Consider the following 71,823-nt stretch of genomic DNA (forward strand, 5'->3'; position numbering starts at 1 on the left):
ATCACGCGCTATTGGTATTACAAATAAGGCTCAAAGGCCCAAAGTTCGCAAAATCATAGGCATAGAGTATCAGATACCCACAAAAGAAAAGAAACAAACATTGCAGCCTCACAGTACTTAGCTCATCCCCGGCACAAGCCCCCCGCCCACCTCTAGGGCGCGGCCGGCGATCAGCTGATCGGCAAGGTCAGCCACCGGCCCAAGGGGGGAGGAGGGATGCGCCGGGGAGGGGAGGGCCGGCCGCCCGCAGGAACAGGCTACTAAACCGCATGGCGCCTACATACTCTGTACTTCCCAGCACATACCAGCAGAAAAAAGCTTGACTTATGTGAATTGATGACTCTGTCTGGGATTGACCTTGCTGTTAAATTCACTCCATTGCAATTGATGCTGCAATATCAAAAGCCTGAGAAAGCATACAGAATAGGTGACACTAACTTTAGCACTGTCTTCCAAAAAAAGAGAAAATCCATCCATTTATCAGCAAAACTGATTTAATCTATTTTCAATTCATGCCCACGTGTCAACCGTATCTCTGTGGACAACTATCTGCTGCTTTCCTTGCTATTTTATGTTAGGCTCTTTTCAAGATATGGATATCGCTAGCAGCGTAAGCAGAAAACATGGTGAGTTTGAAATGTCATTGGGTACTTTTGCGACTTTTACGCATCATCGTCATCATTTGAAAATGAGCGAACACTTCTTGATTGTCGCAGCTGCGGCAGGTTGCAATTCTGACCAATTGTATAATAAATCATATATGATCAAGTTTTTATTTTGTTTTTGTTCAAGTTTTGAGACTTCGTGATAAAGGTTTTATTTTTTATTTGTTTCATTTTGTTTTTCACCTTGATACTTACTAGAAAAACGTATTTATTTGATAAACTGTTGTGTATACTACCTAGATGCCGCCACATAAACATAGCGCCATGATCGCAAATTTTGTTGAGAAGGGCTGGGTTGTTGTTGTTGTGATTTATTTTGACAAATTTATGGACATTTAAGGAAGCTTTCATCGCGAAATACTCTGTAGAATTCCTCGTTACTTACAGTGTGTTTCGTGAGTATCCTTTTAAGGTTCTGTTCGTTAAAAAGCCGTCGTTGAAGGAAAAAAGACTGTGTTGGAATTGTCTCACTATCGCCATATATAAGTGTTAAGCTTAATGTAGCCCTGTAGCCCATCATTGTTGAGTGGCTTGTTAGTTTTTGGAGTTGTAGTGCTAAGTAAGTTATTCTGATGACTACATTTTAACTTTTATTAACAAACTAATGATGCTAGAGATTCTCTGATCTTTTTGGTTGCGGAATTTTTATGAAAACCCTCCTATGTGTGACATGATGTGATATTGGATAATTCTCAAGATTCCCAAAATTCAATATCAAGTAGGTTTTCTTTCACATTGCTTAAATTTGGTTTAGTTTTAGTATTTTCCCAGTGGGTTTTGTTTGCATCAGTTTCCAAATTTTCTTAAATTGACATTAGTCGCAAAACCCATAGTCCACAAAGCTCTTGGCCCGGCCCGTCCATAGCCCGTTAACTAATGATATTTGGGGGCCCCCGTAGCCCAGCCCGGCCCATGGCCCGTTGGGCTGGCCCGGCCCGTGGCGAACACTGCCTAGGACCTTAACCCTCGCATGTGTAGGGGGGTCGGATGGACCCCCATGGTTTTTCGCGAATAACCCGCGCAAAAAGTGGCCGATCCCGACGAAACTTTTAGTACCCTCGAGTTGATCAATTTTACACCTACCCTGAAAATTTCATGACCCTGACCCAAATGACCTTTGACTTGTGACCTGATTCTCGAGACCATGTTCGGGCGGAATCGCGATCTGGCGTACGTGGGGTGAATGAAAAGTTTTGAGCCTAACACAGTTACAGGTGACGCAGGTTAATGAAAATTTGGTCACACATTTTGCCACTATTTTTAGGTGTGTACACCAAGTTTTGAAGTCCTAGTTCTTTCCGTTTCGTTTTTAGAGCCCGTTAAAGCGAAGAAGATTACGCGTTCGGTGAAAAGGGAGAAAATCGAGAACCGAGCTTTTATAAAGTATTGCGATTTCAAAGCCATGCCTTCATCTGAAATTAAAAAGGACCTGAAATTAAACTTATTGGTTGTGGCCCATCATATGGCACTGTTCAGGTTTGAGCTGCTAATTTCAAGCAGGGCAGGAACAGCGTCCAAAATGAACAAATATCAAAAACGCCGTAGAATGTGACAAAATCCGAAAACATTGACCCTGCTCTAGGGTTGTGGATGCTGGATCCAAGACTGTGAGCTCATCAGATAGCGGTAAGAATGGACATCTCCCAGAAGCAAGCTGGCGACATTCTTACCAATGGGTATGACATGAGAAAGGTCTGCTCATTGGGCCTCTCGGCTTTTTGCTGCAGAGCACGACGAGAGATGTGTAATGACATTTGGCGCTAGTTGAAGCAGATTCTGAGAATTCAAAGTCACTTTTCGCTACCGATGATAAACTGTGGGTGTTTCACTTCAATCCAGCATGGGAAGAACAGTGGAGTCAGTGAAAGAACGTCTCTACTCTAATCTGAAAAATTAAATGTCAGAGTCACAACAAGGAGGAAAGTGTTCCGTAATTGGGAAAATAAATGAGATGTCTTGCAAGTGCACTTCTTTTCAAAGGTGAAAGGGTCTTACTGTAATGGGCATTACTAGGATGAACCACTGATATGTAGCAAGGGAAATAAGGAAAGAAAAGAAATCTTGCTGTTAATCAAACTGCGATTCACTGTCGCTCAACTGGTTGTACAAGAAGAACAATTCGCTGCTGGAGGGAACTCGTTAGTAGAGCTTGTAGAACAGGGGAGCTTGAGAGTCGTTGAAGAGATCCCGAGATAGATCTAGAGAGAGATCCAGATAGTGATGAGATCCACCTGAGAAAGATGTGGATATCCCGATAGAGATCTTGAGATGACGTCCACCTGGGAGACATGTAGATGTAGATCCAGATCCACCTTACATACAAATACATCTGATGGAAGATGCTTTTTAATTTAGAGGCTTGATGATTCTGTTCATTGTATAGACCATGATGCACGAGATGCTTCTTCACTGCTCGGATTAGGGATAGAGGGATCCGATCAGCTGGGTTTGCGGCACAGTTGGGCAGGTGAAGGACAGGGCATTCGAAGTCCCGATGACCACTGCCAAACTTATGGGTGGTAATTACATTGATTAATGGAATGTGATCATTCGTCCAGTCACCCATTCCTATATCACTGGCCTCCCCATTAAGAAAAAATTGCCCACTTAATTCGTATTAGCGTTGCTAGTTTCAGTTGCCCTCGAGAATCATTTGTTCGACTGCCGTAACCGAATTCTACCAAATTCCTATCGGCCTTACTCTAAGATTCATACGTCATCATTCTCACATCCTTGCTCGCATTACGTTCACATTTCATGTGTTCACCCAAATTTAATTGGTAGCCCCCGAAATTCCCTCCGATAGCGTTAGGCGTCTTACAAACCATGGTCTCCCCGGCGAGATAAATGTCTCTTTCCGAAATCCATATGCATGCTCTGCTAACCGGCGACAAAGATACTTATCGCAGGGCCGTCCAGAATAATTATACACAAATATCCACCCTACTAATTTATGGGATTCACTACACGTCCGATAGACTTATGGTACACACATACACGATTTATATCCGACTTATCTCTCTACCGGGAGAGATTACCTATGCCCTCTTCCGGTCCGCGTGTAACATTCCCGTTCACGACCCAGGGACCACCGTTCATATCCTGGAACTCTCCTCAGGAACTCTCCTTAAACCATGGGATTTACTCTTCAAGGCCTTACGTGTCCTGGAGTACATTCTTCCCTCCCCTGAGGCTGTCCAGTACCGATTAAGGTACCTTTACAAAATAAGTATGAGGACTTATTCGGGACACTACGGCTCGCCTTATCCGCACTTTTGGGTGACTCACCCCTGACCCTCGGCTTCTTGCCTTTGGCATAACTTACTCTCCACTGCACACTGTGCCAATCTTCCCCTTCCCCCTGCCGTAGAAACCTCTCACTGCCTTCTCACCCAGTGTTACCTAAGCGGGAAAACTAACAGTGGCCGGTACCACTGGCGGAAAACGTGCATATGCCCTGCGTACGTGACGGTGTGTCCCTCTTATTATTCCGGTCTGGACTTGGGTTTAGAGAAGTGCATCTGTGTCTCATACAGTCATGCTGGTAAACGTTACGCCATAGGAGGCGGGCAAACAAGCCGTCTGTGCCTCAAAATGCCCTGTGCCAATATTGGTGGAGTAATTATTGGCGCTAACTCGCAAGAACGCGAAGAACAAAAACGCATTATTTATCCAAACCAAATCGTAATCTCAAGTCCTAATTGCTGCTGCACGCGTGAACCTAAGCATTAGTTCTCGTATACAATCCTAGCAAACCTTGAACCGTCCTTGATTTAATCAGATGATCTAGAACCAATGAGTTCGCACCGATCTGTCGTCTGGTTGTGATCCACCGTATCATAGTGAATTACTGAATGCTCAAACGGAAATGCCTCCTTGAAACTCGTTCGATAACTTCTGATGGGCTACTAGTTACCTAAACAAATTATCTTTATAGAGTGCCAGAATATTGTCATAGGGTCCCTAGCCTTTCATAGGGAATCTAATTTAAATCATCCTATCAGCAGTAAACAATGCGTATCAAACGAAGTGCAGTCCTAGATATCACATAGCATGTCATATTTAACTGTCTACGTTCTTATCACGTTGCAACTTTCCGCAACTAACCAGGCTCCTATACGTGACCTTCACCTACCGCACCACAAAGTATGAGCAGAAGCCGCGCCCAATTACGGCTAACCCACTGCCCCTGTTGTGGCTGCTTCTCGCGCCCTCTGGCGGCTCAACGCCCGCGTCGGGAACGACGATTACCACGGCCGCCGGCCGGCGCCGCGTCGACACCGTCAGTCAGTCACGCCGCTATGGGCGCGCCAACACTCGCGGTACAGTGCTCGTGGGTGTTGTCTCTTCTGGCCGGGCAGATTCACCGGATGTGTCAGTGAGTGTGAATCTGGTAAAATATCGCTGCAATATCTCCCTGTGCGACATTTCATCAGCTCCATTCCACGTAAGTTTTTTTTTTAAATTAAATGCCTGTCCCATTTAATCGTTCCCCAACAAAGATGGTCCTTTCTAGTATTTATTCTACAAAAGCACAACGATCGGTACCTATATTAGTCGCATATTAGTTCTAACCACAAACAATTCTACATCTACCTGTTACTCGACATTTCGCAATTTCAATGACGCAAAGTGACCATCTAAAGTCGCAAAGTGTCAAACCGTCAACCTCAAACCACTGCTCACAACTCTGCACCTAAGTAACAGAAGAAATTCTGCCGTAAGCTCAAGCATTCGTATCTGTCGAAAATCATAATTCATAGCCATATTCATAGATCGATTACATGAATCAGTCGCCACCTTAAACATTACATTCCTTTTTAACCGTATTTACCTGTTCTATAATTGATTTCGACTTCGCAATTAATTCCTACAGCAATATTACCAATGATTTCGCAATGCAACTTTTAGTGAGTACAGCCCGAATGTACACCCTTAATTTCACAAACGTTCCAACCTCAAATCGTACCTGACCACCGCCGACAATAAATCGAACGAACCAGTTTGACCAAAGACAAAGACATATTAAATGCTGTCACGTATCCTGTCATCAATCTCAACGTTCGTGACAATGAGCTGCTTATTCAAATTTTAACCTCTCGCTCTCGGCCTAATCGTGAATCCCAACTGACAATAACGTATTTGCTGGCGGCTCTTGCATGACCTCACAATTCAGATCCTAATATGCAACTAGGGTGTCTGGACCAATAAGTTCAAAGTAATTTAAGTTTTCCAATTCCAATTGAGAGTGCATTGTATGGCAACCGAAAATGTTTGGCAGTCGTCACTGGCACGGCAACCGGGCAGAGGGGGGGGGTTCAAGGATTGGGATTGAGCAGACTTTTCAACAACACTCACATTCTGGAGTTTCTCTGCGCTTCCGCTTCTCCGTGTGGTCACAAGCGTCGGCGGTTGTCCTCCGGCTCTGGTCGGTCGAACTGAAGAGGCTTCTCGCGGGTGACCCCGGACCGACGGTGGCCTCCAGATGGCGTCTCCGGCTCCGGCTGCAGACTGTGACTCTCGGCTGCTCGACTGTGATTCTCGGCTGCTCGACTGTGACTCCCCCTCTGGTTGGGTGGCGCACCCTTTTATAGTTGGGGGGAAGGGGTGACTGCCACGCCCTTGCGACGTCATCTTCCTCTGCCTTCTTTTGGTGGGTGGGGCCGTAAGATGGCGCCCTCTGTCCTGTTTAGTCACCTTGCTCCTCTGTGCCTGCAATTTTTGGCCGTCGAATCGTCTTCGTGTTGAGTGCTTTATCATTTTAGTAATCGCTGGCATAAAACAATCCCCGAAAGGTTTGTGATTTTCGAGTTTTAATTTTGATTCTTCAATTTCATTTTATTCAAACTTTTGTTTCCTTCCGTTTCGTCTGCCGCCAACGCCCCTGTGACGTCACTCTTGCTCCGCCCACTGTACCGGGGCGTGGCCGTAACGCAGCGCCTTCTTCCTCTGCGGAGATCTCTGGAACTACAGGTCATTGCTTGCGGCTTGTTGTGGAGGTCACCTTGAAGTCGTTCTGCCGGGTCGCTCACCCTGGGTTGCTGTACACCGACAAAGGAGGCTATGTGCTCCAGCCGGCCTCCATCCTTGACACTGCTCCATGATCTGTTGACATCTTTTGCTGATGCAGCGTTCTTTGAGGAGGTTCGAATCGCTCATCCTGCGGTAGCTGTCTCCATAGGCGGGCGTCGTAATGAGAGTTTAACGGTTGCCCATTGCGAAGACCTCTGGAACTACTGCGTTTTTGCTTGCCATAGGATCTTCCTGGTTGTGCCATTCCCACCATGTGACTCAGCGCGGCGCAGCTGTTGTGGTACCTGACAGAGTACGTGACAAGTGACAGAGTACCTTAACGTGCTCGCTCGCCGCCGCCGCCGGCTGCGGTCCTGACGTAGCTTGTTGACTCAGCTGTGCCTCAACGGTTCGTACTGATGTAGGCGGCATCGTCTTCTCGCAAATGTGCCTACTGCGGCTATTTCCACGGACAGTGCTCGTTGCGGGAGATGGAGAAAAGTGATGAGTGGGGATGGTGGGCCTGGTGACTAGGGGGGGGGGGTGAATAATGAGAGGGGAGGGGAGCGCAGCAGCAGCGCTCCGCTCAGCTGTGCGTCACCCGGTAGCAGCGATGGGTGAGTGAATGGAGGGCTAGGCCTGTGACCGGACTGCGAGGGGGGGGGGGGGAGACTGCCGGACCAAGCCGTGCCGAAAAGATTCTACGTTAAATGTTAAAGATGTAGCGTGCTACAGATACACCTTTGTTAGAAAATTAGGGAGATCAGAAGGGCAATGCTGACAAAATTGGTCGTGTTTCACCAGGACAACAAATCAGGGTATTTTTCACTGGTTGCAATGTAAACAATCAATTACTGAGCCTTCCAATGTATCCCAAATTTAATCTTTTAACCAGCATTGGCATCCTTAGGGTGTCTATTTCTTTCTAAACCTAAAGAAAAAACTGACTGGATGACGCTTCACAAAAAATAATGACGTCATTGACACCGCGAGCACTTACCCAAAATAGCATGATTCAAGGCGCTAAAAAAGTGAGGAAAAAAGTGCTAGGACTTCACAATTTCGTGTCCACCCATATCAATAGTGGCAAAATATGTTACCAAAGTTTCATTAATCTGCGTCACCTGTAACTATGTTAGGCTCAAACCTTTTCATTCACCCTACGTATGTCAGCTCACATTATCCGCGCGTTTCCAGTCTTTTTGTGATTGTAAACGTCCAAACATTTGAAATGATGTTCGTCCCATGCATCACGGCGGCTGTCAAGGTCATCTGAAGGTCAGGTCAGGTCATTGACCGTTGATGACCTCGGTTCACTTTTTCGAGTTTTACATGTTTCTAGGGTAGTTTTTCGGGCTGATTTCGAATTTAGCATCCATTTGAACATTTACGAAGTAGTTTTAGTGCTTTCATAACATGTTACGACGCCGTCGGTGGTAGTTGACACCTACTATGGATAGCCGGTAGGACGCGTACTGGTTGACCTGACCTGACCCGACCTAGCCTAAATGCATGAAGGCATCATCTGTGATCAAAACTAACATGATATTCGTGATCAGCACCCTGAAAAACTCCTTAACAGCTTCACTTTACGAAGTTCTAGCAGGCCCCGATTTTCCCGACTTTTGGGTCATTGACCTGACCTGGAAGGTCAACCAATGAGCTAGGACCTTAAAATTGAGTATCATCGGCTTCCTCTCGCCACGGGCAACACGCTCGTTTTTTCCGCGAAGCTCTAGCTCAATCAGGGGCCGAGCGGCAGGGGGGTCCAACCGACCCCCCCCCTACACATTAGACCGCGCTGTAAAACGTCGCACACATGCGAAGGTTAACACGCGCACCGACGGGGGGGCGGGGTTTGTCGCGAATAGCGGGAAAACCGCGGCGCGTAGCGCCGCGAAATTTGATACGACTATTCTCTCATCAATTTTACACATGGTGTGCAAGTTTGAACCTCCTAACTTTTAAGGTCAGGTCACCAGGTCACTTTGAATGACCCAACCTCAAGTCACTTTTTTGCAACTTTGTCACCGTGCCAGAGCTACAGTAGATGTCGGAGGCCTTTGAAAGTCGCAGGTTGTTATGAGGTCATTAGTAGCTACAATTTTTTTATCTCGGAATTTCGATATCGGTGACCTAAGGTCAGGTCAATTTCTCGACCTCCCCATTATAAGTCAATGGGGGAAAAATCAACTCCCTGTTTTTACCACTAAAACGGGTCGGAATGGCACCATAGGGTAGTGTGGGGTAAATTGAACATATTTTTACGTCTTCTCCGTTGTACCTACCAAATTCCAGTTCAACCCTGGATGAAGAAAAACTGCTTCAGTAGCGCAAGTGTCACTTGCTTTCACCATGCAAGCCTCATTTTTGGACGAGCCGAGCATATCTTGAATACCATAGCCTCACTTCTCCACCAAGTCACGGTGTGTTCAAATTGCCCCACCGTGGGGTAATTTGAACATACTGCCTTTACCTGTCATAAAAACGATAGTCTCGCCAGCACCGATGTTGTTTGACCCATAAACAAATAGGCAGAACAATTCTAAACATACCTTCACTTGAAAAATCAACACAACAGCAAAAATAACAGTTGCAGAGTATCAATATCTGCACGCTGCACACCGGTCAGTTGACAGAATTCGCCCGTCTTCAATTAACAGAACGTCTATCATTTTTGTTCGATAAAAACTCTCCCAACCGTACTACATCTGTGAAAGTGGTGCCAATCGAAACCTGGACATTTGGAGTTCTGATTTTGTCCAATGTCCAATTCGAAATTGGTTGGACAAAGGTAGCAGACTGGACAACATTGGACGATGGCTTGCTACACTTCAGCGCTTTTTATAAGGTAATCGTGCATAGCATTGATAGGCGAATGGAAAGCTTGTTAAGCTCTCAATATAATGAACACTTCTCGGCTGGTAAAATTACATGATAAGCAATAAAAATGACGGTTTTGAGTGTTGATAGCTGCATAATTTTCGGACATATTTGGACAAATAGTTGACTTTAACATTTTTGGACGGAAAATCAACAAAAAAGCCGGACATTAGACGGATATTAGACGTAAATTTTTCTAAAACTGGCATCACTTATCTGCTACTGCCTTGGGTCGAAAATATTGGCAAAAAAAAACTGGGAGCGTTGTTTCTTCGGAGCTATCCCTGTCCTCATTCAAATTCTTACACTATGTTCAAATTACCCACGCTAAAAGTTATTTTGCCATTTTAAAAGACAGGTTTCAAAAGCAAATTTCTTGGATTGAAGGCACTGATTAGGTCATTATACAACAAAAGCCGTTGCGTATTAGGCGCTAGCAATGCAAGATTTTGCGCTGCAATGAAGTTGCAATGACGTGTTGTTAGGCGTTTTTCCTTGCGAAATTGATTTCTTACACTGTGCGTCAACATCTTCCTTCCCTGAAACTTTAAACCCCGTTCATATGATACGCCTTTTAGTTACGATAATTTCTCTCATTGGTCTTATTGTCATGCCACTGATGGATGTTCAAATTGCCCCACATGTTCAAATTACCCCACCCTACCCTATACCATATATGACTTCATATACGATCAGCCTTCACTACCTTGAGGTGTGTTTTGCTGTTGGGCAGCTGTAAGGTCATGTGACGTCATCAAAGGTCACCAGCGGTTTTTTGCCAATAACTCCGTACAGGAACAAGATACAGCCGCGCGGATGGTCTCATTGTGTTCAGCGTGTCAAGACGCATCGAATGATATACATTGCATACGGCGATTCAAACTCGTCAATTATCGTTTTCAACCTAAACGGTAAACGAAACAATCGAAATTTTGGTATGAACAGTATGGCAAGTATACCCCCAAGAAGAGCATCTTGACCCCACCTCGGTTAACCCTCGCCCGCACATGGGGGGGTGGTTGCCACCCCCCCCCCCCCCCCCGGCAGTCTTTCTGCTCTGCACTCAACATTTTTAGAGCTAGAAGGCTGATTTTTCGTATAGCTGCTCGTCTATCCTTTCTTGATGTCCACTGAAAATTTCAAGTTTCTGTGATTTTTGGTTTCGGAGATATGACCTTGTTTTTTCAGGTCATGTCATGACCCAAATGGCCAATTCTCAACATCTTGCGTTTGCCATGGGCCTTGTGACTTGTGAGCTTTTGACACCCTGATTTCGGCCTTTTTTGCCAGTCTTACCTCCCACCTATCATGGAACATGTTGTTCGACGATGTACAGGGGTCAAGGTCAGGGTCAAGGTCAACCTAGGTCATCTAAGATAATTGCGTTTTAGGCAAGCTGAATTTACTTTTTGTGAAGTTTTTTGACTGCATTTTTGGTAAAAGCTTCTCAGATCATGATTTCATGTGATATGGACCCAAAAACAATCGGTGCACACATCAGTATACACACAGACATACACAGACATACAAACACATATAATTGACCTTGACCTAACTTGACCTGAAATGACCTCAGCAGCAAAATTCTGGTCGGATAGTGTGACAAAGAGGTTCTAGCTGGCTTGGCACCAGAAAACAGCATCGTCATCGGTATTTGATAAGCAGCGCACTTGATATCCAACGGTGACCCAAAACAGCAACATTTCTTAGTTTGACCTGACCTGGAAGGTGAATGACTGACCTGAAAAGGTGAAACTGGGTATCATTGGATTCGTCTCTTCCCAAAGAATCTTTTTGGTCTTTACTGCTAAGCTCTATCTCCAACAGGAACGAAATGGCGCGGGGGGTGGCAACCACCCCCCCCCCCCCATGTGCGTTCTAGGATGGGAAAATGGCATGTGCGGGCGAGGGTTAAACTCTAGGCCTACGATACGATCATCGTCATAAGAGATGGGCGTGAAATAAGGCGCTAAGGCCTTACGCCACAACACAGCAACACCGCCATACGGCCTACCCGCAACTAGCTCTAACGAAGGGTTCATAGATGAAATAGCGAACGAAATAAAATCATTGTGAATATTATTTAGAGTTGGAAGGTCATCCGGAAAAAGCCAAAGTTCTTGCAAGAAAACTATGTCAGACTGTTCACTTAACTTATGAATGCCACCAGTGTTGCACTTTGACGATTGGCAGTTGTAAGTGCTAATTTGAAACATTAGGTATAAGAGAAAAGAAAAAAGGCGCAAGAAAATATAAAGCATATTGCACTACACATCACAACACTTCACACTGTACCGTTAGAACCCACCGCCCCCGGGGGAGAACCACGTTTCTGGAAGAAACGTCTCACTATCAGCCCCTCAGCCCAAAGGTGGGGATCTAGCAAGTCCAGATCAGCTGATGGATTGAAGATGTCGAGACGGTAGGACTCGTAGCTGTCAAATCGAGTCTGAAGCTTTAGCACGTGCTCGGCGATCGGTGGTACGAGTAACTTTCATATACCAATTTTCTTTTGGCGCGACTCGGTCTCGACTCCTTTCACGCCCTCTGTCGATCAGCGTCCTGCATGGGGTCAGTACCGTGATTTCTCGCTGAAAGACGAGACGGACTGATGAAAGGAGGAGACAATGGGTTGGGAGGGAAGATAATGTAATAGTGGGGGAGTGGGGAGGAGGTGGGGAAAGATGTTCCCTCTGTGATGGTTTGTCAGCAAAGGGAAGGGTGCAGTTCGTGGGGCGCCGCCGCCTGTAGTCACTTCCACGTCAGTGCAATGTCTGGCCGACCGCTAGGTGTCACTGGGTGTTTCATATGAGTCATGGGTTCACACGATGCCGCCGCCGAGTACGTACGGGCGTTTGCGGCGCCGATGTGTGTATAGCTGTGGCCTGTGGGCCTCGCCGTTCTAATGAATCTTACAGTTTCATCCGATCCAGTAAGGTGCCATTAGCACGTGCTCGGCGATCGGTGGTACGCGTAACCTTCATAAACCAATTTTCTTATGGCGCGACTCGGTCTCGACTCCTTTCACGCCCTCTGTCGATCAGCGTCCTGCATGGGGTCAGTGCCGTGATTTCCCGCTGAAAGACGCCAAAGAAATTGCCAAATGTATAGGAAACCGACCGTTCCGGTGGGGAGGCAGCGACGTCGAGGGGTAAGGGATAATGACGTCCGAGACCGCTTGTGGCCGCGCGGTGATGCGACGGCGGAGCTAGAGGAGCACTCGGAGCTGCCGGCGATGTCTTGGCTTGCCCAGTCGGTGGTGTCCGGGCTGCTGCTGCAGCTTCGAGCGCGGTGCCCGCGAGACGGCTGTCGGGAACGCTGTGACGAGCCGAGTAGACCCAGCTCGGGGAGCGGTATCGCGCATGGTGCAGATGGGACAGGCACGGGCGAGGCAGACTGTTGACACGCCACACGGCGGCGGCCGGTCGGTGCATCATCATTCTGCGCGGGCCGGTGCGGGCGCCGCGGCGGCTCTGAAGGTTAGTCGGTAATCCTGTTTCGGCGTTGAGAGAAGGAATGGCAGCTGATTTCACCGCCGCTGCCGCAGCGGCACGGGGACCTGTAAGTCGCCCCTGACGTTAGTCGAATGAATAGGTGACTCATCGGTAGTTGGTGCTGCCGCCGGGGGCTCGGGAAAGTGGACCGTTTGACGACCCGGTGAGTATGGGTTCCAGCAGGTTAGTAAGGGAGACGTGACAGACAGCAGACAGCCTGGTGTGTCAAAAGTGGAAATAGCCGCCCGGCTTTAGTTCGCCAGCCTTGTCAATAGATGGCAGTACCACAATATGGGCAGCGGATCGTGCAATTGACGTCAAATTTTCGTTATCTACTAAGAATTGAATGGCGGATCTTTTCATGCAAGAATCAAGTAAATCGGTCCACAACTTTTCTAGCAACAGCTGAAGTCAAACACCCTGCTAGAGCGGCGGCGCGGCGGCCGGCGGCAGCCGTTACGCGCCGCCTGGGAGACTGGCGGCGCTGAACGGTTCCGAATTGGCACTGCACTAAACCCTGTTAACTGCTTGGAATAGTTATTATAGCAAAATTTTCATTCAAGTGAGGAATAACCAAGGGCAGAAAGTATGTATGCTTGTGTGCGTACTATGTGAGCCAAGAATCTGCATTAGCAGATACTCGCTAATATTAGATCCAGCCAAGTCCAAACGCATTCCAGGTGATGTGTTTCTGATGGGTCAACAATATTTATCGTTCGAGGGCGGATACAGTTTTAACAATACAAAAAATATTTTTGCACAGCTCTATTCCTTTAATAATTCTCTTCAACGCCTCATTCCTAGTTAAGCGAATTAGCCCACTCTGGTTGAATAAATAAGGCGATTTCCCCACAAGGTCGGGGAAATCCGACCGAAAACGGCTGCGCTCAACGTTAATTTGGGCATGCAGACTCCCCGCGCCCCGTAGGGGGGGGGCGAAACGGCCCCCCCCTGTCCTTTTCGGTCGATATCTCCTAAACGGCTGGAGATATCGCCACCAAACTTTCAGGACCCCTCCGGGCATCAATTTTACACATTGTGACCAAATTTTTTTCAGAGGCTATGATAGGTTGGCCACAAATGACGTCAGAATGACGTCATGTTCTGTCATTTTCGACCGAAAAAAGACCTTCGCGAGAAGACCTGTCAGGCCTACAGCTTTGAAGATACAGAAAAATGATCGAGACATAAAAGGTGTAGAATTGACAGGGCTACAAAACTGCTATCTCGGATTTTTGAAATTTTTGAATTTTGGCCCCGAAAAATCAAAAAAGGATTTTTTTAAATATATTAGCCAAAAAAATCCAAAAAGTTTTTTGAGTTAAAAAAACCGGAATATATGTGATAGTACCTACCGTCTTCTATCCACATACCAAATTTCAGATCGATACCTCGTTTTTTGGCCAAGTTATAGCGAAAAAACTGTTCAAAAATGATGACGTCAAATTTTCAAACTCAATTTTTGTCAATCATAGACCTCGTAGAGCAAAACAAAGACCACCATTAGACTCCCCGTGACAAGCTGCATCGAATGAATACCCATTTTATGCAAAAATATCAACTTTGAAATTTGACCTAATTTGACCTGACCTTGACCTGACCTTCACCAAAACGTGACCTAAGCTGGCCCCAAAGGCTACCTAACCCACATAATCGCATTTGTCATGTAAAATGGACCATAAAACATGTATCACACGACACTTTCATATTGTGACCCCGGTGACCTGACCTCGCTGTGACCTGACCTGGTATCAGTGACCTCAAATAGCAAAGTATGTGTTTGACGAACAATGTACCATCGATGGTTTTCAATGAATTACCAATTTACTCGATTTCACAACACATTTCTTGAAATGCCTGTGAACGGTGAAAATCTGACCTTTGACCTGACCTGTGACGTCATCGGTTTGACCTAGGTCAATGAAATTTGGTCACAAGGTAGTTCCCGGGTGGGGCTATCGAACGCCGTTTGAATTTTGAAAATCGGCCGGTAACTTTCCGAGATCTTAGGGGGGGGCCGAAACGCCCCCCCCCCCCCAACGGGTGGTAGGGTCCGCCGGTAGCCCTACGGGGCGCGGGTTAAAAACTCGCATTGGGCGGATAGGGTTTCCCAGGTATTGGCTCCAAAACACCGTATTCGGCTCCCGAATACGTCCAAGTGACCCGCCTCGTTCCTAGTTAAGCTCTAATTAGATCAAGTGACTCATAGAGAGCGAAAAAGCGACAAAAAGCATGAATTTCCCTATGGCGGCGGGCTGCCGGGTTGCCAGACGGCGCACCGGCTATTTCCGCTTTTGACACACCATGGTATGGTATGGTCAGCGGACCGGTGACAGTGGGCGCTGCTCCATATCCAGCCAGCGTGCCGCGGAATGGGTACGTTGCTGGTTTTGCTGGTTGATTGCGAGTTGAACCATATCAAGTTTTTACCATAGAAAACCAATAGTTTCTGAGTTATAAGCCGCCAAACATAGGGTTGCAGCGTGACCTCCAGGAATTGCCTGAGGCTATATCTCGGAAACCGTTGTTCGAAGAAAAAAATTCTTGGCACCAGGGCATATTTTAAGGCACTTACTGCGTCCCATTTTGGGATGCAGCCCCTCGCATTGGGACGTAGCCCCTGCTAATTTGACCCACTGCGTCCCTGCTAGAGATGTCAATCGGATACCAACTTTTTGGTATAGGCCGATACCAAAGTACCGATACCAACTTAGTATTTGGTATTTCAATCGTAATGTGTTTGGTATTTTGTTGGTATCATAAACCCTCACTAATGTATAAGAGACTAAGAAATCGGTAAAAAGTTGGTATTTCCCTCATTTTCCCAAGTTGGTTTGGTTTCGGTATTTTCCCGTGGTTTTAGTTGGTATTTGGTTTGGTATCGGTATTCCGATTTCCCGTAATTGACATCACTAGTCCCTGCCCTGTCCGGTTCCCTGACCTGTGCCCTGCTGTCTGCCCTGACCTGTAGGTACCCGGCCTTCCCTCTAAAATGTCCTGTGCCATGCCCTGCAACCTGCCGTGCCCTACTTTCTGCCCTCCTCATTGCCCTACTCTGTTCCTTGTCCTGTGCCCTTAGTCGTGGCACGTGCCCTCTGCTCAACTTTGGGACGCAGTAAAAATTTGTTAAAATATGTCCTGCTTGGCACAGCTGGCTTCCTCGCCCATCACAACCCATTCGACCAATTTTAAGCAAAAAATAAAATATGAGGGTGTACGGCTTTGGTCGATCTATCGTGGAATGCCCCAACTATCAATTGCGAGCAATGAAGGCATTGCAGATCACACATGTAAAACATTTGTATAACTTTCCGTCAAAGAAGTGGTTTACTGCATTAGAATTAAAACAGAAATGGAGTGGTTTGGACATAATGACGTGTAACTCACTGGTCAGCAAGATACCATCGGAATGGCGATCGGTGCAACGATGCTCTGAACCTGCGTCAGATGCTCATATAACATTGGAAAGGTTATTCAATGTAGAAAGTACTACGAAATGGGCTTATATAATTTAAGTAAAACCTAAACTAAATGAAACGTGCTCATGCGAACGTAAATGGGGTGCAGAACTTGGTTTGGCTCCGGACTGGAGACAGATAACAAAATATTTAACCGAAAGTACAAAGAATATTGATCTAAGATGGCTGCAATTTCTTTTATTTATTTATTTATTTATTTATTTATTTATTTATTCTATCACCAACAGGGCAACCCCCACATACAGGTGAAGTCACGAAAAAACACACACACGCACACACACCCCCACACACACATATACACACACCTCATGCAGACAATAACAACCACGCCCGATAAACGATTGTATGAGCTCGATGTACAGGTCCCGCGGGTTTTAAGCGTAGGTTTTGCCTTTCCGGCTATATCTTTTTCGTCTTCAGCTTTGTAGGCTTGAAGATGTGACCGATTTATTCGTATAGCTCCCTTCCATGATCATGGAAAAAGGTTTGATCGTATGCCGGCTAGTTTCGGAGAAATTAAAAGAAAACCTCAAAATTCGCTGTTTGGGGCATTCTGACCGCGGCTTCCCTGCAGTCGCCTATGACTACAGTCGTGCCACCCAACGGGTAGGACGCTGAAACACAGAGGCATGAATGAATCCAGCGCGTGGTGAACGGTGGATAGAGGCGGGACTTGGCAGAGGCTATCACTGCGGCCCGCGCAGGGCGTCCTTGGACAGCGGGCGAGCCTTCGGGCGGTGAGGCCAGAGGTCACGACAGCCAGGCGCTGTTTGGCATGAAGGGAGGGGAGACGCTCGCCTCAGCCAGCCTCGCCTCAGCCAACTCAGCCGGTTTAGTGGTAGTGGTGGTGGTGGTGGGGGGGGGGGGGGGGCGGCAGGCGAGAGGGGCTAGAACGAACGGGATAAAATAGAATGGAAATGTCGCGCCATGGTCAACTTACAATATTGTTTACCTAATAAGCATTGATTAGCATTACGAAAGAACTCATCATATTGAATGGAGAAATATACAGGAGATGTTATTTATCGATATTACCGTTTACTTTTAATGGAAACCCTACTTCTTATTAGGGGTGATAGAATGAACCCCTATCCTTGGTTTTTCCTGAATAACTCGCGTAATAGGGACGGATAGCAGCGAAGCTTTCAGTGCCGTAAGTTATTTTTCTCACCATAAGTAAATGAATACCTATGCGGTCTGGAGTCAGAATAAGTTCAGGCCATCTGCAATTGAAAGTTTACACCTACCCTGAAAATTTCATGACCCTGACCAAAATGACCTTTAATCTTTGACCAGTTTCTAGAACCCATTATAGGCCAGAATTCGGCGTGCTAGGTCTCATTAACCGTTCGTTTCTAGACTTAAGATTAGAAATGTCCCAACAAGTGAAAGTGTGTTTGGTCCCTTGTGCCCTTGTTTCTTATTTGGCCGGGGCCAGCGGAGGAACTTGGCCGGTGCCTTCAGGGCTGCTTAACTACAAATTTGCCGATCTGCGGAGCGCATGGAGCCAATCTATAGCCAGGTTCAAAACCACTAGGAATCAGGGATGCGGAGCCGTGGAAATTTCAGACAGCTTCGGCTCCGGCTTCGGCTTTGGAGAAATAAAATCGGCTCCGGCTCCGGCTCTGGCTCCGGGTGAAATGTCATGGCGGCTCCGGCTCCGGCTCCGCACCCCTGCTAGGAATGACATTGCGGCACAGCCAATCTTCAAGTTTTCCACGCCCCTAGAATATCTGCTGTTTAGCTGCAGGTTTCCGGTCACATGGCCTAAAGGCGAGGTCGCTAGCGATGGAAATGGAAACACGTTGAACAGGCTAGCTGTGAGAAGGATAAACGTTCATTTTAAATAAATTTAAATCTTGGAAGGTAAACGCATGACTTAAGATCAACGAATGACCTATGATCTATAAATTCGGTATTATCGGCTTCCTCTCGTCACGTGCAACATGCTCCTTGTTTTCAAGAAGCTCTAGTTTGATCAAAAGCCGATCAACTGTGGGGCCTGATCCATACCCGCCCAAATGTTAGCGCCTGCGAAAACGCCGATATTGGTGCGAGTTATGGCATATTCCTATATAAGCAACGTTGTTTTGCTTTTTAGTGGCTTACATAGATTTTGTTCTAAAAATAACGCAAAAAAAAACTGAGCATACAGTGATGTTACTTAAACTTTTACGCCTAGTTTCCTTTTTAATGATACTGCAATTTCATTCATGCAACATATTTCTTAAGCCTCTTGGTCAGTTTTGTGACAAAGTTTTGGAAATATAGTGCGGCAGAAAGCAAAACTTTGTTGTGAAACGACCTCCAGCCTCAGCAGGTCACGGTTAACCCTCGCCCCGTTGGGGTGGGCAATATAGCCCCCTGTGTATTTTCCTGAATAGCAAGAAAACAGCGGCGCGCAGCCTTGCTAAATTTTCAATAGCTTCCTGGGCATCAATTTGACACCTTCACACAAACTTTGAAGTCTTAGGTTAACTTAGGTCAGGAGTTATTGAGGTCAAACTGAGGTCATGTTCGAGCAAAATGAGCAAAATAAGTCTTGAAACGCTCACAAAAGCTTCAGTTAACACGCAATTTCAATGCTGTCTATCTGGTCGCGTAGAGAAAAGACGGCGCTACAAAACCGCAATCTGGGATTTTCAAACTTAAATAACTTTTGAGCTTTTGACCCCCCAAATTGAAAAATTATATGTCGCTGCTCTCTGCGATCTACATAACAAATTGTAGATCAATGCCTCCTTTTTTCGCCAAGTTATAGCGAAAAATCTGTTCAAAATTGATGACGTCAATTTTACCTAAATTTTTAACAATTCTAGACCACGTAGCGCAAAACAAAGACCACCATTAGACTCCCCGTGACGAGCTGCATCGAATGGATACCCATTGTATGCAAAAATATCAAATAAGAAATGTGACCTAATTTGACCTGACCTTTACCCGACCTTAACCAGAACATAACATAATTTGGCCCCAAGGGTTGTTGCCTGACCAATATAATCGCATGTATCATGTAAAATGGACCAGAAAACATGCATCACATAACATTTATCTTCATATTGTGAACCTCAGTGACCCGACCTCTGTGACCTGATCTGGTAGGGGAGAGTGGGGTAAGATGCCCAGGGTGGGAAAGACGCCCCACCCCCTCTAGGGGCCAAACAAAGAATCGAACCCGGAAATTAATGTTCTTAGCGTAAAGCGGAAGCCTGCCTTGTTAACTGCACAAAAATTTGTGAAGCTCAGTTGGGCAACGGCTGGATGGTGAATGTATGTTTTTTATTTGCTGCTTTCAAAAAATATTTTGGTGTCAAAACATTGTAAATATCAAAGAAGGTAGATAATTTTTGCGTCCCTTGATATAGTCGTGATACATTAACATGCGTGTACTGTGTCCCAAGCAGTTTGTTTCAGGGTGTAGTTTTATGGCTAACAAATTGTACTGGTTTAATGGTACTTCGGTACCTTGGGGTAAGATGCCCCCTGTCCTGATGGGGAAAGACGCCCCCCTTAATCCGTAGGCTGTCCTTCAAGCAGCCCGTCAACCTATTACATGCTTGTGATGAGAGATAAAAGCCGATCTGGGACTATTAAGAGTCCAGTACGGTCGGGTGCTCCCCATGCCGGTCTCTCGGCCCACACAACGACTCACACAGCGACTTTTTGGGCGGCATCTGACTCTGAGAGCCCTCACGACGGCCTCTGTGGGCCCCATTATTGGCTCCAGGGCCCCTCACGACATCCTTTGAGGGCTCCCACGTTGGCTTCACGGACCGCGCTGGCATCTGAGGTCCTCACGATGGGCTCGAGGGCCCTCAAGCATCATGAAGACCTATAAGGCCCCACAGTGGTCTCCGAACGCTACCACGGAGGCTTGTTTGGCCACGCTGGACTATGATAGCCCTAACGATGACCTCTGAAGCCCCTTACGACCACTTTTGAGGGCCCTTACGATGACGTTTGGTGTCTACTGCAGGCTCGAAGGGACTACTGATTCGTTCAGGCGATTCACGTGCCCATTTATGTCACTTATAGTGCAGGGGGCATCTTACCCAACGCCAGGGGGCGTCTTTCCCACCCTGTGGGGTAAGACGCCCCCTTTCACATCTTCAGAAAAATGCTTAATAGCAAAAAAAGTTATCATATTTCAGGCACAAAAGTGTGATATTTTTGGAGAAAAATGATGTTGGCTTCCGATGAAACTCCAAGTTTTTGCTTTCCGATCGTCATTTTCGAATAATATATGACATAGTAAAACCCTGGGCATCTTTCCCCACTCTCCCCTATCAGTGACCCCAAATAGCAAAATATGTGTTTGACGAACAATTCCCCGTCGCAAATTGTCATGAAATGCCTGTAAACGGTGAAAATTCGACATTTGACCTGAACTGTGACGTCATCGGTTTGACCGAGGTCAATGAAATTGAGCCAAAAGGTATTTCCTCGTTGGGGTCATCCAACACCGTTTGCTGCTTGTCGTTATTTTGCGTGATCTCGAGATCTTGGGGGGGGGCAAAATGCTCCCCCCCCCAATGGGTTCGATGCTCGGGAGACCCTTACGGGTCGCGGGTTAAATGACAACTGTTCCCAAGAAATAGCATTATAGTCGTCTCCCGGCCTCGGCTACAGCTTTGGACGACTACCTATGAATCGGCAAGCTGCCAGCTCACCCCGCCCGCTGGCTACGAGTGACCTTGACCGTTCAATGCCGATTGGCCAACGGCCGAGGTCGTGCGTTGGTCAGCACGCAGAGAGGACGGGACGCGGTACTGCACATTGTGAATGACCTCTGACCTTTCCCCGTCCCCTGACCGCATGTCGTGTCGCCGGCCCAGACGATAGAAACCGGTTTTAGCCTCAACGCAGGCTGCCACTCTAACCCCTCCCTCCCCACTTTACTATGTGCCGTAGTACGCGCTCGCGAGTAACTGGGCGGAGCAAATGGTCAACGATACAGAGGCGGAACTGGTTGCCCTCCCGCTCGCCGAGCGACCTACCGCTAAAACCCGCGAGACCTGTACTATGCCTTGCCGATATATCTAAAATGTCAAATATCAGGGGGCTGTCATCCCGAGCTTTCCTATGTGCCGGGCGCCCGACTCTTCAACATTAGCCGTGACGTCACGGGGGCGTACACTTCTCAGCTGGCCTTCGCCGCAAGTTTGGCCTTGCATATGATTTTGAGGGTCACGGTTGTAAACAAGTTCCTTTCCGGAAACGTTCCGGAAACGCTAGAAACGTTGTCATGCTTTTATTTTCCGGAAAATGCTTCATTACTAATTCGCGCCTAATATCACTTTAACCCTCGCCGGCACAGGGGGAACCCCCCTAAGGTTTTTCGCGAATGACTCGCGTAAAATGCGGCCGATCACGACGAAACTTACAGTATCCTCGCATTGATCATTTTGACACCTACCCTGAAAATTTCATGACCCTGACCCAAATGACCTTTGACCTGTGACCTCTTTTCCGAGACCATGTTTGGCCGGAATCACGATTCGGCGTATGTTGGCTCGCATTAGCCGCGCGTTTGCAAGCTTTTCGTGTTTTCAATCGTCCAAACATGTGATTTGATGTTGCTCCCGTGCATTAGGGTGGGTGTCAAGGTCACCTGAAGGTCAGGTCAGGTCATTGGCCTTTGGTGACCTCGGTTCACTTTTTCGAGTTTTACATGTGGCTAGTTTTTGGAGCTGAATTCGAATTTAGCAACCATTTGACCATTTACGAAGTAGTTTTGGTGCCTTCGTAACATGCTACGAAGCTGTCAGAGACGGATGACAGGTACTACGAATACCCGTCACGACCCCTACCGGTTGACCTCTGACCTGACCCGACCTGATCTGAACGCTTAACGACATCATCTGTGATCAAAACTAACACGATATTCGTGATCAGCACCCCGGAAAACCCTTAGCAGCCACACTTTACGACTTTCTAACAGGTCCCGATATTCCCGATTTTTGGGTCATTGACCTGACCTGGAAGGTCAACCGATGACCTAGGACCTTAAACTTAAATATCATTGGCTTCCTCTCGTGACGGGCAACACGCTCGTTTTTCCGCGAAGCTCTAGCGTCATCAGGGGCCAAATGCGAGGGGGGGTCGTACCAACCCCCCCCTTGTGCCGTCGAATGACAAAATGGCCTGTGCCGGCGAGGGTTAAACATAGGTTCCTTAACGATTTCCTAATTGTACACTGTTGCGTTGTCTGCATGGTGAGGAGAACGCTAACCGGTCAGAAGGGCGATGTGTTGTGAGGAGGGCGCCGACAGGTCAGGAGGGCGCTGTACGATGAACGACTGGTCAGGAGGGCGATGTGTGATGATGCCCCCTGGGGGTCCGGAAGCGGTGGGGAGTATGTTTTCAAAAAAAATTATTGTTTAATAAAATTTCGTTCATCGGGGGTGTTTTTCTGTCCGATATGGTTGCCGACCTGCGCCGTGCTCTGGAACAACCTCAGGTGAGTGTTCTCGGCTGGTAGATCCTCAAATGGTTGATTAATGAGTTGATTTTCTTGCTGTTTGATTTCTCTCCTGTTCAAACGTAATTTACACACCCATTTCCAATTGCTGATCGGTCCGTTGGTTTCAAGCTGACCGATTCCTTTCTGCCACCGTTCCTTGCGCCTGGGGCTCGTCACAAACAATATTTAATGAGGCTGGCTTGTCGCTTGTCAACATATAGTCTTCGCTGCCTAGGATGGTATCTGTCTCATAAGGAATTTAGGACACGGATGTCTCCCCAAAGCATATAATTTTGATGCCTCCCTTGAGGGCATAACCTGAAGCCACTATCTGATACCTGATAGCTACCCACCATTCTCTCCCTTTCTAATGCCTATCATCCCAAAGGTAATCGAGTACATCCCCATTTAATGTCGCCCTCAATGCTGAGATTAGATCTCCCGCTGGTCCTTACACTATATGACGCATACCTCAATCTCCCTCAGACTCGCTCTCTTTGTCATACCTCTCTCATCCCACTACAATAAATTTGATCCCTCGTCGACCTCTCAGTCCCTCCCAGCAATTGTTCTAACTCCCTCCAGCGGTACATATCAGGGACAATAAACGCAATTTGTTCAATAGACTCCGTGATTAGTGTAAATTTCATCTAAGCTTAGTGCTTACTCTTACCTCCCAACGACTTATCGCGCCCCGTTCCAACATTGGAATCGTGTGTGCTCTTCCTAGCACCTCTTGGGCTCCCTGGCCCAATATCCTCGAACACCTACATCACTTGACCCTGATTACTTGTCTAAAGGTGCAACGCAGGTAGCGATTACATTATTAGCGTTCGTCGATGGGTGTGATTGGTTCAATCAATCTCTGCCGGCCCACTCTCTTCGAACTCCTACATCATTTGACCCCGATTACTTGTCTAAAGATCGACGCGGGTAGCGTCAGTTATTAGCGTTCCTCGGTGGCTTATGATTGGTCCGTCAACCTTTGCCGCTCACGGCACATCTCTGTTTCCCTACTAAAACCCCGCGGCCGGCGTTGGTTACTGACCCTTGCAGCCCTTCTGTGAGAGACCGTCTTACGCGTTTTCACCTAACGAACCGGTGGACACAAGCCTGCTACCCCGACGACCGCAGTCTCACCGGGCTCATAGACAGGTACCTACTCAGTACTCTCATGCAGTCATGGCACCCGCAAGTGGCGCCTTTGAATCATTGACCGGTGTGACTCGAAGACTCCATGACTGAATCTATCCTGCAATTTTATCCGACGCCGTGGAATTCTGTCCTGCAGATGTGTGTTCAAGCGCGTTAGCGTCATGAGTGATGCATGCTGCGATCCTTCCGCGGTGGACTTAATTCACTTACCTCATCCCGGCGGTATTCTCCTCGCCTTATCCTCTATCATTTTCGTATTTGTCACTCACCTTCGGCAGTGTGCTCCCTCGTCCTGTCTCTCTCTCTCTCTCTCTCTCTCTCTGACTCACCTCTCAGCTTGGGCGTCTTATGGCGTTCTTTGTTCTGATATCTGCCTAACATATTTACTTACTTCCTCCGTAACGTGAGACAGTTCCAATCCTAGTAGACTTAGACGTATCAGCAGAGTCAAAAACACATGAAAGTGTTGCAACATACCTCCTCTTCGGCTAGCATCCATCCTTAGATCTGTTCCTCCTTGGGTAATTCCGGTTTCAATATCTATCGACTACTTCAGAGTCACTCCTTCTGTATCTCCTTACCTGTCTGATCCGTAGAATCCCTTCAGTCCATGTGCGCACCGCTGCGCGGTACGGGTCAATTGTTACCCGCGACATGAAAAAAAGTCATTTGATAGAGAAATCTGCACAGCCAAATACTCAGACCATCTACTACTCCTTTCATCTACACGATATTTACGCCTATCATCCAAAACGTCTCCACCGTAGCTTTCTATATTCACTCAGTGACGTCATATTCCAGGAAACAGACTGTGTTTACACTTGTTGATCAGTAATGACGTCATAAGATCGTGTCGTCGGCGGGTTGGTACATCCTGACTTTTCATCGTCTAACCTTGGACACGCCAACTTTTGGTCGGAATTTCAACTTGACTGTCTTGGGTGTTCCACGTGGTTTCAATGAAGCAATTCTCGGTAGTGCCCAATCATTTGTGATCATGAATATTTTTTATGTGGATTGTTGTCTGGCGTCCCTCGCCACGCTGTCGCAACTTTCTCTGGGGTCGTAAGTATTTGCATCAAGGGAACTCTAAGGTAGTGCGCCGGATTAGTCTCAATTTGGCATTTCGGTTTTAAAGACAATCCAAATCATGTGATTTCATGTTATGCCACTGAACCGATTTTTAGAATCAATTTCATAATGCAGACTTTTATTGACATACTGGTCTAGATAATTTATTTAACTTGCAATTGACAATTGACTTGTGGTGTTCTAATTTAAGGGAGCTCGGTTTACCGATTACTATGTTGTTGAAGGTGTACAACTTTTGGCCAATGTGATATCCAATTATCTGAGTGGGAACATCAGCAATGAGAAGTGGTTATATCAAATAAGGGGGGCTGTGTCCAGTCATGAGGACATGTTAAACTTTAAGACAAAATTATGCCATACAACTGGTATTGCGTGGTCGGGTGGCAGGTCGGTTCAGCACAACAAGCTATGCTTAGTGCGAGCTCTGATTTCACAAATCTGCCCCTTCAACCATTCAGAATAAATTTATAAAAAAAAAAATGGCAAGAGCAGTAACTTTTAAGAAGCTAATGGGAACTGGCCATTGGAGAGTGGTGCTAATTTCAAACTAAATTAATGGCTCAACAAAGACTCAGACTGGTATAATCTTCATTGTATCTCTTTCGTCACCCGTCAAAGATTGTAGTCACTGATGCCTTATGATTTTCAATTCTAAGATACCCCTTTTTAAGTGAAACCACACTGGTCCGAAACTGCGGTGCTAGCATCCCAGGCCAGATATGAGATCAGTTGTGACTTGAGACTGAGAGGTCAATGGTCATTAGCATTGAAATTCCATGTTCAATAGAAACGGATGAAACAACCTTGGATGCGACTGGGAATAGTCTGACTTGAATTGTTGTATGTTACTGATTTACCATCTGAATTCATTAATTTCAGCGTGTCCCTCCAAAACTTTGTAAGTATAGTTGTCAGTAGCTTTCACACCACGCATGACATGAGATGAATGTCCTCCTAGCTTGGGTGGCAATGACCCTTGACATATTGTAGTACCTGTTCGTTAGGGAATGACACTAGAAAGGTGACTGGGGTTGGTGCAATTTCCTCATAAGTCCCTGGTGCTTGTTCAATTGAATCTAACACCATCTGACTCAGCCATGGTCTTTTCTTTCTTTGAATTTCTAAGTTTTAGTGATACACGCTCAATCATAACACAATTAATTCTTCATTCCTGCCTTTAGCCTATAATTGTCTGCTAATCTGATTTGGTGGCATGCCTTGCAATGCAGAGTTTGAGTTCGACTGACATAGGTAACCAGTTTCTCCCTGAATTAGACCAGGGTTATAGGGTTGTTCACCAAAATTTCCTAAAATTTGGTCGTATGTGACTCTGCTCCCTCTTTCTCCCCTTTAACCACCCGCAATTGTGTCCGTCATTTTTCACTGAAGTCAGGATGGGTCAATAGTTGAATTAGGTATTCGTCCAGCTATCTTAACATATTAATTGTTTCTCTCAGCAGGTCCATATTCGTGTACTGCCCGCGGTTCAGCTGAGCTGAGGACTTCATGGGCCCGTGCTTTCTCCGATCCAGCGGCGGGGGGACCAGATCGCATTTGTGAGCTCCAAAGCATTCGCGTCATTGTCTTTCTCTGGTTTAATTTAGCATGAAGGTCGCTTTTGCCTACAGATATAAATGAAGTATTACACCTGGATATCTCACTCACTCACTCACCCTCTCTCTCTCTCTCTCTCTCTCTCTCTCTCTCTCTGTCTCTGTCTCTGTCTCTGTCTCTGTCTCTGTCTCTGTCTATGTCTATGTCTCACTCTCACTCTCACTCTCACTCTCACTCTCACTCTCGATTATCTGTTCTAACTCACTGTCGCAGGTCTTAAGATTGAACCATATCGTTGAGTCTTTTAGGCAAACGGGATTTATCGAAATTGTACAATATTTGTAAATTAAGCAAACACAAAGGGACAGGTGATAACCGGCCTTTAATTGATTGTAATGAAAGCTCTGCGGTGACCTGACCCTGCTTCAGATCTGATCGGCGCCCATTCTGACTCATCGGTGATTTTGGCGACTCCTAGCGGATGTCGTCAAGGCTACGTTAGCTAGGTGGCGGTAGGGAGTCACGGGTTGGTCTGGATTGTCGAACTTGTACCAAAATATTTCATGTATGAGATCGATCTTTATAACTACTGATTTAGAAACTTCGACATCTTGCTCTCTTTCTCACATACATACCAACTCACGCCCCAATTTACTCATCCACTCCCGCACGCGTCCACTCATTCACTCATCACTCACTTAACTCTTTCTATCCTTGCCCGTGCCCGTCTGTCTCTTACGCATACTCGCATACGCGTCAGATTCAGGGTTATGTGGCGACCTCTCATGGCAGTTTTGGGAACCAGGGTGGCGTATTCCATGCTAGGTGGCACTGTTAGTATTGTCAGCTGCAGCTGAGCAGTGAGCACTGTCGGAGTCTGCACTGAAGGCATTGGATCTTGTAGGTGGCGCTAGTGGTGCTGTCGTCGGTGCGTCTTTATTCTACATGAAGGACATGAGCTGCGGTAATTTCTCGCTTCCCTCCGTAACCAACTAGACGTGTACAAGCAGGGTGACATTTGACATAGTCACGTCACATTGAACGGTAACTCGCTTGATGTTTATGATCAATTGCCTCAAATGATGCATCGATTTAACAACCGTAACATTTCTACGTTAATCTTTGATATACCTCGACGGGGGAGCTAGCATCAATATCAGTTAGGTACTGATAATGCTAGGAGAGAAAGGGGGATTGATTGACAGGTTACGAACAGCGATAAAATTTATAACGATTGAAATGGTGATTCAGATTTGTATCGGTTAGATGAACGCGAATCACGAAACGACTCAATGCTGATTTAATAACAACCCGGAAGGCAATTCAGACTTGTTCTGGCGCTGAGCTGCCGAAGGAGCAGAATAATGTTTGGTATTTACAATGTTTACTCTCCTTATCCGAATGTAACTGAACACGTCACGACTTCTTGGGCCGCCTTCGTATCAAACCTTATCCCCATGATTAATCTATGCCACGGATGTGACAATCCTACGCTGACCGTCGATTTATCTCGAATAGCACTTGTAAGAATTGAGAATCGATTGACAGACTTGGAATTAACACTAGATTAACAATGGATTGATACGCTGGCCTACCGAGTTCAAACTAGTTAGATTATGAAACAACTTATGCTGACCTACTAGCTTGGAACAAAACAAAATGTATCTGTGATGGTCGCGTCGTGAGGGGTGTGTATTACTAGAAAGAGATCGAATAAAAGTAAAGCGTTTATCGATTTCAACTCAATACGAAATCCGCCATGAACTCAACAATTACGCTTCTACAATTGCTTCACTCCACTCCATATCAATAAATCCACTTTCCTCCGTTCCTCTACGGCTCCCCCCTCGCCGCCGCGCTGCTGCTCCAAATTGCCGTTCTTGCATTTTTGAATCACGCGGCATATGACATGTGCATATTCACTCCGGCACCTCATAATTAGTGAGTGACCTAAATCATGTAGGCACTTCTAATTACTAACATAGTTTGATAATAGAAATAACTCCACATTCCCCCCTGATCTCCGATCATTAAATTGTATGTAGACAACGTTGGAGCAGCGCTATACAACAGCGCGCGTGGGCAGACTTCAGAGGCAAATACTACAATGTCCTTGCCGGGTCCTCACGCTACACGTCTTTGCTGGCATCTGTCTGACGACGGCTGAGGCCGGGCTGTCCGCACTCTCAGTCTCGTTGACCTCAGCCGCTGTGGCCTGAGACACTTCACACTCGAGCTGGGAGGCACCATCAGCGTCATTTATCTGCTCGCAGCCTCCTGTCGTTCTTGGAGCTGGTATCTGGATCAGCCACGACTCCTCTGCGTCTTCTCCGGGCTCTTCTCGTTCATACTTGGGCTCCGACTCCTGAGTGCAGTCTGTTGAAGCTTGGCGCAGATCGCGCACATGACGAGGAATGCTGTCGACTTCCACGGTCTGGGCCGACACCACTTTGGTGACCGTTCCCACTGAACTGGGTACGTCACATCGTGTGCTGGGATCTCGAACCCACACGCGATCTCCCAAGCTGAACCGACACACGACTACACCAGGATCGCTGGAGTTCTCGTCGATTCCACGTATTTTCACTTCATATCGGTATATTTGATTCGCCGGAGCAGATTCAGCACTGACGTCGTCCTTGGGTGTCACGTTATACCAGTACAGTGCTTCCTGCACTGAGCAGCTTGAGCGGGCTACAATACACTTCACTGTCCGGTGGCACCGCTCCACTATCCCATTTCCAGAGGGTCGGTGGGCGCTTCGAAATCGCATGGTCACGCCCCATCGCTCGCTGAATTCGGAGAAGGCACGACTACGGAATGCCGCTGCGTTGTCCGTTAGGATTTCTCGCGGCGCTCCTCGTTCAAAGAATATCTGCTCCAGCTGTTCGATGACGCTGCTGCTGTCCTGCCTCTTCAACTTCCGCCACACAGCAAAGCGAGATGGGCCGTTATCTATCACCGTCAGATACTGGCCGCCGTTCACATGTGTTATGTCCATGCTCAGCCGTGTCCACGTTTCCGGAACGCTGAGATCTCCCTTACACCACCTGACTGGAGCTGGATCCAACGACAGGCACTGCTGACACTGATGGACGACGGCGCGCACCTGGCTCTTGGTGACTGCTGGTACGGACTTCTTGCAGAAGTAGAAGGTGCGCCGTATCCCAGGGTGCCCAGTCGAGTCATGTATGCGCCGGATCTCATCTGAGTTGTCATGACTTGCTGCTGCGGCGGCTACACCACCGTCACTTCGCTGGTCGGCGCCACCGACTTCAACACGGACAGCAGAGCCGTCTGATGTCGGAGCGAGCCACTTCTGCGGCACTCTGGTGAGGGCGTCAGCTCTGTTCTCTCTGGACGTGACGAAGCTCACGTCTACCTGGAGACCGTATTCCTCCACCGTGCTTCTGATGGTCTCCAGTCGCCGACGAATCAGCATCTCCCCCGCCGCTTTCGTTTTCACTCTTGCTTTTCCTGAAATCGCATCGCTCAGCCAGTGGTAGACTGTCCGCGAGTCTGTCATCAGTTTCACTGTTTTGACTCCCCATGGAATCACAAGATTGATGCCTTTTAGTGCTGCATCTAGCTCAGCCATATTTATATGGGCGCACTCGTCACGTCTTAGCCAACATGCGTCTTCAACCACTTCTCCCCCGATCTGTACCACAGCACCTAGGGCCAGGGAGCTCGCATCTACCCATACTGTTGCGTCTTCTCCATCCACGTCCCATCTGCCGCGTGCTGGGTCTGCTGCATCCACTCGCTGCATGACTTCTTCCAACATCTTCAGTATCTTCGGGTCCGTCACCGGTTCATCCCACGACGTTGTAGTCGCATTCGCCACTCTCTTCATGAAGGAGGCAGCCGGCCTCAGCCAGCCGCAGACCGGAAGGTGACTGACGAGCCGACCACATAGCGAGAACAGAGCCCGCTTTGTCAGTGGCTCTGGGACGTCTCCGACAGTGTTGTCTCGTCTCCAGACCAGATGACCGTCCCCCTCCTGTACCCGAAGTCCAAGGACACGGGTACCGCCAGAGAGGCGCTCCGGGGGCTTGCAGTCCAAGCCGTGCTTCTTGAGGTGCGCCACAACACGCTCCGCCGGAACAGCACTCTCATCGACAAAGATGTCGTCGATGTATGCTGAAGTAGCGCGTCTGATGTCTGCGTCCCAGCTCAGGATAGTGGCCAACACCTTCTTCAGCACCAGAGGCCCGACGCTCAAACCAAAGCCAAGACGCGTAAGACTATACCGTCTGCCATGGAAGACAACTGTTTGATAGGGCCAAAGTGACTCGTCTACGTGCACTTGCAAGTATGCTTTTCGGAGGTCGATCATGGCTCCATCAGTGCCCCTTTTCCTCCACTCGCGCAGTTTCTCGGCGCACACGTCTGCGTCTGCGGTATGCGCATCAACGAACGAATTCAGCTGTCTGAAGTCTAGAACTGGTCTCACCTTCTCCTTGTTCCGATTCAGCACCGCCATGAGAGGAATTGTTCCCTTCGGCGGCCCCTGTTTCTCTTCATCGTACGGCTCGAGCCAACCGTTTTCCACCCACTGTTTCAGCTCCTCTTCATATTCCTCACGGCTCTCTGGCGGTATTTTATACTCCGACACGGTGTCCCTCAGCGCCTCAGGTGCCGAGCCATCCGCCCACTTCCAGCTCATAGTCCACTTCTTATCCTTTTCATCGTAACTTGCTTGAAAATCTGCCTCATCAACATGCACTTTCACACGGCTCTCATTCCCACTCAGACCAGTTTCCATGTTTGTCTGTTCCGGGTTCATCACGCCTTGTTTCAACGGTTCCGATTCTGTCAGCTCTGGTTCTGTCGGTTCTGGTTTTGTCAGTTGAACGGCAGCACAGTTGAGCTCACCTCCGAACTGCACTTGACTGGAGTTTACCAGCGTAACTCCTCCCAATGCCTCAATGCCGTCCATGCCAAGCACAAGATCAAAACCCAATGGCTTCTCCATCACCACTAGGACATCAAGATCAGCAGCAGCACCGTTCGGAAGACACACTCGAATAGGTCCACTGCCGTCACATTGGTACCGTTCGCCGCTTACAGTTCTCACATTGATTCTTCTCTTGGTCCAGCCGGGACAGAAGGACTGATCAACAATACTGCGGGAACATCCAGAGTCGACCAGCGCCAAGCCGCTGGTGCCATTGACCTCTAATTGTCTTGTAGGGAGGGCGCCGCTTAGCGCGGAGAGGAGGCTGGCGCTGACGTCTCCCCTCCCTGCCTGTTTTCCGGACAGTGAGCCATCGTGTGACCCGACTTCTGACACCGGAAGCAGACTACCTGTCGGCAGAGGCGTGCGATATGCCCCTCTTCTCCACATCGGTAGCACTTCACTGGCCCACGAGTCTCACCACGCTGGCGCTTGTCGCTAGTAGCACCACGCCAAGTCTGACGAGTCTGAACCGCCGCGGCGGTGTCGCAGTCGTCCGCCAGCAGCGCCCGCGCACGGCCGAGCACTTCACTCAGGCTTAGCGACTCGATACGGGTCCCAGCTCTCATAGTCTGACGCACAGAGTCCGGCAGACCGGCCACAAAGGCACATATCAGACCAGTATCAGGGATTCCTCCGAACAACAGAGCTAGCCGTTTAAGCTCAGAAAGATAGACATCGACGGACTCACCAGCACGGAGTCTCCTGGAGATGAACTGGTCATAAGCCGTGAACTTGTCAGCTGCGAATGCCGTTCGCAGCGCCTCTTTTATCCGACTCGCATCCGCCTTGTCCTCTTCACTGAGCTGCTGGTAAACGTTAAATGCGCCACCAGTTAGACGAAGCGGAATAACGTTTTCCAACTCTGTCACTGACCTCAGTCTGCAGGTGAGTTCCACTTTTTCCAGCCACTCGAGCACTGGTTGTCTTCCATCGAATTCTGGGATGATCCTCAAATCGAAAGTATTTGTGTCCATTTTGAAGCGAGCCGAAATAGCTTGTATTGTACTAGAAAGAGATCGAATAAAAGTAAAGCGTTTATCGATTTCAACTCAATACGAAATCCGCCATGAACTCAACAATTACGCTTCTACAATTGCTTCACTCCACTCCATATCAATAAATCCACTTTCCTCCGTTCCTCTACGGCTCCCCCCTCGCCGCCGCGCTGCTGCTCCAAATTGCCGTTCTTGCATTTTTGAATCACGCGGCATATGACATGTGCATATTCACTCCGGCACCTCATAATTAGTGAGTGACCTAAATCATGTAGGCACTTCTAATTACTAACATAGTTTGATAATAGAAATAACTCCACAGGGTGATCATTGCATTTCCGTTGATTGATGATCAGACGGCCGTGGCGTAGTCTCATTCAACTCCGGTGAGCCTGTGGTGCTAGGCCGGCGTGAGGCCGTGTGATCGACGATGACGACTCAAAGATAATTACGTTAGCGGTCTCTGTGAATCCGAATCAGCAACCTATCTGAAGTAACCCTCCCTTCTTTCCCAGACAGATTGTTAAATTTTTCACGCTATATTTACAAACGGACGATACAATACTGGTCATTTTCAACCGGTGTACCACGATCGGTTGTCAGCTCGCCAATGACAACTTAACCTTAAATCTAATCCTAACGCCCTAACCGCAAAAAGATTATTTACAAAGCATCGCTAATTGAACTGTCATGACGTCATCTGACGTAGTTTGACGCGTCAATAGTGACCAGCGCCCCAAAAATGACACCATCTGGCCTGTTCCCCTCCCCTCTCATACTCATACTCATAATCCCACACCTCACTGCGCCGGACCGCGCGCGCGATGGCCGACGGATAGCGCTCCCCCCCAATACCAATGTAATGGTGAGCCATTAGCCTACACTGACTGTTACTGACCCGCCCCGGCTTCCCAATAACCCCTCTCCCTTCTATCCACAGACAAGGCCGGACCAGTCAGACCCATTAGTCTGCCTGCTCACCCTTACAGGCGCACCCCTGCCGCGCCGCTCGGTCGGGAGCGGAATATAGCGACCATCTCCCCTCCCCTTCCCTACCGAGTCACACTCCCACGACGTTAAATCCATTACCCTCTAATGGTGGCTCAGGTTAGACCCCAGGGAGTGGCATTTGAAATCCAGATCAGAGACATCCGATGGGTGAATGGGAGGTGAGTTGTCCATGACGGGGAGGCAGTCTTGATGAGGCGGACAGATGAGATGACTCACTTGACAGTTTGTTGATGGTTTGATGGTTGACACGTCGAGTCTCCGTCGCGGCAGCAGAGTCCCTCCGCTCCGGCAGGGGTGGGGTCGGCCAGCCTCAGACTGAGACGTGCCGGCCGACCCGCCGTCCAGATGAGCTCTCCCCCTCGTGGTCTGTCACCCGTGGTCTGATACCGCAGTCTGTTCCCCTCTCTCTTTCTGCATTGAGTTTTGTCCGCCTGTGATTTCCGGGCCGGAGATTCCGGGCGTCGCCAGGCCTCCCCGACCGGGGCAGAAAATTGGCGACATCCCGTCTCGCATCCGGAGTCGAGACTGTCACCCTCCGCCCTCCATTCCGCCGGAACGTGACGTCATCCTCACTTGCACGGCTCATCCGTCTCAGCTGTCTCCTGCCGGATGACGTTTTCACACTCGATTTTCGCCGGATGTCGGTCCCTGCCTGTGCCGGACGCGACGTTTTCGCACTAGCCAGCACCGGAGGGCAGGTGGTTCCGACTGCGCCGCGTTCGTCGGCGGTAGCTGCGCCGGCCCGGATGGGTGTGTTTGTACTCCACCCTTCGGCGAGCCTTTGATCTTCGCTTAATGGTGACCGGCCGACGAGTCGGGGATCGTTTGGTCGACCCCCTCCCCACGCCGGCTCAGCGCCGCGGCAGACAGTGCGATCGTCCTTACGTATAGAGTGTGAGAGATGTCTTTTTTATGTACGACAAAAAATGTTACAGCTTCCAGCTGTTACATTTTCAGGCTTCTTCTTTTAATTGTGCCCCCACAATTAAGGGTGCACCTGTCTTGCATGGTGGTCCGCTGGCTTTCCTCGTCTTTCTTGGGTAGGACGTTGACGTCCTCTGCCTCCCTGCGATGCGAGGGTGCTGTTTCTGGACTCCATGGGTAACGTCTCCTCGATCCTCCGACAGCTTGGTGTGGTGCAGCCATCCCCCCGAGGTCAGTCCCCTTGCCACCATTTGCCCTAACCTAGCTTACACCCTAACCATCCCATTAGTGACACTTCCCCCTTTCGGTATTCCATCCCCCGAGTTAATTACAGCAGGTCATGTCCTAATCGTTTTCCCCCAACATTCGTAAGGTGGTTGCCTGACAAGCCCGGTAACGAGTAAGCACAACACATCTGTTTTAAGTACTACACACCATCAGATATCTACCCCTACATAAAACCTAATGACACACCGCGCGCATATTGTCACATCGGTACATACGTCGCTCCATGTTGGTACGACGGCCCGTTGTGACCCTCTGGTAGCCACTTGGACGAGATGTCTTGGGCCTTCCCCCTGACCGCCGCCTGGCGTGACCCCCTCGGTTGCTCGTGTCCAGGCCGGGGTCGGTCGTCGTAGTCGTGTAGTCCGCTTTGTTGGCGCCAGGGCATCGGGCGCTTTTAGAGCAGCGCCTCTGCCAACGCCTTGGTCGATCTGGTTCCCTCCATGGTTGGGCGCTGTTGTCGTGAAGTCCGGTTTGTTGGCGCCAGGGCATTGGGCGTCTTTGAGCAACGCCTCTGCCAACGCCCTGATCGATCTGGCTCTGCCATGGTTGGGCGCTGTTGTCGTGAAGTCCGGTGGCGGTAACCCGCAAGGGTGCTCTGGAGCTGCACGCCTCAACGCCACAGTGGTAACGTTGCTTGCTCTGGTACCTGGAACAAAAGAGAAGGGGGAGGGTGCTTCTTTGGTCGAAGGGGGAAGAAGGAAAGTATAAGGCGGTTGGACATGACCCTTGGAGTGGGTAGGATGGGGTTTGGGATGGTTGTTGAGCAGGATTGGTGTTACTGGGGTTTGTTGTTCGTCCTCCATGGAGCACATCAACTCTCCGTACCTCTCCTTGGTGACCATGCCTTTGTTTCTGTATTGCAGTTATCTGGGCGGCCTGTTCCTGTTTCACCAGCTGCTCTGTGCGTTCCCATTCGTTCGACTCACTCAGCTGCCCCGCATGCCTCGAACTTCTGGTTTCCATGAATTCCTTTCGGTGTTAGTGCGACTTATACCGGTCTTCGAATTGGTTTGTTGCAGGTCAGCTCAACACGATGTTCGATGGTTCAATGACATCACGTCCTCAGGTCCATGAAGGCGCTCTTGATGTTCATCGATGTGTATTGCAGCTGTTTCTTCTGATCCGAATCGAGCGTCTTGGTACCCAGAATCTTCGGATCCATATTTTCTTCATCCTCTTTCCCGCTTAGCCAGACATCTGAGTGTTTTGTTCGCTGACACCACGACTTCTTGACTTCGTAACAGTTGGTGGTCTTGATATTTGGTCTTCGGCGTCTCCTCCTTGGGCGGTGGGTAGTTTAGGGGAGTCTTCTGCTGGTGGGTGACTTTTTCCACGGCTTGTCTCGACTCAGATGCTGATGGCGTTGCTGATCGGCTGGTTTTTCTCTTCAGGCTCGGTTGGATATTCCTTCGTTACTGCTTGGTCGACTTCTCCACTTCTCGGAGTGATGTTTCCTCCTGGAATAATCCATCTTGGTCTCTCCTTCTCCGACACCGGTTAGGTAGAGGCCGCCGCTTTCTTTTAGAGTGTCGCCTCCTTCCGTTCTCCAGGATGATTTTGTTGGCTACAAAGATTCAAAGCTTTCTTTTGACCGCTCGACGATGATGCTGTTTTTTTCGGACGAATCTAACTCCGATGATGGCGTCACGGTGAAATTCGGCGTGTGGGGAGGCGTCATGTCTTCTTCTGTACTCCTAACTGGAATTTTACTGCTGTTTCTCAGGTAACCGGTTATCGCATGACCTGAGGCGGACCGAAGAGCCACGTCCGCGACTTGGGAGGCTTGCTGTTGATGATGTCTGACGAGTGACGCAAAAATCAGTGCTGGTTTCCTTTGGACCTCCTTTCGACGAGAACACTTTATACGTCGGTCCATGTCTCATGATGTTGATGTTGTAGCGAGGTGGTGGGCTTTCGTGACCAGGTTAGCTGTTTTCTTCTCAGGCTGTCTTCGATCATCTCTGATTGAGATTCCCGTAGATCCTGGTGTTGTTTCCTGTGGAAGTTGAAGGAAAGTTGCGTCCATTCGTCACGCTGATCCCCATGCGAACGATGATGTCAGTTTCCCTGATGCTGTTGATCTCTCGGGAGGCATTCGAAAGCTCGGTGCCGCGGGTGGTGGTAATTGTAGCACATATTCAGAGTAAGTCCCTCTCTCGCCTGGCTTGGTTGTCGTATTTGTTGAACCCCTGCGGTCTTGAGGTCCGGTACGTCGCCATTCCTGTCCGATTGCTTGGCTTTGCTCTGATCGACTTGCTCTTGGCACGTAGACTTCTCCCTTTTACCGTACTCAACGCCAGGTCAGTTTTTGTTGTGGAGTTTGGAACCGCAAGATTAGCGTAGCATGGCTGGTGTGTTTCCTCCCGCTCCTCTTGATCTCCCCCTCAGATTTTCCCGTTGCTCGCTGGAGGCAGGCTTTGCTCTTCGCGTTCCAGTCGTCCCGACGGCGCAGGCTTCTTCTCAGGTTCCTCCTCCCGCGTTTGGAAAAACTGCCACGATCTTTCCGACTACTTGTTGCTGCGGATTCGGGAACCTTCTTGTGTAGCAGCTCAGGACCTCCCCTTCCCGGTGGCTGGCTCCCACTGCTTCTTCTTCATCTGCCATTTCACTTTATTGTCAAATGTCTTGCATTTCCTGCACTCTTGATCTTGATCTTGTTGTGATCTGGGCTAAACCAGTAACATATGCTAGCGCATGTACGAGTTGGATCCTTGTGATCAGATTGCTGCTCCTCTCGAACCTCTAGATGTTATCTTGTCTTTGTTTCTTCGTAGTGCAGTGTCTCCTCTAATCTCCTTTACCGTCGATCTTGTTTCTTTCTGGGCGGCTTCTCGATAGGTGCGACTCTGCTGATTGCATGTTGCATTTTGTGACTGCAGTTCCCTTTGAATAACTGGGTTCAAATTTGTCCCTTTGATCGCAAACTTCTTGAGATGTCATGATGGTTCTTCATCTTCTTCAGTCTTCTTTCTCCCCTTCCTGGCTCGGTTAGGTGAAGCACTGTTGATTGTAGGTTCCGTGCAACATAACTGAAACGCATCTGAACAGCTGGGGCCTCTTGCACCAAAATCCTCTTGCACCAATGCTTGAATTATTTTGCATCGTATACCCAGTCCAAGTCTCAAATGTAATAATTTGCGTGCAAAATTTAGCAAGCACATGTAGGATTATGTATTGGGCTATTGCAAACAAATTTACCACCTTTAGATTAGCTTATTCTGAAACCGGTTTTTCGATTTTACCTAGCTAGGTAGTTTGGTGCAAGAGGCCTCAGGGTACGATTCTTCATTCTGGATTATCAATGCCTGGAACGCAACGTCAATGCTTTTCTTAATTTTACCCGTCTTAGATTTCGCTTTCCTTGATTTGGATTTTGTGCAACATTGCTGAGTCCATGTTGCTGTTGCATGCAATAGAACTGCAACGCCACCGTACGACTGGATCCGTCTTTCCTTCTTGCCCGCAGATTTCTTGGACCCAACGCCAATACTTCTTTTTACTTCTCCGGTCTTCGGTCTCGTTCTTCTGGATTTGGATTTGTGCAACATTGCTGGTTCCGTGTTGCATGCAACCGCATTGCAATGTCTCTGAACAGCTGGACCTGCTTCTGTCTCCTTGACCACTAACTCCGTAATTGTTAATGTTCCTCCTTAAATTTTCAAGTTTTGACCTCGTTCTTCTGGGTTTGGATATGCGTAACTTCTCTGATTGCATGCAACAGAACTGCAACCTTTCTCGATAGCCGGATTCAATTGTGTCCTCTTAACCTCAACCTTCTTGGATGTTATGAAGTATTTTTTGAATTTCTTCTGTCTTCGGTCCTGTTTTCTGGCTTCGGGTATGTGCCACATTGCTAAATTGTGTTGCATGCAACGGAACTTGCAACGCCTCGAAACAGCTGAAGTACTTTCGGACATCTTGACTATCACCTCCTTGAATAGTGTTCTTGAATGTAGCTTGGTATCCTCCTTGATTTCTAGCGTTTGGTTTCGTTCTTATTGGTCCCTGTATGTGCAACATGGCTGATTTTCATGTTGTGTGCAACCGGATTGCAACTTCTCTGTACTGTTGGGTTATATCCTGTGTTCATAGCCATGACCTCAGTTGATACGTGGTTCTTCTCCGTAGCTCCTCCGGTCTTCGATCCTGTTTTTCTCGGGCTCGGATATGTGCAACTCGGCTGATTGTATGTTGCATGCAACTGAGCTGCAACTCCTCTGGGCTGTTGATGACATCCTGTTTTCATAGCCAGTGGATACACCGTGTCTCTTCTCCGTAGCTCCTCCAGTTCGTCGATCGTATTTTTCTTCTTGGGCTCTGGTATGCGCAACTCTGCTGATTGCATGTTGCATGCAACTGGACTGCAACTCCTCTTCCTCCTCTGGACTGTTTGATGATGTCCTGTCCTGTCAGTGAGTACAACCTGTTTCTTCTCTATTGCTCGTTCAGTCTTCGGTCTTGATTTTTTCTTGGGTTCGGGTATGTGCAACTCTGCTGATTGCATATTGCATGCAACTGGGCTGCAACTCCTCTGGGCTGTTGATGGCATCCTGGTTTCATAGCCAGTGGATACAACGTGTCTCTTCTTCGCAGCTCCTCCAGTCGGCGATCTTATTTTCTTCTTGGGCTCTGGTATGCGCAACTCTGCTGATTGCATGTTGCATGCAACTGGACTGCAACTCCTCTGGACTGTAACTCCTCAGGACTGCTGGATTATATCCCGTCTTCATAGCTAGTGGATACAACGTGTTTGCTCTCCATAACTCCTCCAGTCTTCGAACTTGAATTTTTTTCTTTGGGTTCGGGTATGTGCAACTCTGCTGATTTCATGTTGCATGCAACAAAGCCATTGCCCCACGTTGGGCGCCACGAATGTGATGATGCCCCCTGGGGGTCCGGAAGCGGTGGGGAGTATGTTTTCAAAAAAAATTATTGTTTAATAAAATTTCGTTCATCGGGGGTGTTTTTCTGTCCGATATGGTTGCCGACCTGCGCCGTGCTCTGGAACAACCTCAGGTGAGTGTTCTCGGCTGGTAGATCCTCAAATGGTTGATTAATGAGTTGATTTTCTTGCTGTTTGATTTCTCTCCTGTTCAAACGTAATTTACACACCCATTTCCAATTGCTGATCGGTCCGTTGGTTTCAAGCTGACCGATTCCTTTCTGCCACCGTTCCTTGCGCCTGGGGCTCGTCACAAACAATATTTATAATGAGGCTGGCTTGTCGCTTGTCAACATATAGTCTTCGCTGCCTAGGATGGTATCTGTCTCATAAGGAATTTAGGACACGGATGTCTCCCCAAAGCATATAATTTTGATGCCTCCCTTGAGGGCATAACCTGAAGCCACTATCTGATACCTGATAGCTACCCACCATTCTCTCCCTTTCTAATGCCTATCATCCCAAAGGTAATCGAGTACATCCCCATTTAATGTCGCCCTCAATGCTGAGATTAGATCTCCCGCTGGTCCTTACACTATATGACGCATACCTCAATCTCCCTCAGACTCGCTCTCTTTGTCATACCTCTCTCATCCCACTACAATAAATTTGATCCCTCGTCGACCTCTCAGTCCCTCCCAGCAATTGTTCTAACTCCCTCCAGCGGTACATATCAGGGACAATAAACGCAATTTGTTCAATAGACTCCGTGATTAGTGTAAATTTCATCTAAGCTTAGTGCTTACTCTTACCTCCCAACGACTTATCGCGCCCCGTTCCAACATTGGAATCGTGTGTGCTCTTCCTAGCACCTCTTGGGCTCCCTGGCCCAATATCCTCGAACACTTACATCACTTGACCCTGATTACTTGTCTAAAGGTGCAACGCAGGTAGCGATTACATTATTAGCGTTCGTCGATGGGTGTGATTGGTTCAATCAATCTCTGCCGGCCCACTCTCTTCGAACTCCTACATCATTTGACCCCGATTACTTGTCTAAAGATCGACGCGGGTAGCGTCAGTTATTAGCGTTCCTCGGTGGCTTATGATTGGTCCGTCAACCTTTGCCGCTCACGGCACATCTCTGTTTCCCTACTAAAACCCCGCGGCCGGCGTTGGTTACTGACCCTTGCAGCCCTTCTGTGAGAGACCGTCTTACGCGTTTTCACCTAACGAACCGGTGGACACAAGCCTGCTACCCCGACGACCGCAGTCTCACCGGGCTCATAGACAGGTACCTACTCAGTACTCTCATGCAGTCATGGCACCCGCAAGTGGCGCCTTTGAATCATTGACCGGTGTGACTCGAAGACTCCATGACTGAATCTATCCTGCAATTTTATCCGACGCCGTGGAATTCTGTCCTGCAGATGTGTGTTCAAGCGCGTTAGCGTCATGAGTGATGCATGCTGCGATCCTTCCGCGGTGGACTTAATTCACTTACCTCATCCCGGCGGTATTCTCCTCGCCTTATCCTCTATCATTTTCGTATTTGTCACTCACCTTCGGCAGTGTGCTCCCTCGTCCTGTCTCTCTCTCTCTCTCTCTCTCTCTCTCTCTCTCTCTCTCTCTCTCTCTCTCTCTCTCTCTCTCTCTCTCTCTCTCTCTCTCTCTCTGACTCACCTCTCAGCTTGGGCGTCTTATGGCGTTCTTTGTTCTGATATCTGCCTAACATATTTACTTACTTCCTCCGTAACGTGAGACAGTTCCAATCCTAGTAGACTTAGACGTATCAGCAGAGTCAAAAACACATGAAAGTGTTGCAACATACCTCCTCTTCGGCTAGCATCCATCCTTAGATCTGTTCCTCCTTGGGTAATTCCGGTTTCAATATCTATCGACTACTTCAGAGTCACTCCTTCTGTATCTCCTTACCTGTCTGATCCGTAGAATCCCTTCAGTCCATGTGCGCACCGCTGCGCGGTACGGGTCAATTGTTACCCGCGACATGAAAAAAAAGTCATTTGATAGAGAAATCTGCACAGCCAAATACTCAGACCATCTACTACTCCTTTCATCTACACGATATTTACGCCTATCATCCGAAACGTCTCCACCGTAGCTTTCTATATTCACTCAGTGACGTCATATTCCAGGAAACAGACTGTGTTTACACTTGTTGATCAGTAATGACGTCATAAGATCGTGTCGTCGGCGGGTTGGTACATCCTGACTTTTCATCGTCTAACCTTGGACACGCCAACTTTTGGTCGGAATTTCAACTTGACTCTCTTGGGTGTTCCACGTGGTTTCAATGAAGCAATTCTCGGTAGTGCCCAATCATTTGTGATCATGAATATTTTTTATGTGGATTGTTGTCTGGCGTCCCTCGCCACGCTGTCGCAACTTTCTCTGGGGTCGTAAGTATTTGCATCAAGGGAACTCTAAGGTAGTGCGCCGGATTAGTCTCAATTTGGCATTTCGGTTTTAAAGACAATCCAAATCATGTGATTTCATGTTATGCCACTGAACCGATTTTTAGAATCAATTTCATAATGCAGACTTTTATTGACATACTGGTCTAGATAATTTATTTAACTTGCAATTGACAATTGACTTGTGGTGTTCTAATTTAAGGGAGCTCGGTTTACCGATTACTATGTTGTTGAAGGTGTACAACTTTTGGCCAATGTGATATCCAATTATCTGAGTGGGAACATCAGCAATGAGAAGTGGTTATATCAAATCAGGGGGGGCTGTGTCCAGTCATGAGGACATGTTAAACTTTAAGACAAAATTATGCCATACAACTGGTATTGCGTGGTCGGGTGGCAGGTCGGTTCAGCACAACAAGCTATGCTTAGTGCGAGCTCTGATTTCACAAATCTGCCCCTTCAACCATTCAGAATAAATTTATAAAAAAAAAATGGCAAGAGCAGTAACTTTTAAGAAGCTAATGGGAACTGGCCATTGGAGAGTGGTGCTAATTTCAAACTAAATTAATGGCTCAACAAAGACTCAGACTGGTATAATCTTCATTGTATCTCTTTCGTCACCCGTCAAAGATTGTAGTCACTGATGCCTTATGATTTTCAATTCTAAGATACCCCTTTTTAAGTGAAACCACACTGGTCCGAAACTGCGGTGCTAGCATCCCAGGCCAGATATGAGATCAGTTGTGACTTGAGACTGAGAGGTCAATGGTCATTAGCATTGAAATTCCATGTTCAATAGAAACGGATGAAACAACCTTGGATGCGACTGGGAATAGTCTGACTTGAATTGTTGTATGTTACTGATTTACCATCTGAATTCATTAATTTCAGCGTGTCCCTCCAAAACTTTGTAAGTATAGTTGTCAGTAGCTTTCACACCACGCATGACATGAGATGAATGTCCTCCTAGCTTGGGTGGCAATGACCCTTGACATATTGTAGTACCTGTTCGTTAGGGAATGACACTAGAAAGGTGACTGGGGTTGGTGCAATTTCCTCATAAGTCCCTGGTGCTTGTTCAATTGAATCTAACACCATCTGACTCAGCCATGGTCTTTTCTTTCTTTGAATTTCTAAGTTTTAGTGATACACGCTCAATCATAACACAATTAATTCTTCATTCCTGCCTTTAGCCTATAATTGTCTGCTAATCTGATTTGGTGGCATGCCTTGCAATGCAGAGTTTGAGTTCGACTGACATAGGTAACCAGTTTCTCCCTGAATTAGACCAGGGTTATAGGGTTGTTCACCAAAATTTCCTAAAATTTGGTCGTATGTGACTCTGCTCCCTCTTTCTCCCCTTTAACCACCCGCAATTGTGTCCGTCATTTTTCACTGAAGTCAGGATGGGTCAATAGTTGAATTAGGTATTCGTCCAGCTATCTTAACATATTAATTGTTTCTCTCAGCAGGTCCATATTCGTGTACTGCCCGCGGTTCAGCTGAGCTGAGGACTTCATGGGCCCGTGCTTTCTCCGATCCAGCGGCGGGGGGACCAGATCGCATTTGTGAGCTCCAAAGCATTCGCGTCATTGTCTTTCTCTGGTTTAATTTAGCATGAAGGTCGCTTTTGCCTACAGATATAAATGAAGTATTACACCTGGATATCTCACTCACTCACTCACCCTCTCTCTCTCTCTCTCTCTCTCTCTCTCTCTCTCTCTCTCTCTCTCTCTCTCTCTGTCTCTGTCTCTGTCTCTGTCTCTGTCTCTGTCTATGTCTATGTCTCACTCTCACTCTCACTCTCACTCTCACTCTCGATTATCTGTTCTAACTCACTGTCGCAGGTCTTAAGATTGAACCATATCGTTGAGTCTTTTAGGCAAACGGGATTTATCGAAATTGTACAATATTTGTAAATTAAGCAAACACAAAGGGACAGGTGATAACCGGCCTTTAATTGATTGTAATGAAAGCTCTGCGGTGACCTGACCCTGCTTCAGATCTGATCGGCGCCCATTCTGACTCATCGGTGATTTTGGCGACTCCTAGCGGATGTCGTCAAGGCTACGTTAGCTAGGTGGCGGTAGGGAGTCACGGGTTGGTCTGGATTGTCGAACTTGTACCAAAATATTTCATGTATGAGATCGATCTTTATAACTACTGATTTAGAAACTTCGACATCTTGCTCTCTTTCTCACATACATACCAACTCACGCCCCAATTTACTCATCCACTCCCGCACGCGTCCACTCATTCACTCATCACTCACTTAACTCTTTCTATCCTTGCCCGTGCCCGTCTGTCTCTTACGCATACTCGCATACGCGTCAGATTCAGGGTTATGTGGCGACCTCTCATGGCAGTTTTGGGAACCAGGGTGGCGTATTCCATGCTAGGTGGCACTGTTAGTATTGTCAGCTGCAGCTGAGCAGTGAGCACTGTCGGAGTCTGCACTGAAGGCATTGGATCTTGTAGGTGGCGCTAGTGGTGCTGTCGTCGGTGCGTCTTTATTCTACATGAAGGACATGAGCTGCGGTAATTTCTCGCTTCCCTCCGTAACCAACTAGACGTGTACAAGCAGGGTGACATTTGACATAGTCACGTCACATTGAACGGTAACTCGCTTGATGTTTATGATCAATTGCCTCAAATGATGCATCGATTTAACAACCGTAACATTTCTACGTTAATCTTTGATATACCTCGACGGGGGAGCTAGCATCAATATCAGTTAGGTACTGATAATGCTAGGAGAGAAAGGGGGATTGATTGACAGGTTACGAACAGCGATAAAATTTATAACGATTGAAATGGTGATTCAGATTTGTATCGGTTAGATGAACGCGAATCACGAAACGACTCAATGCTGATTTAATAACAACCCGGAAGGCAATTCAGACTTGTTCTGGCGCTGAGCTGCCGAAGGAGCAGAATAATGTTTGGTATTTACAATGTTTACTCTCCTTATCCGAATGTAACTGAACACGTCACGACTTCTTGGGCCGCCTTCGTATCAAACCTTATCCCCATGATTAATCTATGCCACGGATGTGACAATCCTACGCTGACCGTCGATTTATCTCGAATAGCACTTGTAAGAATTGAGAATCGATTGACAGACTTGGAATTAACACTAGATTAACAATGGATTGATACGCTGGCCTACCGAGTTCAAACTAGTTAGATTATGAAACAACTTATGCTGACCTACTAGCTTGGAACAAAAAAAAATGTATCTGTGATGGTCGCGTCGTGAGGGGTGATCATTGCATTTCCGTTGATTGATGATCAGACGGCCGTGGCGTAGTCTCATTCAACTCCGGTGAGCCTGTGGTGCTAGGCCGGCGTGAGGCCGTGTGATCGACGATGACGACTCAAAGATAATTACGTTAGCGGTCTCTGTGAATCCGAATCAGCAACCTATCTGAAGTAACCCTCCCTTCTTTCCCAGACAGATTGTTAAATTTTTCACGCTATATTTACAAACGGACGATACAATACTGGTCATTTTCAACCGGTGTACCACGATCGGTTGTCAGCTCGCCAATGACAACTTAACCTTAAATCTAATCCTAACGCCCTAACCGCAAAAAGATTATTTACAAAGCATCGCCAATTGAACTGTCATGACGTCATCTGACGTAGTTTGACGCGTCAATAGTGACCAGCGCCCCAAAAATGACACCATCTGGCCTGTTCCCCTCCCCTCTCATACTCATACTCATAATCCCACACCTCACTGCGCCGGACCGCGCGCGCGATGGCCGACGGATAGCGCTCCCCCCCAATACCAATGTAATGGTGAGCCATTAGCCTACACTGACTGTTACTGACCCGCCCCGGCTTCCCAATAACCCCTCTCCCTTCTATCCACAGACAAGGCCGGACCAGTCAGACCCATTAGTCTGCCTGCTCACCCTTACAGGCGCACCCCTGCCGCGCCGCTCGGTCGGGAGCGGAATATAGCGACCATCTCCCCTCCCCTTCCCTACCGAGTCACACTCCCACGACGTTAAATCCATTACCCTCTAATGGTGGCTCAGGTTAGACCCCAGGGAGTGGCATTTGAAATCCAGATCAGAGACATCCGATGGGTGAATGGGAGGTGAGTTGTCCATGACGGGGAGGCAGTCTTGATGAGGCGGACAGATGAGATGACTCACTTGACAGTTTGTTGATGGTTTGATGGTTGACACGTCGAGTCTCCGTCGCGGCAGCAGAGTCCCTCCGCTCCGGCAGGGGTGGGGTCGGCCAGCCTCAGACTGAGACGTGCCGGCCGACCCGCCGTCCAGATGAGCTCTCCCCCTCGTGGTCTGTCACCCGTGGTCTGATACCGCAGTCTGTTCCCCTCTCTCTTTCTGCATTGAGTTTTGTCCGCCTGTGATTTCCGGGCCGGAGATTCCGGGCGTCGCCAGGCCTCCCCGACCGGGGCAGAAAATTGGCGACATCCCGTCTCGCATCCGGAGTCGAGACTGTCACCCTCCGCCCTCCATTCCGCCGGAACGTGACGTCATCCTCACTTGCACGGCTCATCCGTCTCAGCTGTCTCCTGCCGGATGACGTTTTCACACTCGATTTTCGCCGGATGTCGGTCCCTGCCTGTGCCGGACGCGACGTTTTCGCACTAGCCAGCACCGGAGGGCAGGTGGTTCCGACTGCGCCGCGTTCGTCGGCGGTAGCTGCGCCGGCCCGGATGGGTGTGTTTGTACTCCACCCTTCGGCGAGCCTTTGATCTTCGCTTAATGGTGACCGGCCGACGAGTCGGGGATCGTTTGGTCGACCCCCTCCCCACGCCGGCTCAGCGCCGCGGCAGACAGTGCGATCGTCCTTACGTATAGAGTGTGAGAGATGTCTTTTTTATGTACGACAAAAAATGTTACAGCTTCCAGCTGTTACAGATGCATGGTGATGAGGGCGCTATGCGTTGCAAAGGGCGCCGGCTGGTCAGGAGGGCGCTGAACGCGAAGATGTCGCCGACAGGCGAGGAGGGCGCTAACAGGTCAGGAGAGCACTGCACGGTGATGAGGGCTGCGACAGATCTGGAGGACGCTGTCCGTGAAGAGGGTGCCGACAAGTCAGCAGGGCGCTGTATGGTGGTGAGAGCGCCGACAGGTCAGAAGGGCGCCGTGTGGTGAGGAGGATGCCATACGATGAGAAGGGCATTATACGAGTGAAGAGGGCGCTGACAGGCCAGGAGGATACTGTATAAAGAGGAGGTCGCGGACAGGTGAGGAAGGCGATGCACGGTCATGAGGGCGCCGACAGATCAGGAGGGCCCTCTACGGTGAAAAGGGCACCGACTTGTCAGGAGAGCGCTGAACGTAGAGGGCGTCGGTCTGGAGGGCTTTGTAATTTGTATGGTTTAGAGGCCGCTATACAGTGAGGAGGATGGCGACAGGTCAGGAGGACACTGTACGGTGAGGAGGGCGCTATAATACGATAAGGAGGGCGCTGACATGTGTGGACTTGTGAGGGCGAGACAGATAAGGAGGATGCTGTGTGATAATGCCCATGAGGGCGCCAATTGGTCTGCCCGGAGGGCTCCGAATGTGAAGAGGGCGCTGACAGGCCAGGAGAGCGCTGAAGGCCGAGAAGGGCGCCGAACAGACAGAAGGGCGCTAAAGGTGAGCCGAGGGCGCTAGATGGTCAGGAGATTGGGAGTGGATATCCGGCACTTCAGGATTGTGGGTGCATCTTCACCCACAAAGAGATATAAAATTGCATAGACTACTACATATCTATGTAGTAGTCTATGAAAATTGTAAACCTGGGCGCCAGTGCCGCATGTCACTGGCTGCGCCCCTGAGTCCTTTGTCTAGCGATTTTCGAAGTAGTACCTACCTACGTATCGCTCCGTAGCGCCTAGCGGCCTTGGGAGCTGCCGGTGACTACACGGCCTACGGGTCCCGATTCATGTGGGAATAACACCACAGGGCACCGCATCTTTTTCGAGATAAATGACCGTTCCGATGCGTGTCGCATTTTCCTGAGCATAACCTGGCGTTAACATAATATTAAGCGCCTGCAGGCCCCTCCTGCCTGCGGCTGACAGCTTTCTGACGAGCCACCTGGCGATCGCCAACTCAACCCTAATTACGGCGTTGTCCACTAGGTGGCGGGGTCATACGATCCAAGTTAGGACAAGGAATTCTCATAATTATTTTGTTAACATATTTTCCCCTTTTTAAAGTCATTTAACCCTCGCCCCGTTGGGGGGGGGGGGGCCATTTTGGCCCCCCCTGTGGTTTTTCCTGAATAGCAAGAAAACGGCGGCGCGCAGCGCCGCCAAATTTTCAGTACCTTTCCGGGCATCAATTTGACACCTTCACACCAAATTTCAAGTCTTAGGTCACCTTAGGTCAGGAGTTATTGAGGTCAAACTGAGGTCATGTTCGAGCAAAAATGAGCAAAAAACATGCAATCTTGAAACGCTCACCAAATCTACAGTTATCAAGCAATTTCAAAGTTCTTTATATATATGGTCTAATAGACAAAAAGCGGCGCTACAAAACTACCATCTCGGATTTTCAAAATTTTGGGTTTTTGACCCAAAAAAATTCAAAAAATTGATTTTTTTTTGAAAAACTAAAAAAAAAATCCAAAATTTTTCCGAATTTCGAAAAAACCGGAATATATGTGATAGTCCCTGCGCTCTTCTATATACATACCAAATTTCAGATCGATATCTCGTTTTTTGGGCCAAGTTATAGCGAAAAAACTGTTCAAAAATGATGACGTCAAATTTTTGAACTCCATTTTTAGCGATTTTAGACCTCGTACGGCAAAACAAAGACCACCATTGAACTCCCCGTGACGAGCTGCATCGATTCGATACCCATTTTATGCAAAAATATCAACTTTGAAATTTGACCTTATTTGACCTGACCTTGACCTGACCTTGACCTGACCTTGACCAAAACGTGACCTAAGCTGGTCCCAAAGGCTGCCTGACCCACATAATCGCATTTGTCATGTAAAATGGACCATAAAACATGTATCACACGACACTTTCATATTGTGACCCCCCAGTGACCTGACCTCAGTGACCTGACCTGGTATCAGTGACCTCAAGTAGCAAAATATGTGTTTGAAGAACATTTCCCCATCGATGATTTTCAATGAAATGCATTTTACTCGATTTTAGAACGCATTTCTTGAAATGCCTGTAAACGGTGAAAATTGGACCTTTGACCTGACCTGTGACGTCATCGGTTTGACCTAGGTCAATAAAATTGGGTCACAAGGTAGTTCCCTGATAGGGCTATCCAACACCGTTTGCCGCTTGTCGCTACGTTGCGTGGTTCTCGAGATCTTAGGGGGGGCCAAAATGGCCCCCCCCCCCAACGGGGCGCGTTGCTCGGCAGAGCCCAACGGGGCGCGGGTTAAAAGCGCTATTGCAGAAGTAATTTTTCGATTGGCAGCGATTGAAGCCGCCGCATCAGGGTCCAGATCGAGCCGGGGAGCGTATGCCCCGGTGACGTCACCGTAGTGTTGCAGATTTGTAACATTAGCGAGCCCGGACGATCTTACCTAACTTATACGGCCTTGGTTAGGTGAGCCTTCAGTAGGGGAGAGTGGGGTAATTTGGCCGGTGGTGTAAATTGGCCGCCCCCACCTGTACGAAAGCTGATAAAAGTGAATGAAATAACTTTAGTCTCTATTCATTTGTCATCGGCAGAACTAACTCGAGAACAAATGTCAAAACTTTCCCCCTCTTAGTTTTATTCAAAATTAATAAAACGTGGATTTCGTTAGAAAATGGTAACTTTCACTTCCGTTTAAAAATTTGTATAACATGTAGTATTTAGGCTATAAACGAATTCCAACATTATAGCGCCATTCTTGAGCGTGTTCAGCGGTTCCAAAAGCAATTTCATCTAGTTCTGTACAGCCATGACGACTTTATAGACAAAAATTTTCAGAATGGCAATGTGGGGTTATTTGGCCGGGACTAGCGGGGCAACTTGGCCGGTGCGCTCAGAGTCACTATGCTGGGACGGCCGAGTTATCATGGTCAATTATACCATAAAGGACATAATTCATGACCAACTTTGACTACCTTGATGCCATATTTCCTATTGGACAGCTGTAAGGGCATGTGACGTCATCAAAGTTTACCTAACGCTTTTTTGCTAATAAATACTTACAGAAAAAAGATACAGCAGCGCAAATGGTCTCATTGTGTTCAGCTCGTCAAGGCGCATCGAATGATATACATGATGACCTTGAACTCACGCAACCTTGAGGTCAAGCGACCTGAGGTAACGTGACCTGAAGCAAACCTTTGACCTTGACCTCTCGAGGTCAACACATACATGTTTCGATGCGGAATGACGAGAGGATTACGATGGTACTTTTAGTTGTGGCCTAGCTTGATTACTTCAAAAGCTATTCGTAAAAAACTGTCATCGCATCTAGAGCCGCTATTTTGACTATTTTCGACCCCTGTGACGGCTGAGTCAACCTCCAAAATGCTTCAAATGCGTCGTAGGACACGCGTCATTGCTGAATGTGAAGCTGACTCGCCTATAACAAAAATCATGGCCTCAAACTAACACCGGCCAAATTGCCCCACACCCCCGGCCAAATAACCCTGCTAGTGGGGTAATTTGGCCGCTTTGCAGACCTTTGTAATACGTCACAATTTCAATATAAGTAGTTACTCTATCATTTCAAGTTTACTGTCCACGAAAGTAAAATGTATGCCACACCTGTCAGCGTTGAGAAAATGCAGAAATGTGTTGTCGGTTTTTAGCTACATCGTTTTCTAAAAAAAGCGGCCAAATTACCCCACTCTCCCCTATACGTGCTTAATGCAGTGCGGTAACCGGCCCTTTGATACAACATGCAGTGATCGAGAAAAATCGGTATAAAATCAATACCGTTTGACCTTTTTCTGTCATTTCTTCTTGACAAGGATTAAAACATAAAAGATGAACGGGAAGAGATGATAGTAAAAGATATGCTGTAAAAAAGGAATAAAATAAAATAGTGTTGTAAAAGACACTGCGCTAAATAGATGTTATGTACTTCACAACATGCTTTTTAAAAGCGCCAGGAGCATCAGCAAAGAAATCTGCTTCTGGTGAGCTACGTAAAAAGGAGTTCGCCACGTGTGACAATCTCACAAACCTCGCTTCACAGTGTTCACACGTGGACAGGGTTCATAAAAAAGTTTGCTGGTGCGGACCGATCGGGTGGGTGCATGCATGCCGAAACTGCTGAGTAAGAGCCCGGAGTCATGACGTGAACCAAAGAGGTTTCGCATGAACATCAAATCGTGCTGGACTCTTCGGGATGATAGACGTGGCAGTCGGAAGTGGCTTAAGAGATCGGCATATGACAGCGATGAGATGTGTCGAGAGGACGTATGCGCACAAAGCCACATCAGAAACTTGTGCTGCACTCGATCCATCCGCACCGTGTGGGTTTCAGCCGCACCCGCCCATATCAATTTTCATATCAATTTCGCATCTTGCACAGAATATTGCCAACGAGAAAAATGTTAAAGATGTTCGGAATGATCGGAGATGACCAGTGCGTGTTTTGTAGGGTGTCCCAGAATTGATGGCGGTCTTCGAAAAGTTTGTTTACCTTAAGTTGAATATTTTGCAGTGATGTATTTTTCAAAAAATCATGTGCAGTGGCATGCGTGCTTATTGTTGCACGTGCTGACCTACTTTCTAGCATATAAAAACTCGTCGATGTCTCTATTAAGCATTTCTAAAAATCAATGACGCAAAGCCCTGAAGAGGGGGTGAGACTAAATGCTTACTTCGAAATCTAAGCTGTGTTGCGGCATTGGCGGTTATGTGCGGCGTGTATGCCGCATGATTAGTAAGCGGCGACCACTAAATTAAAGACTTAAACGCTCCAACCTGTTTTCAATGAATAACACTGCATACCAAAAATGCCAATCGCTCTCGTCATAAGATATTTAGATTTAAATAACTAATTTATCTGCATCATCATTTTGAACCAAATTAATGCTTTCAACTTAGTACTCACTCATTCCTTCCTTCGTTGGCTCCAATGTCCAAACAGTACTTCGATTGTCTGGAAATCGTATGCCAAATCCCGCACCTGTATACGACTGGTGCATATAAAGGCCGATGTAAGAATTTCAATAGGCTCTCGCATGCGATTTCCTGGCTACCCAAAAAGTCTGTTTCAGTCATGCTATCAAAACATGGTATGTCAGCCCTCTCACCAGCTTGTAGTGCCCCTGACCGTCACCGACTCCCTTCCCTCCTTAAAAGCCTAGTTTCCCTCCATCATCTCTACTAGATTTAGGTGATGCTCCGACAAATTCACAAACAAGACCGAACTTGTTCGGAGTTCGGACTGTGAGTTAGCCCTCGCCCTTTAGGGGAGGGGGGTCGAACGGACTCCCCTCAGTTTTTCGCAAATAACTCGCGTAAAAAGCGGCCGATCACGACGTAACTTTTAGTACCCTCGTGTTGATCAATTTTACACCTACCCTGAAAATTTCATGACCCTGACGCAAATAACCTTTGACCTGTGACCTACTTTTCGAGACCATGTTTGGCCGGAACCGCGATTCAACGTATGTCGGCTCGCATTAGCAGCGCGTTTGCAGTCTTTTCGTGGTTTCAAGCGTTCAAACATGTGATATGATGTTGCCCCCATGCATTAGGGTGGGTGTCAAGGTCACCTGAAGGTCAGGTCAGGTCATTGACCTTTGGTGACCTCGGTTCTTTTTTTCGAGTTTGACATGTTTCTAGGCCAGTTTTTTTCGAGCTGAATTCGAATTAAGCAGCCACATGAACGTTTACAAAGTAGTTTGGTGCCTTCGTAACATGTTACGAGGCTGTCAGAGGCGGTTGACACCTACTACAAATACCTGGCAGGACCACTACTGGTTGACCTGGCCTGACCTAACCCGACCTGGCCTAAATGAATGAAGACATCATCTGTGATCAAAACTAGCATGATATTCGTGATCAGCACCCCGAAAAACCCCATAGCAGCCACACTACGACGTTCTAACAGGTCCCAATTTTCCCGCCTTTTGGGTTATTGACCTGACCTGGAAGGTCAACCGATGACCTAGGACCTTAAAATTGGGTATCATCGGCTTTCTCTCGTCACGGGCAACACGCTCGTTTTTTCCGCGAAGCTCTAGCTTGATCAGGAGCGAAACGGCAAGGGGTTATACCTTATATTTTCGCGGCTGGAAAAACACCAATACGGGCGAGGGTCAAGTTGAAAGTATTAATTTGGTTCAAAACAATGATGTAGATAAGTTAGTTATTTAAATCTAAATATCCTATGACGAGAGCGATGGACATTTTTGGTATGCAGTGTTATCCATTGAAAACAGGTCAAAGCTATTGAGTTTTTAATTTAGTGGTCGCCACTTACTAATCATGCGGCATACACGCCGCACATAACCGCCAATGCCGCAACGCAGCTTAGATTTCGAAGTAAGCATTTAGTCTCACCCCTGAAGAGGTGTCCAGCATGCGCCGGGAGCACTCTTTGGCAGTGCGCTCCCGGGCCGTCGGCATGGTTATCGGCGGCATGAAGCCAGGGCAAGTCGCTCAAGACCTGGATATTCCAAAACGGTCGCTGGAACGCTGGCTTGCCCAGGGTTTATTGAGTGAAGGGTAGGACGAACTTTGGTAGGAATTTCTAGTATAACTACTAGAAAACCTACTATAAGTGGTCGGGACTAGCATAGTTCAAACTAGAATATGGTAGCGCTTATGGTTGGCAGTCGTGACGCGCACGTGACAATAATTTCTTAAATTTCTTAAATAACAGGTTTTAGGGGCGATTAGTGCGCAGATACATTCAATTAGCTATTAATAATTGATTACGCAAACATTCGAGATTCCACATCATTCAATTCTAGCCGAAATCACACGGCGCTCCCAGGATTCGAACTCACGACCCTCGGATCCGTAGCCCGGTACGCTACCGACTGCGCTACCGAGGACGGCGCGCCGACGATCGGAGAGGCGGATCGCGGGTGCTGGCGTGCAGAGAAATCTTTACCCTGTACGCCGTAGAAGATCGGCTGGGTTTCGTGAAAAATGGTAGAGGAATTGTCGAAAGAAAATTCATCGATCTATCATTTGAGACTAAGAACCATTGATTCCTTCAAAGTTTGACCGAGATATTGCTCGCCGAAAACAGGCCATTTAACATGTAAACCCTATGGGCTGGTAGGAAATGTACGCCGTGGAGCAGCAGTGCTACCAACTAACTTCGGCGGGGGCCGGGCTTGCCCTTCACCGTGCTGGCAAAGGGCTTGAGAACCAGGAAGGACGTGGTCGCAAGTCCACCATCACACGCGTCGCCAAAATCGTCATCGCGAAGTCCGCCTTCAAGCGGGGGTATTCAACCAGAAAACTGCCCAACAAGCTTTCACAGCGAGGTCATCCGGTATCAAAGTCCTCTGTACACCGTTATTTGAGGACCTGTCTTGGTCTCAAGCCTCTCAAGCCGCAACTGCAGCCTAAGCTGTCCCCAGAACAGAGGCGCCGCCGTCTGGAGCTCGCCAAACCATGCCAGGAAGACCATGCCATCAAACTCAGCTCACGCCGCGCCGGGAAGACCTGCGAGTGCGGCGACACCAAGGAAGGGTTCTGCTCCCCCTTCTCCCGCCGCGAGCTACAACACGCCCTCTCCAAGCTGAAGCCCGGAAAGAGCCCCGGCCCGGACATGGTGTCCAACGACATGCTCCGACAACTGAGCCCTACCGGCGAGACGGAGCTGCTCCGGGTCCTAAACCGTAGCTGGACCGAAGGCACGGTCCCCGCCAGCTGGCGCGCCGCAGAGATAGTCGCCATCCCCAAGAAGGGCAAGTCGCCGGCCCTCCCAAGCAGCTACCGGCCAATCAGCCTCCTCAACACCATCAGCAAGCTCGCCGAGAGACTGGTGCAGAACCGGCTCCAACACTGGCTGGAGCGACACAAGAAGCTGAACCCGAACCAGGCCGGCTTCCGCAAGGGACACAGCACGATCGACCAGCTCTTCCGAGTCACCCAATCGATCTTCGACGCCTTCGAACAACCGAAGCACCATCGCGCCATCCTAGTCTTGCTAGACTTCGCCAAGGCCTACGATCGTGTATGGCGGGACGGCCTGTTCCACAAGATGGAGAAGATGGGCATCCCTGGCTGCGCCACGCGGTGGGTGAAGGCCCTGCTCACGGACAGGCGTGCTCGGGTCAGGTGGGGAAACGCCCGCTCATCACAGCGCGTCTTCCAAGAGGGCCTCCCGCAGGGCAGCGTGATGGCGCCGCTACTGTGGCTGATCTATTGCAATGACCTCGATGAAGACATCAACACCAACACCACCCGCTCTCTCTACGCGGACGATACCGCCCTCCTGGCTACTGGACCTTCGCTGCAGGCGTGCGCCGACCAGCTGCAACCGGATCTGGACCAAGTCGCCCGCTGGCTGGACAAGTGGAAGGTCGAGGCCAGCCCAAGCAAGTGCGTCTTCACCACCTTCTCGCTACACGCCAAGGAGGTCAACGGAAAGGTCGTCCCGACACTGACCTTCAAAGGCGACCAGCTCGCGCACGAGAAGAACCCGACCTTCCTGGGGCTGACCCTGGACAGCCAGCTCACCTTCACCAACCACATCGAGGAAGTGAAGAAGAGGATGGCACAGCGCCGATGCTGTCTGACAGCTCTGGCGGGCAGGTCATACGGCTGTGACCAAGCCACGCTGCGCGCGGCCTACATCGCGTACATCCGCAGCGTGGCCGACTACGGAGCTGCCCTCTACTCCACCCACGCTGCACCCTCCGTGCGGGCCCGGCTCGAGGCAGAGCAGCACAAGTGCGCCAGAGTGATCACTGGCTGCATCCGCCTCACAAACTCGGAGACCCTCATCACCGAGGCCGGCCTGCCACCACTCGCAGTGAGAGGCTGGGAAATAGCAGCAATGGAGCAGGAGCGACTCGCCAGACTGCCGCCAGGAGACCCCGCCAGAGCCCTCACCGAGCGACACGTCCGCCCACGCCTCAAGCACAGGGCTCATGAGGCCTGGCAGCGAGCGCACACTGAGGCCAGAAGACGCGGCGAACCGCCGCCGGACCCCCCGAGCGAGGACACGGCGCTGCCCTTCAAACCGTGCTTCCGGCGGGTCAGTCAGTGGATGGCCAAGGAGGCGGGTCTAGCGGACCTCCCACGGGAACCGCTGGCCCTGGTCCCGGAACAGCCGCCGTGGACCAACCCAGCAGACGCGGTCACCTTCCGCCTCTCCCTCCCGCGCGTCACCAGAAGAGACGACCCACCCGCCGTGAGGAAAGCTGCCGCCCTCGAGGCCATAGCCATGGTCAACCCGGACTGCACCATCTGGTCCGACGGCTCCGCCAAGTCCGGCACCAGGGACGGAGGCGGCGGTGCGCTGATCCAGCTGCACCGGGAGAACCGCGAAGTGGAGACATTGGTACCGGCGGGCTCGGTCTGCAGCAGCATGCGGGCCGAACTCGCAGCGATGTTGGCGGCGTTCACCTGCCTGCTGGCACAACCGGGAGAGACCAGGAGCCGCATCAAGACATGCCTGCTGTGCACCGACTCCCTCTCCGGCCTTCAGTTACTCCAGCGCGGACCGGAGGCCCAGAAGCTGGTCCTCGCCGAGCGCGTCTGGGCCGCGATGGGCTCACTGGGGGAACAGAACACGGCCATCATCCTCCAGTGGGTCCCAGGCCATGCCGACATCGCCGGCAACGAGGCGGCAGACAGGCTGGCTAACCGTGCGGCGGCCGAGTGTGCCCAATCGGAGACGCCCATCGATCTGGCCAGCGCCCGAACCGCCATACGGCAGCGCGCCAGGGAAATGCAGGCCACGCGTGCACACCGGCACCCGCACCCCCAGCCCACGCCTGGACTCCAAGACCTCCCGCGCTGGGGGCAAGTGACCGTGTCGCAGCTGCGGACCGGCTACTGCCCCCTGGCACGAGCGACGCTCCACCGTCTGGAGCTCACCCCGGACCCTCTCTGCCGGGAGTGTGGTGCCGAGGACACCGTTCGCCACCTCCTCACCGAGTGCCCAGCATTCGCCACCACGAGACGCCGGCTCTGGGGGGACCCCTGCCATCCCTCGACGAGGTCCTCTCCGGGCCGGCCGGCAAGATAGTTGAATACATTCGGCGGGTGGGGCGGTCCGAGCCGCCGCTCGACCAGCCCCCGTCCGACGCGCCTGCGGGCGCGTCCACGTGACGTGCGACGAAGAAGAAGAAGCTCGCCAAACAGCACTCCAGCTGGACCATTGACGACTGGAGACGGGTCATTTTCAGCGACGAGTCGCCCTACCAGCTACACCACCCACCCAACCGCCAAAACGACCGAGTTTGGGCCCATGGCTCTTTTGACGTCATCCCAACGGAAACTGTCAAGCATCCGACCAAGGTCATGGTGTGGGGCGCGATGAGCTTCCGGGGGCTGTCTGATCTGCACGTGGTCCCCTGCGGCCAGACTGTCACCGCCAGCTACTACCAGGACAACATCCTCGAGACGGCCCTGAAGTCGGCGTTGAGCAGAACCCGTGAGAACGGCCCTCCGACAAAGGTCAAACTCCACCCTGACATGTCCAAGGTCATCTTCCAGCAAGACGGCGCCCCGGCTCACACCGCCGGCACGAGCCAGCCGTGGTGCGAGGAGCACCTCCCGGACTTCTGGCGGAAGGAGGTGTGGCCACCCAACAGCCCGGACCTGTCTCGCCGTCTCCTATCCTGTCTCCTATCGAAAACCTCTGGGCCATCGTCCAGAACAAGATGGACGAGATACCAGCTGCGACCTCCAGGGACGGCCTGGTAGACAGCCTCAAGCTCGCCTGGAGGAAGATCCCGCGCGAGACGCTGGACAACCTGATCAGTGGCATGCCAGAACGCATGCAGGCGTGTGTGAAGGAGAGGGGCGGATACATTGGTAAATAAACCGTGTCACCATGCCGACTGGTTTTTGCCACAGGGGCGATGATTTAGACCGCCATCAATTTTGGGACACCCTGTAAACGAGCTGTAGAAACAGCATCACATTTATTTGTACATTGCCCAAAAGTTGAGGCTTTTTGGGATGAAGTATGGAGAGCTTTAAAAGAGGAAACCGGTCATATAACAATATGGAGCAGGGAGCTATCTCCTCGTAAGATATTGTTTGGTGTTGATTCAGACAAACATTATGGTTTAACCTTCGCCCCAATGCAGTGGGGGGGGGGGGGCATATGTTACCACCCTGTCGCGTTTTTTGCGTGTGAATAAAAAACCGCGGCGCGTAGCGCCGCGCCGCTTGGGATAGCTTTTGGTACATCAATTTTGGACAATGTCTGAAATTCTTGACCCCAGGTCATGTCAGGTCAGGTCACCAGGTCAAGCTAACTGACCAAGCCTAAAAAAGTTTGCAATCATGTCCAGCCTGCAGTGTTTGTCAGAAAGGTTTCAAACTTGGTGGATTGCATGCTGTTATAGACGCCTACAATTTGTATATCTCTGATTTTTTATATCCATGACCTAAGGTCAGTTCAGTGGCGTGACCTTTCCATTACAAGTCAATGGAGAAAAATGAAAATGCCTCTAGATCCGTGTGTACGCATAGGAACAGTCCAAATATTTCAGAATCACAATGATTTAGGCCACTCGTGATTTTTGTCATTTTTGCTGATAGCCTCTAGAAAGGTCATCCGAGGTCATTTGAGGCTACAAACAGTTTTTTGCCAATAACTCGCGATTGGAAAGAGATAGAACGCTGGGGATGGTCTCATTGTGTTTTTCTTGTTGAGACGCATCGACTGATATGCAACATGACCTTTTCCGGTCAGGACCTTGACCTGAGGTCAAATTTTCAAGTTGACCTTTCAAGGTCAAATTATAGTTCATTCGACGCGTCTCGGCGAGGGGAACACGATTCTGGCAATAGAAATGTCGTGGCTTTTTGTAGTCGAGAGTTATTGTCGAAAAAAACCTTTTGTAAAAACAGCTATTTTTGGAGTTTTTGCCCTCTGGAGGCAAAAACCGTTGACCTGAGGTCAATATTGAGAATAACCTTTCAAAAGAAGAGTTCAAAAGCTATCGATTGCACTTCCATGCGTTTTTCTAGCTACCATAGTTCCTGAGATAGCGGCATATTTTCTGAAAAATATAATGACAATTGGCAAATTTTGACCTTTGATGACCTCTGGTCACCTCAATATTGCTCTAAGGTGAAAAATTACTGAAATACTTTCAACCGTACGCATTGAGAGCTATTAACTGCTTTTTACCGCGTCTTTCTAGCCCTCTTAGTTTTTGAGTTAGAGGTGGGTGGTAACATATGCCCCTTTCCCCCACTAGGGCGAAGTTGGCTGAGACCGCCACTGGGGCGAGGGTTGAACCTATTGCTATTACTGGTCAAATCTTTTATATGGAAACAAAGTAAAAAAGGAAATGATGTAACGGTGCGGTTGTTTTTGATTCATTTACAGACGTTTTTTAATGTGCAGGTAGGTGTACTCACCACTGTAGAATCTCACTCACCACGGTAGGTGTACTCACCACTGTAGAAATCACGTAGGTCTAGCTTATCGCGACGGATTTCTGCAGCCTCCCACACATGCATCAGCAGAAGAGGGAACTTGTCAGCTATGTAGTTGACCAGTCCACTCTTGGTGTTGTGCACAATGCGTCGTCCTTCTTCAGGTACCTCATCGAAGTGGTGCAGCTGCGTGAAGAGCATACTCATATGTTACGGCAATGTGTCAACTTAGGCAGCGTGCAAACTGCCCGGGTAGTATGCAAACTATTCAACACATTGGGCAGCATGCAATTATGCACACTGGCCAAAAACCTGGACAGTTTGCATGCTGCCCAGTTTGTCCGTTCAAGCTTCAAGCCTCACACTTATAGGACGCAGGTCGAACGAAATCCCCCCTCGGTTTTTCGCAAATAACTAAAATAAAAAATAAAATAATAACAAATAAAAATATAATAAAGGTAGGTGTAAAATTGATCAATGCGAGGGTACTGAAATTTTCGTCGCGATCGGCCGCTTTTTACGCGAGTTATTCGCGAAAAACCAAAAAAAAAAAACTACACATGCGAGGGTTAAAACTAAATTGATATATTTCGATATTGCACCGTCATCAGAATAATAATTCTTATTCTGATGACGGTGCAATATCGACATATATCAATTTAGTTTTAATTATATCAAATTGCAACATACAACATGAGCATAAGGTTATTCACTCTATTTACATTAAACCCGCGCCGGGCCGGTGCTCTGAGATTCCGCGCCGGGCCGGGGGGGGGGGTGTCTGAACACCCCCCCCTTCTAACTCGGCTCCTGGGCCACGTAGCGACACGCGGCAAGCGGCAATCGAAAGAACGTCCAAAATAAGGACGAAAACACTTCAGTCATTTTTTGGGTCAGGTCAAAGGTCAGGTCACCAGAGGTCACCAAAGGTAAAATGTTGACTATTTCAACATTTTGGAAACTGCCAACGGCTATCTCGGGAACCCATAGAGCTACAGCGCCGCGGAAAAGCGCATTCGATAGCCCTTTCACAGGCCTTTCTGATTAATGCCCTCAGGTTTGAGCTCAGGTCAACGGTTTAGCCTCCAGAGGGCAAAAACTCCAAAAATAGCCGTTTTAACGAAAAGCGTTTTTTCAGCGATACCTTTTGACTCAAAAGAGCCATGACATTACGTTTGGCAGCATCGTGTTCCTCTCGTCGAGACGCGTCGAATGAACTATAATTTGACCTTGAAAGGTCAACTTGAAAATTTGACCTCAGGTCAAGGTCATGACCTGACTGAAAAAGGTCATGTTGCATATCAGTCGATCCGCAACGTCGAGCCGAACACATCTCAGGCGTTTTCAGCGCTCTAGCACGCCTCTATCAGAAGTTATTAGCGAAAAACTGTTACTTGTTAGATTCTGTTCGTGACCTGAGATGACCTCGGGGACATAACGAGGGTTCACAGTTGTCATTTTCCGGTTCAGTGTGTCAATTTTACCTACATCTCGATGTTTGAGAGTGCCTAGAATGGCGTTCGTGCAAAACAGACGCTTTTCAATTTTCTCCCATTGACAATTACCAGTAAAACGCCTTTTGGGCGAAGAACGAGCGAGCGAGATAGTGAGCCCTGCACGTGCAGAAGGGCGAGAGGGTACTTCCAACGGGCTTGTGCAAAGCACCCTTCTAAACGGTCGCTAGCGGTGTACCAAATTTGAACGCAATCGGCCCAGCCGTTCCTGAGATCTGGAAGCGGCATTCTGCACGTGTGCACGTGCAAACGGGGTCCAAAATGACTTTTGCACGGCACCCTACTAACCGGTCCCCAACCGTGTACCAAATTTGAGCGCAATCGGCCCAGCCTTTCTCGAGATCTGGAAACGCCCCCTGCACGTGCGCACGTGCAGTAGCACCCTAACCGCAACACATGGGAATGCATTGCCTGGTGGGTGCCTACCTGTATGCCAAGTTTCAGCGAAATCGCCCCAGTAATTACCGAGTTATTGAAATGGGAACAAATTTGGCACCTCTTATTGTTGTATTTTGCACGTGCAGTGGGGGTCACTCACATAGATGAAGAGTATCCGACCTCTGGTAGAAGGGATGCAGCTACCCTATAACAATGACCGCAAGACAATCGCTCAAGCCGCTGCTGAGATATGGACCTCTCAAAATCATTACTTTTGCAAAACTGCTTGAACACCCTTGACTTTTCACGTGGCACGTGCCACGGCGGTCACTGAGATGTATCAAAAGTAGTCAATTACGGGGTAGAAGGGATGGGGCTACCCAGCAAAAAAGACCGCAGGCCATTCGGTCCAGCGGTTGCTGAGATATAAGCCTCTCAAAAGCGTTACAGGCCGGGCCGGGCCGGGCCGGGCCGGGCCGCTCATACTGGGATTTTTCCGTTATATTGAAAAGACTTCGCTTCGCTCGCTGCGCTCGCTCGCTCGTAATAATGGAGAGGCCGCAAAATTGACCTGACCTTAGGTCACCGTTATCAAAATTCCGAGATAACCATTTTATAGATACTGTTGTTCGTATCAATCGCTGAAATTTTCAAGGCAATCGATCAATCGGTGTAGCTATGACGAACATTCTTATTTTTTCTGAGGTGAGGTCACTTGGCGTGACCTGGTGACCTGACCTAAGGCGACCTGGGTCTGACATTTTCACAACATGTGCGTAAAAGATGCAACAACAGGTGTGCCAAAAACGCCGCCGTTTTTGAGATACCTGCAAGAACCTCAGGGGGGGGGGTTCAAACACCCCCGGCCCGGCGCGGGTTCATCATTCTCAGATTTCAGAAATACCACTTCTTACCTCCAAGAGGTTAAAAACGGCAATGTATTGGGCGAATCGGCTCACCTTAAATTAAAATCTAGTCTTATTTGTCGCAATGTCAAACACATCTGGTAAACACCTTGGCGATCTGGTAAAAACTATTGGAATTGCTCTCTTGCTCTCTAGCGCTGTCAGTTTATATTTTTGAAACGAATGTCTCCGGATTATGTGGTTTTAGCATATAACGAACAAAACTGCTATCCCAACTCCATTCCTCATGTTAGAATGAGGAATGGAGTTGGGATTCCTTTAATCTTTGGTGACCTCTAGCCCTCGCCCGCACATGCCATTTTCCCATCCTAGAACGCACATGGGGGGTGGGTGGTTGCCACCCCCCCGCGCCATTTCGTTCCTGTTGGAGATAGAGCTTAGCAGTAAAGACCAAAAAGATTCTTTGGGAAGAGACGAATCCAATGATACCCAGTTTTACCTTCTCAGGTCAGTCATTGACCTTCCAGGTCAGGTCAAACTAAAAAATGTTGCTGTTTTGGGTCACCGTTGGATATCAAGTGCGCTGCTTATCAAATACCGATGACGATGCTGTTTTCTGGTGCCAAGCCAGCTAGAACCTCTTTGTCACACTATCCGACCAGAATTTTGCTGCTGAGGTCATTTCAGGTCAAGTTAGGTCAAGGTCAATTATATGTGTTTGTATGTCTGTGTGCGTCTGTGTGTATACTGATGTGTGCACCGATTGTTTTTGGGTCCATATCACATGAAATCATGATCTGAGAAGCTTTTACCAAAAATGCAGTCAAAAAACTTCACAAAAAGTAAATTCAGCTTGCCTAAAACGCAATTATCTTAGATGACCTAGGTTGACCTTGACCCTGACCTTGACCCCTGTACATCGTCGAACAACATGTTCCATGATAGGTGGGAGGTAAGACTGGCAAAAAAGGCCGAAATCAGGGTGTCAAAAGCTCACAAGGCCCATAGCAAACGCAAGATGTTGAGAATTGGCCATTTGGGTCATGACGTGACCTGAAAAACAAGGTCATACGAGGGGGTATCGAAAAGTTCTGATCATCACCATGAATTAGATGTGATAGAAATTTGATTTTTTTTTTATATGATGTTCATTACTTCTTTACAAGTCACAACACACGACTGCAAACTTATTGCGTCGTTTCTTGAGCTGCCTCAGGCGATCATTGTAGGACCTTCGCACTCTCCCGGAAATCACTGTTCCACCTCATCAATGACGTCATTTCTGTCCTTAAATCACCGGCCATACTATGGATTCTTCATCTACCGTAACAATCAAGAGTCAGTTAATACCCGGTCAGGTGAATTTCTTAGATGCGGTAAGATTTAATGTCCTCATCATGTTGTTTCTTCAATTGCAGCTCAGGACGAATGGGCGGGGGCGCTGTCGGTGCGGATAAAACATCTTTCTTGGGCTTTTTTTACGGCGATTCTGCTTGAGGCCATCTCGAAACCTCTTCAAAAGTGTGCAGCATTGCTTGCTTATCATTATCCGACCATCATCAAGACAGTCGGTGATGACTATCCTACGACAGATCCAGAGCACTGATAGCATTGACCTTCCATATCGGTTTCTGCATCTTCGCCTTTTAAGAAGGACAGATGTGCCTTGCTTATACTTCTTGGTCATCTTTTTGTCTCTGGATCATACACATAGACCCAGCATTCGTCACAAGTCATCAAATGATCGAAGATGTCTTCAATTTCCTAAAAAAGGACTAGTTTTCATTTCGAAAGGCCAAGACGCATTTTTCTCTTGAACAAAGTAGACACACGAACTTCTAAGCGGGCTGACTCCTTTATCGTCTGTAGTACTTTGCTGATAATATTTTCAGGCACTGCCAGCATTGAGACCTTTCTGTTGCACAATCATCTGAAAGGTCACACGACGATCTGTAAGGATGGGGTCCCCCACTTCCTTCACAGTCGTCACCTTGTCAGTCACTGGTAGTCACTCACTTCTTGACTCCCCTGCAAGGGTCATGCAACCAAGTTGAAAATTATTTCTTCATTTTCGGTAAGTGCATGAGATGGGCTATCCTCGCCATAAACTAATTTCACGTTCTTGATGTATTTTCTCAGTGTGATACCGTTTCAAATGCATTAGTTGTATGATGGTTCGGTCCTCAATGGGCCCAATACTCATCTTTTTTACTTCTAAGTCTCTCCTACATAAGATAAAACCACTTCTCAGGATTCTCTTTGCGGGAGCATTGTTCTTAAGAACCAAATATAATACCAACCAAAAATCATCAAAATCGGTCTATACCTTCTATGTGATGATCAGAACTTTTCGATACCCCCTCGTATCTCCGAAACCAAAAATCACAGAAACTTGAAATTTTCAGTGGACATCAAGAAAGGATAGACAAGCAGCTATACGAAAAATCAGCCTTCTAGCTCTAAAAATGTTGAGTGCACAGCAGAAAGACTGCCTGGGGGGGGGGGGTGGCAACCACCCCCCCCATGTGCGGGCGAGGGCTAGTGACCGAACCGGTGACCCGATCAAAAGATTACCGCAAAGTTATTCTGAAAGTTCTTGTAGCGAGCTATCTATTGCTTTTTACAGCGTCTTCCTAGCTTGCCCACTTTCCGAGATAATCTGGTGTGGCTAGACAGACCCCCCCCCCCGACCCACCAGGGCGAAGTTGACTGAGAGGCCCATCCGGAGGCGGGATAACCCTTGACCTGAAAACTGACATCGATCTTGAGACTTAACCCGCGCCCTGGTGGGTGGGGGGGGGGGGGGGCTATTTTTTGCCCCCTCCCTCCAGACTTTTCGATATTTCTCCAGAACCGCTGCGCCGATCGTCACCAAACTTTTAGTACCCTCCCGGGCATCAATTTTACACTTTGTGACCAAAAATCTTTCCAAAGGCTATGATAGGTTGTCCACAAATGACGTCAGAGTGATGTCATGTTCTGCCGTTTTCGGCCCAAAAAAATGGTTTCTGGGGAAAAGCTGTCAGGCCTATAGCTTTGAAGATACAGACAAACGTTCAAGACATAAAAGGTGTAGAATTATTAGGGCTACCAAACTGCTATATCGACTTATTAATTTTCTGAATTTTGACAGCCAAAAAAATCTTTTTTGAATATAATCGCCGACAAATCCAACAAGTTTTTCGATTTTTGGAAAACGGAATATATGCTATAGTTCCTACCGATTTCTATTCAGATACCAAATTTAGATCGATAACTCTTTTTGGCCAAGTTATAGCGAAAAAAAAACTGTTCAAAATTGATGACGTCAAAATTTCAAACTCAATTTTTAGCAATTCTAGACCACGTAGCGCAAAACAAACACCACCATTAGACTTGCCGTGACGAGTTACATCGATTCGATACCCATTTTATGCAAAAATATCAATAGTTATTTGAAAAATATACCAGTATAACGCCTTTTGGGGCGACTAACGGAGCGAGCGAGAGGGTGGGCCTTGCACGTGCGAAATTGCGAGGGGGTACCTCCAACTGACTTGTGCACGGCACCCTACTAACTGGTCTCTAGCGATGTGCCAGATTTGGGCACAATCGGCCCAGCCGTTCTCGAGATCTGGAAGCGGCACCCTGCACGTGCGCACGTGCAAAATGGGTCCCAACTGACTTGTGCACGGCACCCTACTAACCGGTCCCTAACCGTGTACCAAATTTGAGCGCAATCGGTCCAGCCGTTCCCGAGATCTGGAAACGACCCCTGCACGTGCGCACGTGCAGCAGCACCCCAACTCTGGCACATGTATATGCAGTGCCTAGTGGGTGCCTACCTACATGCCAACTTTCAGCGCAATCGGCCAAGTAGTTACCGAGATATTGCAACAATTACAAAACTGACACCTCTTCGTTTTGCACGTGGCACCAGTGGCGCAGCCAGAACTCTGGCGACGGGGGTGAGAGACGTTCGCGATGGGCCCCCCAGCAAAGTGGGCCCCCCTCAACCAAATGGGGGCCCCTTACCAACAACGAAAGGTCAGATCATTGTCATCATTACCAGTCAAATCGGGGAAAAGGACAAATATCTCTTGATCTGAAGAGGCACGTAAAAAAAACAACAGCATATTTACAGAAACACGACCATTCTGCCCATATTTGATGGACAGCGTGCAATTGATGGCCAGCGGCCACTCAAAGGGTCGGGCTAGGTCAAAAGGCTTTTAAAAAAGCTCAACGTCAGTTTTTCGACTGTTACTTTTGATATAGGAGACGAGGTAGAGTTATGACATTGTCTTGAAGGTGTTAATCATCCATTACGGATCGGTTGATGACCATCATGAACTTCTCAAGTAAGGGCATGACCTTGATCTGCGGTCACATTTTGAAGTTGAACTTTTTATGTGAAATTATAGGTAGCTCATTCGATGCATGTTAACAAGAGAATGATGACAAAGTAAATGTCTCATAGTTTTTCTCACCAAAGTCCTTGCAAAAATTCTTAGCAAAACTGTTTTGGTAAAATGCGACTATTTAGATTGTTTTGCCGGTTTTACCCTCTGCTCTGTTGCCAAGCCATTGATATGAGGCATTGAGGTCAAATCTTAAAAACGAAAGCGTTTTGAAAGGCCTATCGAATGAGTTGTTCCGCAAAGCTCTAGCTCTTTGGTTCACGAGTTATACGGTTATTTGTGAAAAATATAAAAACAAGAATTTTTTGTCGTAATCTTGTCTTTGTGTTTATCATAACTTTACCATAATTTCATCTTCAATGACCTCAGCGATGACCTAATCGAAAAATAACCTCTACGATTCTGAAGCATCCTATACAGGGTGTCCCGAAAGTTTTGCAACATCCTTAACGTTGTAAATTAACCCGAGCCCTGGTGGGGGGGGGGGGCTATTTTTTGCCCCCCCTCCAGACTTTTCGATATATCTCCAGAACCGCTGCGCCGATCGTCACCAAACTTTCAGTACCCTCCCGGACATCAATTTTACACATTGTGACCAAACATTTTTCCAAAGGCTATGATAGGTTGGCCGGAAATGACGTCAGAGTGACGTCATGTTCTGCCGTTTTCGACCCAAAAAAGGGTTTCGCGGGAAGAGCTGTCAGGCCTATAGCTTTGCAAATACAGAAAAACGATAAAGACATAAAAGCTGTAGAATCGACAGGGCTACAAAACTACTATCTCGGATTTTTGAAATTTTTGGATTTTGACCCCCAAAAATCAAAAAATAGATTTTTTGATTATAATAGCCGAAAAATCCAAAAAGTTTTTTGAATTTCGAAAAACCGGAATATATGTGATAGTACTTACCGCCTTCTATCTACATACCAAATTTGAGATCGATACCTCTTTTTTTGGCCAAGTTACAGCGAAAAAACTGTTCAAAATTGATGACGTCAAATTTTCAAACTCAATTTTTTTGCAATTCTAGACCTCGTAGCGCAAAACAAAGACCACCATTAGACTCCCCGTGACGAGCTGCATCGAATCAATACCCATTTTATGCAAAAATATCAACTTTGAAATTTGACCTTTTTTGACCTGACCTTGACCTGACCTCCACCAGAAAGTGGCCTAAGCCGTACCTGATAGTCTTATAACCAACACCATTGAGTTGGAAATGAAAAATTGGCCATAAAACATGCATCGCACAACCTTAGTACCTAAAGTTAGGTTCATGTGACCTGACCTGTGACCCTTGGTGACCTGACCTGTGACCTGGTAATGTCAGTGACCTCTTATAGCAATATATGTACTAGGCAACTGACGCCCTATCGCTGATTCTCGACAAAATGCGTTTTCTTCGGTGTTATAGCGCATTCCCTAGATGACCCGTGAACGGTGAAACATTTCATCTTTGACCTGACCTGTGACGTCATCGGTGACCCGGAGGTCAATGAAATTTGGTTTCCCTCGACAAATTTGACAGGCCTTTCGAACGCTGTTTGAATTTTGCGGATCCGTCCAGTAGTTTCGGAGATACGAGGGGGGGCAAAAAATAGCCCCCCCCCCCACCAGGTCGCGTTATAAACAGACCCCACCAGGGCGCGGGTTAAACACTTCAGAGTTGTCCTTTCCGCTTTATTTAACAACCAACATAGTCACCGCGAAGCCGGGCACACTTCTGGACACGTGATGGCATGCTGGCCACCAGGCGGCGCAGTGTGTCCGCGGAGATGTCTCTCCAGGCCTTCTTCAGCCGGCGCTCGAGCTGACCCAGGTTGGTGGCGGGCTCCTGCTGGTCGAGGCTCTCCTTCATGATTGCCCACACATTCTCTATCGGGTTTAGGTCGGGGGAGTTGCCAGGCCACTCCCCTTTACCCCAAAGTTCTGGGAGGTGTTCCGCACATCATTCTTGTGTCCGCTTGGCGGTGTGTGCTGGTGCGCCATCTTGCATAAAAATTCCTGCTGACCTCCGGTCGACGATTTTCTTCTCCGTGACACCGCCATTGCTGCTCTTACGGTTGACCGCCGGCAGAAGTGAGCCCTCCAGAATCTCGGACACGTAGTAAGCGGTGTTGACAGTCTGGTTTTTTGGCACCACGTGAAGTTCAGTCAGGCCCTGTGCGGTCATTCCGCCCCACACCATGAGTTTCGCGGGGTGCTTGATGGTTTCAACCGGGGGCACTTCGTCGCGAGATTTCGCCCAGACTCGATCGTTTTGCCGATTTGGCGTGTGCTGGATTTCGAAGATGGACTCGTCGGACCAGATGACGTTCTTGAACTCATCGAAGCCCCAATTTTTTACCCTCTTGCAAAATTCCAATCTTGCAAGCTTTTGTTTTCTTGTCATTTTCGGCTGTTTTGATCTTTTGTACGACCGGAAATGCTTCAACTGGGTCATGAACCGATGGACACCCGACTTTGACACCGGGTAACCCTTTCGCGTCAGCCGCGTGGCCAATTTCCTGACGCTTTGGCCACGCTTGCCAGCAGCTTTGGCACAGACGATTCTGGCGACGTTGGACACGGCACGCGGCCGGCCTGAACGTTTCTTGTCGGCTAACGGTTTGCCGTCGCGAAAACGTTTCCACCACCGGTAGACAGTGGTCCGATCGACGCCCAGCTTCTCTGCGACAACCCCCTGCGCCACGCCACCTTCCAGCAACCCGATCGCGCGGGAGCGCACCGCCTCTCTGCGCGTTACCCGTCCGGTCACCTTCATGTCTGCGACTGACCTAAGGTCAGACGGCGGCCGCCCCAGACGGGTCAGCCGTGCCCCGCGGCAATAACCGCCGCTGGGTCGGGTGGGCAGTCGCGCCGTCTACCCGGGACAAGCGGAAGGTTGCCAGTGGAACGTTGATATTAGCGGTAGAGACAAAACATATGGGAAAACGGATGTTGCAAAACTTTCGGGACACCCTGTAGCTATCCGTTGCTTTTCTCGTCTTTCTAGCCGTCTTAAATTATGATCGGGTTTGGCCGATACGCCCCCCCCCCCATGGCTGATTGCACGAGTTAGAGAGCTATCGAACCCACTTTCAGCGCGCTATAGCTTTTATGTCCTCGAGTGTCGAAATAGGCGAAACTTTTCTTTCGATGAACATGATGACGTGTGCTTTGGTCTGAACTGCAATATGACTGAAGTAATTTCTCCATGATTTTCGACGCTCTTTAGAAAGCCGCCTACCGCCGCACTTGTCGCTACGTGACCCTGGAGTCAGGTTAGAAGGGAATATTCAAATACCCCTCAGGGGCGTAAAACTGGAAGGCCTGGGGCCCTGCTCTGCGGGGCGCGGTCGAGCTAGGCTAGAGCCAGTTTGGGATATTATATTTACAAGCCCACGTAAAGCCCTCAAGAACCTGCATAGAGCACAGGCCTTCCAAGACTTCGGGGTTTAGATATCGACAATCGACATGGTCTTTTGAGGCCTGCGTGGTGGTATTAGAGGTCGGTGGGCATCTCAAAAGCCGGTGCAGGAGCCTCAGGTGTCAGTTTAGAGCCATCATGGACCGGTGTGGGGTCCTGATAAATACCTAGGCGTCAAACCCCTAGACGTCGGGGTGGGGCCGGGCGGTCAGGCAGGCACAGGCCTGAGGAGAAGATTTTCAGATGTCGGCTTGGCAGGGCCCTGCATGGCTTTCTCAGAGGCTGACATATCGTACTGCGGGACCTCCATCATAGGCGGCGGAACGGGGAGGGCACCGTGCCCCCCTTTGATTTTGGCATTTTAACATTAGCCCTATGGGCGTTGCATGGAAAGAATGGGACCAAAAGTCGGCAGTGCCCCCCCCCCTTAATTGAAGGTGTTCCGCCGGTTCTGACCTCCATGAGCCTCAGAAACCTCTATGGGCCCCCTCACGCTTGGGTTACTAGCTTCCTGAAGCACAAAATCTCTGAGTCTTGAGATGGGCCCATTAGACATGAACTGGGCCATCAATATACATGTGGTGAGTTGACCTATATCAAACATGATATCAGCTCAATCAGGATTGCGGTAGCCCCTCTCAGACCCAGACCAGGCACGGAGTACGGACCCTCCCACACATAGGATGATCCTTTCATTCCTGGGATGTCTTCTCAGGCCTGAACTGGGCCCTCTCAGACCTGAAATGGGCCCTTCTCAGGCCGGAAGTAGACTCTCTCAGGCCTCAAATAGGCCCTCTAGGGCCTGAAATGGGCCCTCTCAGGCCTGACATTAGCCCTCTCAGACCTGAAATTGACCCTCTCAGACCTAAAATGGGCCCCCTCAGCCCGGAATTGGTCCCTATCATGTCGAAAAGGGCCCCCTCATACCGTAACTGGGCCCTCTCAGGTCTGAAATGGTGCCTCTTATGCCTGAAATGGGCCCCTCTCAGCTCTCAAACGGGCCCTCTCTGGCCTCAAACGGGCCCTCTCTAGCCTCAAACAGGCCCTCTAGGGCATGAAATGGGCCCTCTCAAGCTTGAAATGGGCCCCCTCAGGCCTAAAATGGCCCCTCTCAGGCCTGAAATGGGCCCTATCAGGCCTCAAACATGCCCTCAAGGGCCTGAAACGGACCCCTTCATGCCTAAAATGGGCCCTCACAGCATCAAATGGGCCCTCTCAGGCCTGAAATGGCCCCTCTCAGGCCTCAAATAGGTCCTCTAGGGCCTGAAATGGGCCCTCTCAGGCCTGAAATGGGCCCTCTCAGGCCTGACATTAGCCCTCTCAGACCTGAAATGGGCCCCTCTCAGGCCTCAAATACGTCCTCTAGGGCCTGAAATTGGCCCTCTCAGGCCTGACATTAGCCCTCTCAGACCTGAAAAATGGACCCTCTCAGACCTGAAATGGGCCCCCTCAGCCCGGAAATGTCG

The 71,823-nt window shown here is 48.6% G+C and overlaps 3 protein-coding genes across 3 annotated transcripts; 1 reads left to right on the top strand and 2 right to left on the bottom strand.

Moving 5' to 3' along the window:
- Positions 1 to 4,948: 4,948 nt before the first annotated feature.
- On the bottom strand, positions 4,949 to 36,140 carry LOC122386166. The gene is made up of 5 exons (XM_043375100.1): positions 36,037 to 36,140; positions 35,498 to 35,624; positions 32,449 to 32,566; positions 28,926 to 31,627; positions 4,949 to 5,014 (listed from the first exon to the last, which is right to left on the bottom strand). Exons 1-5 carry the CDS (start codon positions 36,138 to 36,140, stop codon positions 4,949 to 4,951), a joined length of 3,117 nt encoding a protein of 1,038 aa, XP_043231035.1.
- An 11,125-nt stretch (positions 36,141 to 47,265) lies between these two features.
- Positions 47,266 to 58,217, top strand: LOC122386167. The gene is made up of 4 exons (XM_043375101.1): positions 47,266 to 47,394; positions 54,761 to 57,409; positions 57,757 to 57,969; positions 58,050 to 58,217. The coding sequence occupies exons 1-4, from the start codon at positions 47,266 to 47,268 to the stop codon at positions 58,215 to 58,217; spliced, it is 3,159 nt and encodes a 1,052-aa protein (XP_043231036.1).
- Positions 58,218 to 68,896: 10,679 nt separating this feature from the next.
- On the bottom strand, positions 68,897 to 69,712 carry LOC122386168. Its single transcript, XM_043375102.1, has one exon. The coding sequence runs from the start codon at positions 69,710 to 69,712 to the stop codon at positions 68,897 to 68,899; it is 816 nt and encodes a 271-aa protein (XP_043231037.1).
- Positions 69,713 to 71,823: the final 2,111 nt, after the last annotated feature.

Source organism: Amphibalanus amphitrite, unplaced genomic scaffold (assembly GCF_019059575.1).
Source record: "Amphibalanus amphitrite isolate SeventyFive unplaced genomic scaffold, NRLGWU_Aamphi_draft 000242F_arrow, whole genome shotgun sequence".
NCBI classification, from domain to species: domain Eukaryota; kingdom Metazoa; phylum Arthropoda; class Thecostraca; order Balanomorpha; family Balanidae; genus Amphibalanus; species Amphibalanus amphitrite.

Excerpts from the sequence above, each read along its gene's own strand:
- LOC122386166 (XM_043375100.1), bottom strand. The coding sequence starts at position 36,140 with ATGGATCCGAAGATTCTGGGTACCAAGACGCTCGATTCGGATCAGAAG. Across the intron at positions 35,625-36,036 it reads GCCTTCATGGACCTGAGGAC|GTACCAGAGCAAGCAACGTT; the intron begins GTGATGTCATTG and ends CTTTTGTTCCAG. Across the intron at positions 32,567-35,497 it reads AGAGCCAGATCGATCAGGGC|CAGCTCAGTGAAGAGGACAA; the intron begins GTTGGCAGAGGC and ends AACGTTTACCAG.
- LOC122386167 (XM_043375101.1), top strand. The coding sequence starts at position 47,266 with ATGTCGCCGACAGGCGAGGAGGGCGCTAACAGGTCAGGAGAGCACTGC. Across the intron at positions 47,395-54,760 it reads CAGCAGGGCGCTGTATGGTG|CCTCTCAAGCCGCAACTGCA; the intron begins GTGAGAGCGCCG and ends CTTGGTCTCAAG. Across the intron at positions 57,410-57,756 it reads GGTCCTCTCCGGGCCGGCCG|ACTGTCACCGCCAGCTACTA; the intron begins GCAAGATAGTTG and ends CCCTGCGGCCAG.
- LOC122386168 (XM_043375102.1), bottom strand. The coding sequence starts at position 69,712 with ATGAAGGTGACCGGACGGGTAACGCGCAGAGAGGCGGTGCGCTCCCGC.